General features: G+C 33.1%; 3 protein-coding genes, 1 long non-coding RNA gene and 1 pseudogene across 5 annotated transcripts; 2 read left to right on the top strand and 3 right to left on the bottom strand.

The window, feature by feature from the left end:
* Positions 1-2,180: 2,180 nt before the first annotated feature.
* Positions 2,181-5,667, bottom strand: LOC148614767 (uncharacterized). 2 transcript variants are annotated; one of them, XM_088589104.1, is made up of 2 exons: positions 5,550-5,667; positions 2,181-4,868 (listed from the first exon to the last, which is right to left on the bottom strand). In XM_088589104.1, the coding sequence occupies exons 1-2, from the start codon at positions 5,566-5,568 to the stop codon at positions 3,121-3,123; spliced, it is 1,767 nt and encodes a 588-aa protein (XP_088445230.1). In that variant the 5' UTR covers positions 5,569-5,667; the 3' UTR covers positions 2,181-3,120. The 2 variants fall into 2 exon arrangements, with proteins under 2 accessions (XP_088445230.1, XP_088445231.1); XM_088589105.1 differs by having other exon boundaries at positions 5,502-5,662.
* A 1,598-nt stretch (positions 5,668-7,265) lies between these two features.
* Positions 7,266-12,418, bottom strand: LOC148614768 (uncharacterized). The gene is made up of 2 exons (XR_015923773.1): positions 11,803-12,418; positions 7,266-9,059 (listed from the first exon to the last, which is right to left on the bottom strand). It is a non-coding gene; the product is annotated as an uncharacterized LOC148614768 (long non-coding RNA).
* Positions 12,419-29,945: 17,527 nt separating this feature from the next.
* Positions 29,946-33,807, top strand: LOC148614769 (uncharacterized). Its single transcript, XM_088589107.1, has 3 exons — positions 29,946-30,122; positions 30,525-30,788; positions 31,744-33,807. Exons 1-3 carry the CDS (start codon positions 30,056-30,058, stop codon positions 31,782-31,784), a joined length of 372 nt encoding a protein of 123 aa, XP_088445233.1. The 5' UTR covers positions 29,946-30,055; the 3' UTR covers positions 31,785-33,807.
* A 581-nt stretch (positions 33,808-34,388) lies between these two features.
* Positions 34,389-35,768, bottom strand: LOC148614770 (uncharacterized). Its single transcript, XM_088590468.1, has 2 exons — positions 35,723-35,768; positions 34,389-35,511 (listed from the first exon to the last, which is right to left on the bottom strand). The coding sequence occupies exon 2, from the start codon at positions 35,256-35,258 to the stop codon at positions 34,389-34,391; it is 870 nt and encodes a 289-aa protein (XP_088446594.1). The 5' UTR covers positions 35,259-35,511; positions 35,723-35,768.
* Positions 35,769-39,328: 3,560 nt separating this feature from the next.
* LOC148614771 (uncharacterized) lies at positions 39,329-44,797 on the top strand (annotated as a pseudogene).
* Positions 44,798-66,679: the final 21,882 nt, after the last annotated feature.

Below are 66,679 nucleotides of genomic sequence, written 5' to 3' on the forward strand. Positions count from 1 at the left end.
AGTGTAGTGAATACAGTCGTCACATTCTGAGACGTTTGTATATATAAGCACGTCCAAAATCCCGAATTTGCCTATATATATCGGTAAATTCGGGATTTTGGACATGCTCAATTCCCTAAAAAGCCTGTCAATTACTCTTCCTTAGGACCAAATTAGTACTGTATGATTTGCTAAGATATTATATCTATAATGTCTTTGTTTTTACATTAGTCATAGTTAAACAGTTCTCTAACAAAGGAAAATAAAACTGCATGATGGAAAAATTTTCCACTTGCAGTCATGTACTCAACGAAAAACATTCGAAATTCTTTTGAAACAAAAATACAATACCGGTTTATAAAGAACTTTGAGGCTAAATCCATCGGTAATGACCCACAACAACACTCCAAAATCAATATTTCAACTAAATCTTGTATCAAGCAATTTTATCTAATTCTAAATAGTCACATACATTTGTAGCCCGAAAAAGGTTTTCTTGGACACAAATTGTATACTTTTTTGCAGCTGTATAAGATATATCAAGAGGCACTGCCAGTATCATTTGGTTTCAGAACCAACATAACGTGTATGTACATTCAGCACTCCACAACACTGTCATGATTTTTTCTTTATATATATATATAGACAATTGATATAAGAGTTTAGGTTTGAATTCCGTTCTTTCATAGCCCAAGTAAAGTCAGAAGAAAAGCTTACCAGACAATCTCTAGCACTACTAGAGTAATAAATAGACCATCTGTTTAGGCCTAAAAAATGTTTCCGTCATCCTACTGACCCAAAAGGGATTAGGCCGTGGACTATCTATTACATGTTTCCGGTCAACCTACTGACCCAAAAGAGATTAGGCTGTGGACTATCTATTTCATGTTTCCGGTCACCCTACTGACCTAAAAGGGATTAGGCTGTGGACTATCTATTACATGTTTCCGGTCACCCTACTGACCCAAAAGGGATTAGGTTGTGGACTATGTATTACATGTTTCCGGTCACCCTACTGACCCAAAAGGGCTGTGGACTATCTATTACATGTTTCCGGTCACCCTACTGACCCAAAAGGGATTAGGTTGTGGACTATGTATTACATGTTTCCGGTCACCCTACTGACCCAAAAGGGCTGTGGTCTATTACATGTTTAGTCTTTGCATGTTTGGTTTCGTTTTATCTTTATGACTTATTTCATTTTAAAATATCAAATGAAAATAAAAATCCCTACCTACCGACCCTACAAAATTTTAGAATAGTGCTCGGAAACATAACAATATTGTTTTCGGCCTTCGAAATTTCTCATCAATTGACTGGCATGCACCAATATCTGTCTCACATGCACTGGAAAGTGTTGATTTTATCCCAAAACGTATTTTGCTGTCAAAGATTCAGCAAATGCTGTTGTAGACTATACAACGCTATATATAACGTGCATATTACAAATTGAATCACAAGGTCACCGATCGACTCCGTCCGTTAAGGACCCCAAACGATAGCCAAGGACGTTAAGAGACACACCAGTCCGTCATGTATTACACATATGAGTGCAAAACGGGTCTATCAGTATTGAGTATATATGTTAGCACGAAAACGAATATTAAATCAAGTAAAGGAACTGTCAGCTGATTGTCAGCATCACACGTATCGTGCAAATGATTGGCTAACACTGTGTTACGAAAGATTTTTTAGGGTTTTACTGGTTTATATCCACAAAGACAGTCGAATTATCTCAAAGAAGCAACGAAGTTCTAGCTTTATAATGCATGAAATGAAGGATGTAACGGATATACGGAAAGGGCTACCATTTTCAACTTTATTGATATAGTGTTATTTAACAATACAAACGTTTCGCGTTATTACGCGGAAGTTTTGCGTTATTTGGTTGGAACGGATTTGTACCAAAATTTGCGTATAGGGGATAAATCGTAAATACATAACTGACGCTTTCTTGTTTTCTATATGCACATTTTGTTTTTCATGTTGCCTCTTGTACACTATCGGATCATTTTGCAGATTTATTTACATAATGGTGCATAAAATCCGCATTCAGCGGGAGGGGGAGGGGTTGTGTGCGACCGGAAGCCAACTCTTCTCCTTGAAAAAAGGTAATTGATTATAAAATGTATGCTGTCTCACACAACCCAACATTTGGCCAATTATGTTAACAGCCAGGTAAACCAAAGTTCAACACAGAATCAGTCATCAAACTTTAATGCGGCAAAAAGCTGAAAACATAAAAGATATAGCCATAACTATTATGCAAATAATTAAAGCAAAGTTACACAAAATATCGAAAATTTCAATCAGTTTATGGTAAACTGGCGTTCCGTTTTTAAGGCGATACACTGTACACCACGTGGTTTCGGTTTAAATGTGTTATTTTCACTATATGTGATGATTGGAGGATGAATGACAATATAGAACAAATGTTCGTAGTGTCTATTGACTGTTCAAAATTTTTATAAGACTTACACTCTGCCGTATCGAAGGAATCTAATGTTAGTTTTTTTCTTCTTTCAGTTTCGCGTAAAATGTAAACATAGATAAATGGGAGATAACTCAAAAATAACTACGGTACGCAATGTCTGACAAAACTGACGTTACAATGTGGGTGGAATCACTGCCGGTATTAGAACAAATTGGTGGTCTTTTAGAGTTTTTCCTTGGTCATATCACATTTCCCATTTATATTTTTATGTCATTAATACCATGGGTGTTCTTTTCTGATATAGGGACTTGACTTTTCTGAAGATGACATATTTGCGCTTGTAGGAGTACTGTTAGTATGTTAACAGGGGTTCTGTATTTCTTTTCAGCAAGTTCTGATTATTTCTCAGTTTACGTATTGTCTGCCCCACGTACCATGAATAATAAAACAAAATATTAGCATACTAACTAGTCCTTTTTATAGTTCTAAGCAATGCACATAACTAAGCAACGAAAATATTTTTTTTTCTTTTTAGCTCAATTTCACAAACAAAATATAAAACTAACCGACCGCAGGCATAAAATCAATCCACATTTTTCGGATCAAAACAGGTGCAATGTACTTGCTATCAAGTTCGGTCCTGGGTTTATGATTCATCTTAACGTCTTGTCAGTCATATCGAGCATTATTCTACATAAAAATTCAATTCAGTTACTGCTGTCTTTCACACTTGTCACATAGTATAAAGTTGCGTTCTTATTCCATTTAGTAGCCAAAAGTATTTGACCATTAGATCTGTCAACACAAATTCCTCCTGGATAGCATAGGCCGTTTTCATACTTCAAAACCTTTTCGGCCTTACTTCCGTCGGACGACACCAGATAGACTTCGGAATTGTAATAATCGCAAATAAGGATATTTCCTTGGTCATCAGCAACATCGATGGAGTGGAGTTCACTATACGTACCAACATGAAGGGATATTTTCAGTTCCCAGATTTCATTGCCGCTAAAGTCACAACATCTGACTATGTCTGACTTCTCGTTTAAATAAAATATTTTACTTTCATTGCAACATACATATACGCAAGCAAAAGGCAGCGTTGTGATGACCAAACCACAATTGTCGAGAATCTGTAGACCGTACTTTTTTATTGCAACCAAATAATGTCCATCGTGAACATCAATCCCAACACATTCCCCGGTGACGTTGATTTCTTGAACAACTTTATCTGTATTTGTGATGATTTCTATTCGAATAATTTTTTTGACAGTACTCAGCGTCACTGCAACGGATAATTGATCATATACCGCAATATCACGAGGTGGCGCCTCGGTGCTTATTTGACGAAGAAACTGTCCATGTCGGTCATACAAAAGTAGCCGCTTTTTATCGCTAAAATCACAAAAGATCGGGCACTTGTTTGGTAAAATTGCGGAACCTGTGATTTTACAAGCGTCTGAAAACGGAAACTCTATATTTTTCTCTAGTTTGACATCGGCAACATTTTTTATTGTTGAGGTATTTTCAGTCATATTGTCTCCTGTATTCAAGACGATAGATTGTGCAGCTGTTTTGGTTTGTAATGTGACTTTTTTGTTTCTTTTTGAAAGATCACCGATGTGACCAAGAATATCAGTGCAGTTGATTTTTGTTTTGAATTGTAACTCTAAATCATTGAAATCGACGTTTTCTACTATTGACGACAGTTCTGCTTCCTCATCGGTTAGCTTTGATTCAAGATCTTTCAAAACAAGGAAGAACTTCAAATTTGATGACCTTGTTTTCATTTGTGCTAGAGCACGAATGACTTGTGTAATATTTTCTCTCTTTAAGCGCAGTTTGTTGAGAAAAGAAGTCGTTTTTGTATCATAATCATAAGTTTCCTTGTCTACCTTTTCATTTATATCACCAATTGCCTTTTTTAATGTATCAGCAATTTGACATTGAACTTCTGAAACGTTCTTTTTTATTTCTTTTACTTGACTTGATAATGAATGTTTTGATTGTTCTTTTTTAACTATAATTGTATCAATTAAAGATAAAAGTCCCTGTAGTCCTTCTTCTAAATTTTGCACAGCAGTGGAGTCTTTTATAGACCTTATAAAATCATGAATTGGTACCAGCTTTGAACAGTTGTTATGTTCATGCCGTCCGCATTGAATACAACAAGCGACCTGGTGATCAAGACAGACATTTTGAAATGGTTTAGAGTGAATCTTGCATTTTTCTGCAGAATCACCAATAATTGACGGATGCACATCGTGATCCTCAAGTGGAACTAACGGATGCATTTTCAACGACTTAGCATTTTGATGATGTAGTGTACATGGCTCACACAGACTTTCCAAGCACGTTACACACCAACAAACGGCAGGAATATTTTCGTCCCGAAATGTGCATGGAATGCAGTTTTGAACTTCTTTCGACCTTGAAGCCATTCCTCTTGACAGTTCTGTAAAAGTAAATCAAAGGAGACGTAGGACAAACATTTCATTTTCTAACAATTGCTTTGTTATGCAATTTTAATATTAAAATCAAATCCCCTTTAGAGTTTTTATTAGATGCAAAGTGGTTCAGAATTGCAGATGACCCAAGTTGTACCCAAAGCATGTTTGTTGCTTATTGAAGTCTTTCTGTCAGCCACAGGCCGACTTTTTAAACTATAACAAAATCTTCGGTTAAAGAATTCTAATAGCACATCTGTTCTGGTTCAATTTATTTTTTATTTTCCCAGGTTATATCTAAATTGCTACCTTTGTTCTAGACGTTTGAAATATGTTTAAACTTCTTTTTCCTTCATTTTTATGAAATTTTCTCATCGTAAACTGTACCTCCATTATTACATTTGTAAATGTTTGTTTATTGTCATACTTTGTATATTATTTTTTTCATTGTCATTTGGTTAATAATAATACATAATTGGATTGAAACGTCTAAAAGGGTTGAGAGACAGGTTTCCTCGCCCATAAATATATTATTAGGTCTGTCGAATTTACTATACTAATGTACCCTAACTTCTTTCAAAATATCATCAAATCGATTCAATTTAATTTAAAAACAATTATTGTAAATTAAATATGCTTACCCTAATATAGAATTTTGGATTTTTAAATATGAAAACTCCAGTCTTTACCTGGTTTCAAAAAGACCATAAGATTATTCAATAGCTGATACCTTGATGGATGAGACGAAATAAAACGTTATCAGTATTTAAAAAAACGGTCAAGAACAACTACTAAAGTTTCAACAAATGTAAACAGTTGACTTGAATCACGTACTGATAAAGTTTACAAAAATAATGTTTTTTTGTAACGTGTTATCGAGGTATTGATAATAATTACACTTATAAAAACAAGATATAATGCTTGGCAGTCATACAAGTGAATTTATAAATTTGTAAATTGTGTAAATCTGAGCTCAGTTATATTTAAAAGACCTGGAAAAGTTTTGATTATGGTTGCATTTGTTTTTTTTATTTTTTGTTTTTTGTTTTTTGTTTTGTTTTTGTTTTTTTTCTTCAATTAATGTTTGTTTTTGGGTTTCATTATGTTGTCTGCATTGCTTGTGTGGGTCGTAACCGCGAAACGCTGCATAATTTTATAAACTTATGTTGTTCTGTTGTAAATAACAGGTAAGTGATTGTCGAAACTTGCCACTCATGGTTTAAAATCATCTGGAAAGAGAAAAATTGTTGACCATGTACTTTAAAATAGAATCAGCTAATGGTGACCATTTAAATTTAAGTCAAGTTCTTTTAATCTATCTCGTCTGGTACCTGCTAGGTTTCTTAGGTTTGTATTCCACGTCTGGTACCTGCTAGGTTTCTTAGGTTTGTATTCCAATGCACTTACTGTTGTAATACGTTTTTCATTGAACTTACAATAATAAGAGTTGCCTCGTACTTTGGTAGTCTTATTTCAATATCTCTGATTAATCTTTATTATGTTTTGCCAGTGTTTGTGTATGGTTTTACCGATACAAAAGAGAGAGACTGTGAAATAACCCAGATAATATGTGCTTTGCGTCGGAATCATGAACCACTTTTGACGGTGCTTTTTTGATATTGTTTTAGCAAATATATTTAGAGAACGAGGACAACAATACAGTGTCATATATGCTTCTTGAACTGGATGTGTGTAATTATTTTGTTGATATTAACACTAGACATTTTATGCTTGTCTCTACAATTTGATGGACTTATTTGAAGTCTCTACTTCATACATGTACATGAGACATTATATCTTCAGTTAGTTTTCGAGCCTTACTGGGTTATTAAATCTCCTCAAAGATGTTGCTTAACTAATTGTAATCACTTGTAATATGACGGGTGCCGATGGAGAAGTAGCATCTCGAAGCACCAGTCCTAGTGTATTGATTGAGTTTGTATTACAGGTGTTTTATCATTGATGTGATGATTCTTATTTCTTTCCTTTTTCAACTGTTTTTATTATGTTGCCTAAATTGTGTGGATGGTCTTGTGTCGATGTTTTCGTATTTTAGATCAATTTTTATGTACTTCAATTGCACTTTTTGGTTTGCCGATAAAACTATAAGCAATCCTTGAAATTTAAAAGACGCTTTTATTGCCCCTTGAACCAAATGTCATTGATTATTTTTTTTTTTTAAATGCATAGTGTATTTTTGATAAATGAATTAAAGAACGTTAGTCTTGTTATACTTAGTCAATCAACACGTATCGTTGTAATCTTGTCTTTAGGGCGTCTGTTGTCAGTAGCAATATCTTTCTTATTTATTTTGTCTGTACAATTATTTTCTTTGTGTGTGTGTGAATGTGTGCTTTGAACTTAGCATATATATAAACATACATACACTGGTTAATTCAATGAAGTAGGGAGGTGAATACTTTATTACCATTACCAAAGGAATGCATTATCTTTTTTTTCTATTTACAAACACTATACTATGTCATACACAGTGGCTTTCTTTTTATAATGTGAAGCCAACAGAATTGTTCTTTCAGCTTCGTTAAAGTGTACACCGCCTGCGTAATACGTGCCACTTCCGTCAAGTATTCTGTTTTCGCTTTTTCCATCGTGGGAAACAAGATACACGTAACCATTATAAAAGTCACAGACAAGAATATTACCTTGACTGCCCGTTAAAGCAATTGAGCTGAATTTACTAGAGTCACCGGTGTATATGTTCAACTTTCTCTCCCATATCAAATCCCCTGTAAAATCACAACATCTTAAAATATCAGAATTTTCGTTTAGATAAAGAATATTCGAATTGGAACAGCATAAATTTTCGCATGCTATTGGAATCATTTTTATAGAAAACCCATACTTTGAAAGTATTAGAATGCCGTTATGTTTTATTGCAACAAGGAACTGTCCCTGATATGTGTCTATTCCGGTGCATTCGCCATTCACTTCAATTTCTTGAAGTATATTGTCCTTATCCGAATTCAATTCAATCTTAACAATCTTTTTGGCGGTACATAGAGTGACTGCCACAGCAAAATGATCATATACAACTAAATCACGTGGTGGCGTCGGAGTATTTATTTGGCGCAAAAACTTGTAACTCCGATCATATAAAAGAAGTCGACTTTGTTCGCTAAAATCAGCAAATATCAATGATTTATCAGGTAAAATAGCAGAACTCGTGATTTTACATGCTCCTGGATCCGGAAAAAACAAATCGAGTCTCTTGCGAAGACTAACATTATCAAACTCCTTTATTGGGATCATTTTGTCGTACCCAACTTTTCCACATACCGGGGGAGCGGTTTTGCTGGATAAATTAGTCCCTATTACAAACTTAGTAGATTTTTGTACGAGGTTTCCTATGTCTTGAAATCGAACAACATAGTTTTTTCTTTTGATAAGTTGAAGTTCAACATGATCTAGTTTGACCTTATCAGCAATTGCTGAAAGTTCCTTTCTTTCTCGACGCAAAAAACACTCAAGCTGTCTTATGCCGGAAACATCCTTCCATTCCGACAAATTTTCCTTGAAATAAATAGCAGCTCTGGTATTCTGGAGGATTTTGTTTCTTTTATCTTTAAGTGTCTCTAGTACAAAAGAAGTTTGTGAATCCGAAGATCTTTTTGTTTCATTTATATCATTGTAAATATTATTTGTTGATTGTTCTAAGTTTCTTATTATCTGCTTTTCAATGTATGATAAACTTTCTTTGATTGTTTGAATTTGATGTAGAATTAAAACTTTTGACAGTTCTTTTTTCGCTATTATTTCATCAACTTGAGATACAAATTTGTTTAGATTTTTTTCTAAATTCACAGTTGCAATCGATTCTTTTACGCGGTCTGTTATATCATCAAGAGAGATAATGTTTATGCATTGTCTATGTTCAAAAATACTACATGTTATACAACAAGCGACATCATGATCAATGCAAAATAGTTCAAACTGCTTGTTATGTTCTTTGCATTGTTCAGATATACTCTCAAAATCTTTCGAAGTATTGCATTTTACAAACGAAGAAGCAAATATATGGTTTTGCAAAGACTTCGTTAATACGTGGTGTCGTCTGCAAAATGTACAAAGTCCTTCTTGACAGGTCGCGCACCAAATATCAGCAGGAATATGAATGTTTCTAAAACGACATGGTACGCAAGAGTCTTCAACTAGATTTGAAGTCATGTCAATATAGAGACCTAAAACAGAAAAAGAAAGAGACAGTAACTGTAAACATCACATATGGAGGTCTAAATAAGACAATATTTAAAACGTAGAATGTAAAGGTGAATTGCATAACGGAATGAAATAGACATTGGTAGTAAACAAAGGCTTAAATTATATTGTATTAAACTTTAAGTAATTCGACAGGTATATAAACCGATTTTCATGGTGTTCATGGATTGAGTACTGAGGATGGAATATAGTGTATTCGGGACGAGGCAGGGTATAATCGTCTTGGAGAAAAATTGAATCTTTGTTACATGTATGAGCTGTAGTATCATAACAATTATAAGGGTCAACAATGATTCTGACCTTTAGCTAAAAACTCTAAAAAATTACTTAAAACGGAGATTTAATTAGATGCCTTAAGACCAATAGCAAATATTGTATTTCCTTTTTCAAATGCTACAGCTAATTTCACCATGATGAATAATTCAATCGAAATAATTTAAAACATATTAAAGTGCTCACATAGGAGCAATAGTGATGAGACAGAAGTTTTCCAACTGAGCTTGCGCTTCCATATTTTATTTTCATCGCAGTATTCCTATAGTATGTCAGGTATTACGCAATAATAGCGAACAGAGCACAATGGGTTTATTATTGTGAAACATGGGGCGATTTTATTAAATGAGAATAAATATATACTTAAGTAGCGGTCTTTATAAAAATCAGACAGAAAGGATTCATGCATGTCTAAAATCCACCGAATTAAATTTCTTATTCAGAACCAGTTACAAATCACATAATAATTTCTTAACTTTCTTATCGAATATGTATAATTCATTGCTATATTTAAGTACCATTCTGTGTAAGAATCAGGCAATGAGTGGCACATCATTTTTCTCAATTTGTTTTGCCACAAACATATTCATATACACCTAGAAAAAAAAATGGAAGGCTATTTAAATTTATCCCAAAGCATTGGTGACGTAGATATTTTTGACTGCTTATATACGGAAAAGTTTGGGAAAATTTTCCGCCATTTTTCCATAGTGCATTTCAACCAAGTTTGACCTATCAATATCTTAAAAAGGCAAACTTAACAAACACTTTGACAGTAATTTCTTGAGGTTATGAGGTATAAATATTTGGATAATGCAATAAAATCTCTGTGTATTTTTTCTTCATGTGCCACACCTTAAACACATTTCGCCTGATTCTTAGACGGAGGAGTACTTAAGTTCTTGTCATTATATCTGTACACCGAAATAGGAAAAGGGAAAAAAAAGTCATAGCATTTACATAAAATGATGAGTCAGCCGATCTTTATCCTGATTTCAAATTTAAACCTGATGGTAATTTGTTCTGTCCGGGAATGGTTACTAGACATGGTACATCTAATTAAATATTTCATAAATTGAAATAACCGCTGCCATTAGACAATCAAATTATCGGATATTGTTGGTCTGTCACGTCCTTAACCTTGATTTGACGCTTCAGTGTTTATAATCGAAGAATGCTGCAAACCAGGTTATTGCATATAAGCTGTTGAAATATAAGAGCCATTTCTTTCTTAAACTGCTTTGCATGTACCAGGCTACGTGACTAAATGTTACTATTCAAGTAATCTATTCGATTATATTGACCCATTACCCTTACAACACATCAAGAACAAATGGATGCTTTATATTATCGCCCAGCCCCGTGCAGGTCCGGGTGTTAAAAGAATAGGCCTGCAGTAGCGCTAAGCTTGACGTAAAAGGCGACTAAGTAGTGCTAAGAACCCTAGCCGGGGTTTAGGGCGCTCTGCCCACAGAGCAACTGGGATGTGTGCCCCAGTTGATGGAATGGGGTACCCCTGGCGTGTTACATGCTGGGGTTGTCAGACTATAATACGGAAAACCTGACCGCAAACCATAGTGGTGCACCGTATTGGGAAAGATGCCACGTTCCTCGCACGTGAAAGAACCCTACTGTGGTATTCTCCCGGAGTAGGTCCCTTAGGGCTCCGCCACAGGAGGCTAAATTGCCCGACCCCACCCACCTCTCCCTATTTCCAGTGGCAATCAAAATTTGTCGACCCCATTGTCCTTGTGTCCCATCCCTATTTCATTTGATCATTTCATGTTCATTTTGTCATCAATTTCATGTTCATCGTCTGAATATAGCTGAAATATTGCTGCTCGGACGTTAAACCCCAACAAACAAACAAACATACATTATCGCCCTAGAGTTATTTTATGAGGTTTATAGATGTACGGTAAAATGCAAGGTTTCGCTGAGCTTTTAAATTACGAATTCCATGTCAAGTATACATACAGAAAATAGCCTAATTTTACCTTTATTCTTCAAAGAAAAATCAACAGAATTTGTTTAATACAGGTATAATGTGTTTTACTATGATTTATCCCTATTTCTCCAATTGCTTCCTGCCGAATAGATTTCATTTCATTTTTTGCTACGACGAATGCAGACGAAACTTCCGGTTTAATTCATATTACACTTTAAATTATGATGAGCTAGGCCAAAACACATACTGAATGAGATATTATTAAACCTGGTCTCGACACAAAATATTCAAATAATTATGAAGACAAGTATTGCTGTGTAAAATAAAGTACAGTGAACTCCAAGATTTACCAAAAATCAAAATGGTGCCGGGAAAAATATTTACAGAGATGAACAAATCTTTTGAGAACAAAAATGTTTCATTATCATAAATTAAAAATGCATCTACACATTCATCCGTTTTATGTTTATATAAGATATCCTTACCATATTAATGTGCTATGGAGATAATATTTAAACTTATGCACCGGTTACTCTGTTGTTTTTTGCAAAACAGAATATGAAACCACGTGATTCACAGTTATAGCGTAACCATGTGATGTTTGTTATCTAATAAAGTTTAAGGTTAACGTACGTCACAATATCTTCTTCCTTGAGTTTCACATAAGTCTTTGTAATCTATTAAACAAACTTCGTACATACTATAGACCTCTTATTTCACAAACAACTATATCTGACATCCTCCCATTCCGATTGCACAGACGTTACTTGTGATTAGCTACAACATTTCTAATGTCCCACAAAACAAAACTTAAAAAAAACTGTATGGACGCAGACTGGTATTGTCCGAAGAGCAAATTTGAACAAACAACGTTTTGTCTTGAATGTGTTTGAATTGTCTAGAAAACTCCTCCTTTTATTGATACCAATAATTGAATTATGCATATGTTGATAAATATCCATTAACATATGTTACTATATATATCGTGACATCAATAAATGGGAAGCAAATTCCACAATGGCTTGCCATAACCATAAGACAAGTCATATACATATAACAATGCTTCTTACTTGAAGGTGTACTTGCATGAATGTGTTGAACTTGATAAGTCATGTTAAGGATTGACCATTTCACTCTATGTACGTTGGCCTGGTAAAATTCTGGACACGCAGTTTTGTTTTAGATTAACAGAAGCCAACTGTGTGGTATCTGTCAGTTAAATGGATGGCCCTAATTGAAAACGGTAGGGGCCATAAACTCAGGATTAAATAGGAGCATTCCTTTAGTAGTTAGTAAAATCATATAAAAATTTCATAACAATTGATCAACTATAACTAAAGTCATCGCACGAAAACTAAATGAATATGGACGACAATGACACGGACGCCGCCGAAGATGACGCCGCTGTCAGCATCATACCAATGTTTTGGCGGTGTCACTATTATATATATACAGGCAGATTCGGGGTTTGCCATGCTTCATTCAATTCCTTAAAAAGCCTGTCATTTACTATTCCTTAACACAAAATTAGTAATCAGTGTGTGTGACTTGCTAAGAATTTACGTATATAAAGTCTTTGTTTTTACATTATTCCTAGTTAAACAGTTCTCTATATCAGAAAATAATAATACTGCGAAAATGTAGAGTTTTCATACTTACAGTCATGTACTGAACAGAAAACATTCAAAATTCTTATGAATCAAAATTACAATACCGGTATACGAAGGACTTTAAGGCTAAATCCATCGATACTGGTTCACAATTAACACTTCAAAATCAATATTTCAACTAAATCTTGTAGCAAACAATTTTATCAACTTCTAAATAGCCTGAAAAAATGTTTCCTATACTATAGAACTTGTTTTGCAGCTGTATAAATATATCCAGAGGCACTGCCAGTATTATTTGGTTTCAGAACCAACATAACATGTATATACATTCAGTACTTCAAAACACTGTCATTAACTTTAGAATCTCTTTTTTCATGAAATCCTGTAAATCTTCTTCACAATTTAACAAACTCAATTATTTTTACGTGTGTAGTATTAATGTCTTGATACTTAATAAAACCCCACCCTTTTTAACAAATGTTTAAGTATGAGTGTGATTAAAATTATATTTTATGCACATGTACAAACTTTACCTTATTGGCATGAAGTCATAAAACAAAAAAATAGTTTAATTAAAAATCATATTATGAGTTGCCAGAAAATGCAGTCTGACATGTACATATATAGCAAAACTAAAAATCGTTGGAGCTCCTCGGGAATATACTTACACTACTTTTACGTGTATATAATGTCTATATGTATAATGTAGAGTCCCCGAAACTTCATGTTACAGTAATGGGCAGCTAATTGGACTACCCAAACTCAACAGATTCCTCATTGCCATGCGTTTTGCAACAAACTAGCTTGCCAGACAACCTTTAACACTGCTGGAGTAATAAATTGTCCATCCCATTAGGCCTAAAATATGTTATGTTTCCGGTCCCCTTTCAGATCCCCTACCCAAAAGTATTTATTTTTCCTTTTTGTCTTATATGCACTTGAAAGTGTTGATTTGACCCCAAAAAGTATATTGGTGGGTCAATCAGCAAATGCTGTGGACTGTACAATATAAAGCGTACAGATGACAAATTGGATCACTAGGTCACGGATCGACATTAAATCACGTTTGATGCTTTTAATGAATTTAAAAAATGAAATTGGTCACATAACAACTGAATTCCCCAAATACACCATGACCCGCATTCACGGGTATGACTATGTCCGGGGACTATGTAACCGCTTCAATGCTTTACACCGTCCGTGAGAGACCCCAAATGATAGCCGAGGGCGTTAAGAAACCCCTCTGCCCGTCATGTATTACAGATACATGTACCAAATATCACAGCAAACCCGGTCTAACAGTATTGAGTACATATGTTAGAACGATAACGAAAATTAAACCAAGTATAGGAACAGTCAGCTGATTGTCGGCGTCAATCATATCGTTCAAATGATTGGCTAATACTGTGTTACGAAAGATTTTACCACAAAGACAGTCGAATTATCTGCTCGAAGCCACGATATCCTTGCTTTGTAACGCACGATATGAAGGGTGTAACGGATATACGGAAAGTGCTATCATTTTCAATTTTATTTTATAGTGTTATTTAACTATCAAAAAGGGGACAGCAAAACACTGTAAGATTATTATAATTGTTTTTAAATCGCAAATAAAAAATAAGACATGTTTGTTTTGGAATCGAAATTAAATTGCCTAATGATTATGTATTAATGGGTTGTATGCGCAAAAGAGTGTATTGCGAATAGAATAAGTATATTGGCTAACCAAATATCTCTCCATGCTGTCTGAAAAATATGTTTGGTCGCTCCTTAGGCAGAACTAGAACTTGTATACTAAGTTCAACGCCCTCGACCTATCAGCTAGTAGGCTATAGTAAGTTGTTTTAGCTGTAATTATTAAGCTCTTACCGCCCCGCGCAGGTCCGGGTGTTAAAAGAATAGGCCTGCAGTAGCGCTAGGCGACTAAATAGTGCTCAGAACCCACAGAGCAACTGGGATGTGTGCCCCAGGTGGTGTTACATGCTGGGGTTGTCAGGCTATAATACGGAAAACTTGACCGCAAACCATAGTGGTGCACCGTGTTGGGAAAGATGCCACGTTCCTCGCACGTGAAAGAACCCTACTGTGGTATTCTCCCGGAGTAGGAACCATAGGGCTCCGCCACAGGAGGCTAAATTGCCTGACCCTACCCACCTCTCCCTATTTCCAGTGGCAATCAAAATTTATCGACCCCATTGTCCTTGTGTCCCATCCCTTTTTCATTTCATAATCATTTCATGTTCATTTTATCATCAATTTCATGTTCATCGTCTGGATATAGCTGAAATATTGCTGCTCGGACGTTAAACCCCAACAAACAAACAAACATAAGCTCTTACCAGTATCTACAATGTTTACCCAAATCGTGTCCCTAGAAATTGTAGATATTATAAAATGATTATCAATATTCAATAACTTCGTATCATTTTAAAAATAAAATAGTTATTTTTTTCATTTGTTTGATGTTATCGATAAAGTCTTATAATCATTCACAACAAAGAAAGAAGAAACTAGCGCTAAAAATGTGTTATTGCCGAGCAAAAACCTATTTAATTTTTTACTGTTGTCTTCATTTTAATCAATTGATCTTATAGTTTTGTAATTTTATATCCATTTATTCTGTAACTGATCTATTACCATACTATACATATGCTGAAGAAATTTGTCAATACCAACACTGATTGCCCGTGGGTTGAACTTTACGAGAAACTATATACATCTTTTCTTTGGTTGTACATCAATCATGATTACAATTATTTCTCTGAAGTAGACTATAAGGGTTTGGCCAATGACGGTTTGATTTGTTACAGTCTGTGTATGGTGATATAGTCAGTAATTATAGTTGCTCCAAAAGTGCGTCAGTTTAGATTTGGATTGGTCTTTATTTGATCTTAGTTAAACAGAATATGACATTTTCTTTTATGTCTATTTGTTTGTTTGTTCGTTTTAAAGTAATTTTGATTTCATGTCTTTAAAATTAGATCTATATGGTTATACTTAAATACGCAAACACAAACATACTGTTTGCCTTATGTGGAAACAAATCTTCGTAATTGTTTGGTGACTCAGGTGCACAGAAATCAAATGTGTTTTTTTAATGATGCTTAATGCTTGTTTCAGTGGTGCTGCGATGAAAAAAGGCTAGTAACAACAGAAACACTATATAAGATGTAATACCTCTTATATCCAGTAAATGTTGTATGTACACCTGATCACATATCCAATTGTAGCTGATCGTAAGTAATGACGTCATAAACTAAAACAGCATTGTGACGTCATGATTTACGATAAATTTCACACTTATTGTGAAACTGACGCCTGGCTTACAAAAGAAATCTTACTCATTGGTCTTTGTTAATATTACTTCAGTTAGCTTCGGAAGAATTTTTATTCGTTAACCTTTAAGACTATATTTCAAAGAGAATTCAATATTCATCATGGAACTGTCATTTTGTAATGTGACAAGTCAACCACAATAATGACCATGATAACAGAAGACATAAAATCTCGAGAAAACGAAAGAATATAAAACAATTTCAGCCAACATATCTGGGAAAGTTTACTATTTGTTCCATAGAAGAGAACCTGATCTTTATAAAGTTTTTATATATTTTGGCTAGATATTTTTTTTCCTTTTCGTTGGTATGTAAATCGAGTTAACCGAATCATATACTACATATTTTGCCGTTAACATTTACATAGAAAACGGCTCTTTGTTCTATACAATTGAAATAGCATTGCTACAATGATCATTTTTCCAAATGTCCACAACAGTCGCCATTATTAACAATCTCACCAACAGCTGACTCCTATGAGTAATTTGTAGGATTTCGTTTCATACAATTTGATTTTTTTTCGTTCTTTTATAAAGGGTGATCGTATAATTTTTTGTCCGTCGTCATTTTCTTCTCTTGCTTTGCAGTTTCTATATAAAGGCGTTCAGTTTGAAGTCTCGTGCGTTTTGTTTATAATGTGTTCCATATCGAACCCAATGTCATTCAATCTCATTTCTATAGGAATATTCCATTATGCTTTACTCCATACATGATACATTTAACGCCAACTTGTGATAATCTTACATCATTAGACGACGCTGCTCTCTGATACACGTCAGTGTTTCCGATTGTAACCTTACAAAAACTGTATTAAAACTGAAATATTATTGAAATTGTTTAAGATATTAGATACATGTTGCTTAATCAAAGACTATATTTTAAATCAGATTGGATTTTATCCTCCGTCCATGATAACGTGAAATAATGATCTTATATTATCCCCCGTCCACTGATAACGTGAAATAATGATCTTATATTATCCTCCGTCCATGATAACGTGAAATAATGATCAAGATTATCCTCCGTCCACTGATAACGTGAAATAATGATCTTATATTATCCTCCGTCCATGATAACCTGAAATTACGACCTTATATTATCCTCCGTCCAATGATAACGTGAAATAAAGACTTTATAATCAACATTTGTAGTGCTATTGTGATTATTTATTACTTTATTTGTTGTTTTTGTCGATAAACTGTTTTTATCAAAGATTCTTATTAAAACGTAAACAAATTGTTCGATTTTGAGTTAACAATCTATGATAAACAGTCATATATATATTTGATATATTTGCTTCGCACATTTGACAGTTCTAACATTGTTGGGAATTCTTCAGACCTTTCTGTAAGTTTACGTTATCTTCCCTGTATCAATTTGATCCAATGGAGCATTGTAGTGAATACAGTCGTCACATTCTGAGACGTTGTATAGCATTATTGATTTGTTGTGACATGCATCATTAATTTGATCCTCTATCCTATATAATAACACCTAGATGAACTGTCCCGTACTACCATACATCGTGTAATAAGTTACAGCCCTAAATTAATCCTACAAGGAGGAATCACCCGGCCATCGACAGTTATATTTTTATATAGCCTAGCTGGCCGAGTGGTCTAGGGCGCTGGACTTAGTGCAGGCGCTGTTTCCATAGATGTCACAGCGTGTATGAGTTCGAGTCCCGTGGAAGGAACGACAAAAATTTGCTTCGCAAATTTGACAGTTCTAATATCGTTGGAAATTTTTCAGACTCTTGTATATATATATATATATATATATATATATATATATATATGAATTATATTTGTGTTAATTTTAAGTCTTCAAACCGATTGTTAGAGATGTATAACGTAGAAATGATGGGTAGAGTTGCAGCTATTGTTTTAATGGTATTAGTGCCATTAATAGGTATGTGAAGTTGTATTATCTCACGCGTCTTAGGTTTTAGTCCTGTGTCAACAGTTTCCTTATTTCAAATATAGACCTTACTCTAAGATTTTACATTATTTGTATGCGGGAGTCTCTCGTATTTGTCTTATATTTTGTTGAAACCGGAAAAATGTTCATTACATTAAACAGCGTATAGAGTATATCGACCGATGTGCCCATAAATGTCATTTTTAATTAGAACCCGCCTACTTTTTGAAATATGACCGATAAAAACAGAAAACAAATACAAAATTGACCATTTGACCATCATGATATTCATTTCCTTTGTTAATAGGTACAAATGGAAAGTCCTGTTACAATAAAAACACCACCTATATATAATTCCCTGGTGGTTTTTACACATACACAGATTACAAATATGATGCTGGTTTCCTATCCACTTGTTGTGGACAATTACATCCTTGGACCCCAAAGGTATGCTGTGATGCTACCGGGGCTATAGTGGGAATTGCTGTGGGTAGCGTGGTACTAGTGGTCATTATCATTGGGGTGATATACGGACGACAGAAAAGAAAACCAATTATTCCACCTGCTGAACTTCTGAATTTGATAATTGTCCATTATATATCAAAGGATTCTATATTTTGTTGGTACAGTACAATTGCACCCCGACGCTTTTTCACTTGTATTCATGCAGAATAAATTTCTATAGTCAGACCGTTCTAAAGAAAGAACGAAAACACCGAAGACAATAATACAACTTTTTGTAGGAGCAACTTGTAAATTCGTCACACTGTTACTGAAGGCATAGATTTTTGAAACAGGTATGTTAAATTTATATTTTGTTTACACTTGTAAGGTTGTCTTACGATGCTACCAATTCAGAAACAGAAAGTATTTAGTAGTAATACACATTGAAGTGGGTGTTTAATGCTACTTTGAACATAAGAGTCAAATTTGTTCTGATAAAGAGATGAACACCTTATTGTTGCACTAAATGAGTACCTTCGTAAGACTACCTTACAAATGTAAACGAAATCTCGATTCACCATACCAGTTCTCAAAATATATGACTGAATGTCTAAAGGTGTGCCGAATTTACCAGTTGACCCTATATTAGATATTCTTGTATTTCGACAAATAATGACCACGTGCAGAAATGAAGAATTTCTATAACGTATTTCTACGTGAACAATAAAAAGAAAAAAATGTCAGCTGTCTATTTGTTTTGGTTGTTAATATTTTCAAATTGAGACTTATAAATTATATAAACTAACAAAGTACACAAAGATACAATCAAATAATAATAACCTAGAGCGTTAAAGACTAACAATTAAGATCGACTAAGAAAATACATTGTCATATCCAATAAATATTACAGGATTAATCATCTTTTTTTCGGCCGTTTGTGCATGTATGAACGGATCTCGGAGATCCCAAACACAATGAACGGCCGAATTATGTATATTTTTCTAATATTTCTCTTTTGATCGGTTTTCTGAAGTCAAAATGTCTAAAATGTGTAACCGGAAGTTTCCGTACCAAACTAATTATTGACTATTTCTAACTTTCCTATCCAAATTATACGGATTTCATTTTTGACCATACCCATTGCCAGTGATAAAAATTATTTTGTCTTGGTTTTTTAAAATTTTTTTGAAACGATTTCATTAAAATAATTTATATATTTTTTTATAAATGGATAATATTGGGATAAATGGTGTTCGCTATAATTACTTTTTTATTTTATGTACAGAAATGATAAGAAAAACTTTACATCCAGAATGATTGTTAATGATTAATTATCTCTGGAAATCTCAATCAGATCTAATCAGAGATTCACTTGTTTGTTTGACAAAACAAAATACAGTAGTTTAAACATATTTTATTTGCCCCCCCCCCCCCAAAAAAAAAAAAAAAAAAAAAAACGAAATGGATTGGACAAAGGAACATCATACTTATTTGTACCTATACAAAATACATTGATACATGATTTTACAAAAATAGACAAGGGTTATTGTTTGTACTTACAGGACTGATATCAGTTTTAGGTTAGTTATACAAGATACACTGACTTTCCTGCACCCATTGACACTCTTTTGTTATCAACCTGCTGAACAATATAAAATTAGGACATTTAAACTGAAAGAGGTGATTAATACATACCTGTGAATCTGTTCATAAACAGCTCCTGGTTTGTAAATCTAAAGCAGCTAACTGGGTTATTCTATTTTTCATCGGTGAGGGGAGTGCACATTTAAGGAATTAAATTTTGTTTTGTATTGTTGTGATAATAGTGATCAAGAGAACCAAGATCCTAGCAGAAATCTAAAGAGTGTAATCCAGTAATAAAGAACAAACATGGAAAACATGGAAAACAGACACACACAACAAAGAACATAAAGTAACCAAAATAATACATACAAAGTGACCAAAGTAAATGAGCAACTAAAAACTGAAAGCATGAACCAAGTGAACCGGTATGGTAAGTGTCCTCTGCTTTTCAAGAAACATCTACCGAGTTGCTCATAAAAAGTTCATGGTAGACAAAAGCGGAAAGGAAAACTATGACGCGTTGAATAAATCAGTTTTCATGGTGCAGAGGGGTACACTGTGGTGATGAGTTCAACCTTGTAGAAACATAACCCTGTTCCAGAAGAATAATTGTTAGAAGTCTAGCGCTGTACAAAAAGTCTGTATAGTTACGGCCAATCCTGGCATAACGTATGAGTTGTGATGCTAAAACTTCATACACAGATGTTGAAGGGATGTTGCCCCAGATGAAACGAAAGTTGCCAGTACGGAATGAAAAGTCATGGCGTTTGTCGTTTTGTTTTCCTTTACCATTGATCTCTAAATATATGTCGATATATGAGGTTTACTTCATAGTGTCTGTAGTATCCTTTATCTCAAGTTCTTTGGGGAAGATTCGATGTATCAAATCACCGAAAGTAGGATTGTTTAGCCAACGATCATACGTCATCTATAAAGAGTGAAGTGAGATGAAATCTTCTAGCTAAACGATGTTTCTTCTTTTGGAATAGATCAGCTATAAGGTCAGCCTCATAAGAGTGAAGGAGTAGGTCGGCAAGTAGAAGAACACTATCTGTTCCCATTGGAATGCTGGCCATTTGTTGAAAAACACGCCCACCATACTAGACAAATATGTTGTCGATAGAAGATTCCAGCATTTTGAAAGCATTTTCTTCGGTATACTTGACTTGGAATATTTTTTTTACAAAGGACTACAAATTTGTATTTAGGTGTATCTTCCTTTTTTGGAGTAGAAATGATGTATAATGTTTTTGAGTAATCGAGTATTGGGAATGAAATTAAAAGGGTTGAAAAATCATAGGTTTTAATGCCATTGTATTCTGACAATAATCTTGAATTGAGGGTCTCCAGAAGATATTTCAATATTATCATGGTCTACATTGAATCAATAACAAGTGTCGCGGTAGGACTGGAGACCATTTGTTACAGCTGTAATAATAGTAGTTAAAAGTGTTGGAGAAGTTTGGTAGTACATTTTGCAGATCCAGCTATATAAAGCGTTGTTTGTATGGATTCTTGTGGAGTTTAGGAATCCAGTACATAGACGGTAGATCACAATCATCATCTTTGGTAGAGACTAAAAGAGGATAGCCCCGATTTATGGGTTTCCACTATATCATCTTTGGATAATGTGGTAGCAGTGTAGGTATTATCAATGATATTATTTTCAACATGATTTAGAATCGTATATCATTTGTTTTAATTTGTACCTTAACCACACTGCAAAGAAGTTTTATACATCATTATAAAATTGAGACCTCAATTAATGCTTATTCCCTCCTTCATTAAACTGGACAGTCCTACTAAAGTGTCAGTGAAATGAAAAGTGTATGATTCCTACTAAAGTTAAGGAACAAGGTTTATATACTAATAAACTATATGCGATGAATTAAATAGTGCTATGAGTTTTTTAAGTGATTTATACATTGTTAGGGATTTTCATTGGAATTACATTGTTTTGGATTTACTGCACTGGTTTTCATAGTGATTGCGTGCCATGATAATGATTTTTCATTTGTATTAAAGTTTTGGATCAAGCTTATGTGCATTGAGTATGAAGTGTTGGGGACTTATGTTTTTTTCACGTTTTCTTCTGTATTATTATTTCTTTTTACCAGAGAAGTTGGACCTTACTGCACAGATGTGCACGCAACAAAAGAAATTTAAGAAGAGGAGCGCTTCAGTCGTAAAGGGAGATTGGTCATAATAGAGGACATTGTGATATCTCGAAAATCTAGGTAGCCAGGAATTTGACAATTGGCGTGGTTGTAGAACTTGATGTGCTTTACAATATTATACAAAAGAAAGTGAATCGATATGTTTTGTATTGCCAAGGTAACGAAAAAAAATGGGTGAAAACTGTTTTGTTTATTCTGTTATAGTTTTCCGTCCCTCTTTCGTCTACCCCTCCTCCCAGTTTTTAGTTCATCCGAGTTGCTCATTTATTTTGTTACTATGCATATATAATTTTAATTACTTTATGTTTTTTGTTGTGTTGGTCTGTTTTCGTGGCTGGTCTTTTTCCCTGGATTACATTCTTTTGATTTCCGCTAGAGTCTTGGTTCCCTTGATTTCTCTTTCATTAATATAGGAAAAACTACTTGAGATATTTTTATTAAATTGAGCAAATATGTGATTTAAAGCATATTTTGAGATATCCAAGATTACTGCCATTTCATAATGGCCACAATCAAAATGATGTTCCTAAATGAAAAAAAAGTATTAAGTTCATCAAGATTTTATCACAAAATTTTGGGTTCTGTGACCATTTAGGGAATGTGAGGGGACTTATGTGACTTGCTATGTGCTTTGATCGCCATTTTCAAAATGGTCACCAAAGCAATCGAAAATTCAGTTGTCCGATTTTGATGAAAATATATATTTTAGTTCCTGAAATCGTCCTAACTAAAATTCTGCGGCTCCATTGACAATTTGTGCTATGTATCGGCCGCCATTTTTCAAAATGACCGCCACCGCGGTAAAAAATCAAGGTTGTCCGAAATTGATGAAAATTGATACATAAGTTCTTTAAGACGTCCTGATAAATAATCTGCAGCAAAATTGACAGTTTAGGCTACGTATTAGTCGCCATTTAAAAAAATGTCCGCCACCGTGGTGAAAAAAACAAATTTGCCTGATTTCGAATTAAAGAGATATCTATAGTCGGCGTCACATAAATAACATACTGTTAAAATTTGAATAAAAATATTTTCTACGACTTTATTGACACCTACCGTCGTTTAAATTGTCTTAAATGACTTGCTCATTCGTTTAGCCAAACGGCTTCTCCCTAAACATTGAATCGTTAAATTCCGGTCAGATTTTAATTCTAGGTGGCAATATTTACATTGTAAAAAGTCGGCCATGTTTACAGTGATCGGGTTGCTAGGAGATGTTGTTTACGTTTAAATGGTTTGTCCAAAAACCGAAGAACCCAGAATGCAATTCGGCGTTATTTCGGATATCTCGGATTTATTTTACGCGAACAACGTATAATACCGAGAAGTTGATCAAGCAGACGATTGTCACCGGAGTTCGACGGGAACTTACGCACTTCGTTTGTAAACAAATCGTCCCGTAAAAACCAACATGGCGGATATTAGTATGGGATTTTCCCGTAAGGATTTGTTACGCATGATTTAAGCTAATAAGCGACTTGTTTTTGAGAAGCTGTTTGGCTAAACGAATGAGCAAGTCATTTAAGACAATTTAAACGACGGTTGGTGTCAATAAAGTCGTAGAAAATATTTTTATTCAAATTTTAACAGTATGTTATTTATGTGACGCCGAGTATAGGTTCATTAGCCCGTTCTCGATGAAAGATTTGCAATTCAAAAGATAATTTGTATATCAAAAATATCTCGAAACGGGAGGCGACTTCACACCTTTCGTGGAACCCTGAATTATAATTATTATTAAGTCACGGACCCCGAAGTGGCGAAAACTTATTGTTTTTACTGTATTTCTTATTATTTTTCTTATTGTTATAATTCTCCTGTCATAAGAATTCATAGTTTTGTCCGCACGTTTTCTCCAAATGGCTCATCTGATTGAGATGAAACTTCGCAGAAAGTTAGAACTACTCTTCAAAGTATGTAAAACTTCCAAATTTTTATTTCAGGTGCTGCCATTTTTTTTCAAAATGGCCGCCAGACTGAACGCACCCATTTTTAAAAAAGGAATTTTAAACTCCTATTTCTAAAAAAACTGATGATTAGAATTTGACGAAACCTGGTATATACATATTAGACTCAATAGTCCAAACAAAACCCTCAACCAAAGTCGCTTGCATCTCGGTGGCATTTCTAATATAACCGCCAACACATTAGAAAAATAAAAATTGTCGGATTACATTGAAAATTAATATTTAGGATGTTTAGGCTGTCCGATTTATCATATGCAGTTTAATTAACGATTTGAACGTTGCGTCGGCCGCAATTTTTGGAATGGTCTCTTCTTTGTTTTTCAAAATGCCTGCCAAAGCACTCGAAATTTTAAAGTTGTCCGATCTTGATTAGTATTGATATCTTGGACTCTTAAGACATCCCAATGAATAATCTGCGGCTCAATTGATAGTTTGAGCTGGTATATGCTGTCATTTTCAAAATGGCTGCCATCGCGTTAAAAAGAATACAAAGTTGTCCGATTTTGATGAAAATTAATATCTTGGGTCATTAGGCCGTCTCAATAAATGATTTGCACTTCGACTGGCAATCTGTATATCAAAAATAGATCCGGAAACAAGATGCGACTTCCTCGTATAGTGGAAACGTAAATTTTATTTTTATTATTCTTCCTATGAACGTGATGATGTCCTGCCGATTTCTAGGAGACCGTTTTTTTATTCATACCAAACTTGGCTCATAAATCAAGCATGCATAAGGGGTGTGCAAGTATATTCTGGAATTTCAAAATGGCCGCAAAACAAGCACCGGAAAAAATGAAAAAAAAACTTTAACATTAGTGGAACTCTACAATTGTATCAAAAAACTTAAAAGATATTTTTGGCTTGCTGACTTCATATTCGTTAAAAATATTTTTTTAGACAGCCGCAATTATTTTTTCAAAATGGCCGCCAAAAATTTAAATATGGTTCGATGTCGATGAAAATTAATATATAGGGTAAATATGACTTTATTAATTCAATGGCAGTTTTTCAAAATGACTGCAAAATTTAGAAAATGTCAAACAATGTTGGATTTCAAGGAAAAGTGATTTCTAAGATAAACATTGTATTATCAATTCAATGGCGGCTTCAGTATTTGACTGATCGCGATTATATCCCGATTTTGGCGACTTAAGTGTTTTGCTTGCAAGCACAGTATCACTTGTTATAGTTTTAATTCCCCTGTCATAAAAATTCTTGAAGATGTCCGCGTGATTTCTCAAAAACGGCACATCCGAAATGAAACTTTACTGGAAGTTAGATCTACCTTTCGAAGGATGCTGAACTCAAAGAAAAATTTTCAACTGCCGCCAAACTGAGAATATCCAACTTTTTACGTAGAAAACTTTGAACTTAAATATCAGAATTTGACCAAACTTGTTCAGCATATTTAACGATCCAAACAACCACAAAAATTCTTGCGTCCCGGTACCCATTTTCAAAACGGCCCACAACGCGGAAAAAATCTTCAAAGTTGCCCGATTTTTATGCAAATTGATATCTAGGTTCTTTAAGCCGTACCGATTAAAACTCTGCGGCTGAATTAACAACATTTGCTACACATCAACAGATTTTAAAATGGCTTCCAAGATCAAAACGGGAAAAAATGGGAAAAAATATATAAAATTAGTGGAACAATTCGATGACCGATAATTACTCAAATAGCTGATTATAAACTGCCGTGCAGAGGCGTGATTTGTTTTTTTTTTAAGCTGCCATTTTTTTAAATACTGGTCAAACTTTACGACAAACGTGATGACTTTTCATTCAGAATTGTCAATTTTTCTTTCATCTGTGGCAACATCCCTTCAGCACCTGCGTATGGAGTTTCCATATCACAACTCATACGTTATGCCAGAGCTTGCCGTAACTACGCACACTTTTTGTATCGCGCTAGGAATCCTACAGTTAGGCTTCTTGAACAGGGTAATGTTGCTACAAGATTGAAGTCATCACCACAGTAGTTTTATGGTCGCCGTCATGAGCTCGTTGATCGTTGGGGTGTGTCCATCTGCGCCGTGAAAACTAGTTTGTTCATCGTGTCATAGTTTTCCTTTCCTCTTTCGTCAACCCCGGACTTGACTTTTTTATGAGGCGGCGGGTGTTTCAAGAAAAGCAGAGGACGCTTACCTACCGGTGGGCCTGGTCTATGCTCCCAGTTTTAGGTCGAGTCCCAGTTGCTCATTTGCTTTTGTTACTGTGTGTGTATTATTTTGGTTGCTTAATGTTCTTTGTTGTGTGTGTCTGTTTTCCGTGTTTGGTCTTTGTATCTGGTTTACTTTCTTTTGATTTCCGCTATAACCTTGGTTCCATTGATTACTCTTTGAAAATGACCGCCAAAATCGTAGATGAACATGAAATTCCTAATTCAATGGCGCATTCAGATTTGGTTTAAAAGCCGCCATTTTTTTTTTCAAAATGGCAGCCAATATCGGGAAAATTTCAACATTGTTGGATTTCAATGAAAATTGATTCATAGGCTGACCATTACCTCCTTTAATCAATGGCGACTTCAGAATTTGATTGAAATCGACCATTTGTCGGTTTTTTACAACTTTTGTGCATTACTTGTTTTTAATTGAATATAAATACAAAAGTCATTTTAGAGGTGTTACAATGGAAGAAACGCTATCAATAGAAACACTATATAAGTTGTAATAAAAGTCACATAACCTTTTATATCGCGTAAAAGTTGTATGCACACCTGATAACAAATACAATTTTTAATCTGTTTTTAAGCTTACAAAATAAATACTTACTTATTACTCCTAGCTGATATTACTTTAGCTCCAATGGGCTTTTTATTTGACATTTAGATTTAAGACGACAGTTCAAAGGTATGCCAATCTCCATCATGGAACTGTCTTTTTGTATTGTAACAAGTCAATAATACTGGCCATGATAGCAGTAGACGAAAAAAGCTCGAAAAAAAAATGAAACAATATGAAACCATTTCAGCAAACATATCTAGGAAAGTATACTGCTCGTTCCATATCATAGAACGTGATCTATGTAACGTGCTGATATATTTTGGTTTAATAATTTTGTTCTTTTTTGTTGATATGTAAATGGGGTTAATCGACTCAATTTTATTTCATTTACTATATATTTTGTTGTTACCACTTGCATATAAAATGTTTCTTTGGTCTGTACAGATAGAATCATTTCTGACCTTTCCACAAATATCGTAGAACTGTCAGAAGAACAGTTCTATGACAGATTTAGAACAGTTCACGAACAGTTATAGAGCCAACTTTTCTGACAGTACTAATAGAGCCGGCTCTACTAGAACTATCAGAAGAGTTGACTATAACTGTTCTATGACACTTTTATAACAGTCCTAGAGCCGACTCTTCTGTAGCACTACTACAATAGTCATTTCTCTGAATGTCCAACGGTCGCCATTATGTCGACCGGACATAAGTCTCAACCTCTCCAACACCTGACTCATATGGAAATTTGTAGGATTTCACTAAAGAAAATTGAATTTGTATTCGTTCTGCTACAAAGGGTGGTCGTATGATTGCTGTCTATATGTCGTCAATTTCTTCTCTTGTCCTGTGGTTTCTATGCAAAGGCGTTTTTTTTAAGTCTCGTATGGTTTGTTTATAATGTGTAACATATCGAATCCAATTTCACTTCTCATTTCAATAAGAATATTCTATTATGCTTCACTCCATGCATGATAAAGATTCAACACCAATGCAACGCGTGATAATCTGACATCATAAGACCTCTCTGCTTTCTGATACATGTTAGTATTTCCGATTGCAATCATACACACACACTATGCTAAAACTGAAATATTATTCGAATTGTTTAAGATATTTGATGCATGTTGCGTAATCAAATAAAATAAAATGTCAAGTCAGATTGGATTTCATCTTTCTTTCCTGAAAATGATAATTGTAAACTTAAAGCATTGACTTTAATCAAAAGTAATACTCATATTTTAATTATTTATTTATTTTATGTGTTTGGTTTTGTTGGTAATCTGTATTTATCAAAAATTATGATTGAAAAGTAATACAGTTATATGCTCAATTTTGAGATGACATTCTAAGATATAACAGTCATATATAAAAATATTTTATTGATATGGACAGTAGAATCTAGTAGAATATTTTACTGGAGACAACAGTACAATCTAGTCAATGTTTACCAAAAGACCTTGTCATGATATCTAAAATCTCCCTTTTGAAAAACAACTGCTTGATAAGCGGATAAGACTCAATTATAACAACATAAGAAGTAGTGATTTTATAAATGAAATCATTATAAAGAATGATTATTTGTTAAAGTACTTTGTACTTTACAATTTGTAGTTTTAACTCGAAAAAAAAAATCCAGTCTAAGTAGACGATATGTTTTCGACTTTCACGTACATTTTGTAAAATGGGTTTCTGCACCATTTGCCAATATAACCAAATTATTTGCAATCTTGAATTGATAAATACACGTTCCTTTCAATCAACACATCCTTTCGTCTTTTAGAATCATCTTTTATAATTTTCCATAATTCAGCGCCGGTCGAGATCAGAAAAGGATTTAACTTTACGAATTATCCCTTTTTTAACAGTGATCTCTACATCTATCATGTTCATTATATTGTGTATAAAGTAGTTATACGTACATTCAGTGTAAACCTTGGAATTAAATAAATGAAGATGAAGAGTTTCTTATCAAATCCTTTAATAAAGACTTCATTTGTACATGTAATCCTATGCCAATCAACATAACGATTAATACCACTTTCTTCCAATTAACTTGTTTATAATACTTAACTTTATCATCTTCTTACTAAAATGGTATTTTGATATCATCCTTGTTATCAGCCTGCGACTCTGAGACGAAAGACTTAGGTCTTTTTAGAAGAGCAATTTTAAAAACACAACTGTGATCTGTAGTTATTTCATAAACGGGACACCCATGATCAACACTTTCAGTGGTTTTATAAGGTATTCTTAGTAAAAAGCAATAAGTTTCATGCAATTTTATTTGCCAACAGTTTATAATTCAGTGTGAGTCATAAATTCCTTAATCACTGAGTAAAGTTTTAAACAACTTCTTTAAAAGTGTATAGGCTAAAAACCACTAATTCCACCTACTATAGCCTTCTATGCTAATTTCACAATATTCAGTGGCTTCTCTGGACTTTACCTTAACTTTAACCTGCAGAGAACTATATATCAGCATGATTCTACATATGTCAGCTCACAATCCTCAGAATGGCATGTGGGGTTAGCAGACTTGCAGTGCAGTACTGGTCACCGGAAGTGAAGTGTCTATAAATAGCATGGGAAATCCCAGTGTTTTCACAAGATAGAGGTATATTTAGAAATCATTATGGAGATTAGGCTTCACATCACAAGAAGCAAAATGCACCTATAAAATGTACAGAAATGTTTTTCCTTTCAGAAACTGTTTAAATTTTTTAAATGAGATGAGAACTTTTTTCACAGCACTATGAGGAACAGGGGTAATTTCTGCGTAGGACTATTTTCGCGTACGTTCCAAATGCTCATTGGTTGAATTGGTGGTCTGTAACCTATAACAAAAGGAAACATTTAACATTATTTCATCCGAGTCGATGATGTAAACTTTAAAATCAGGAAGTATAACTTGTAATACTGAGTCATAGTTTCAGGAAATAATTTAGGGTGACAATATTTAATGTTAGATGTATTACGTAGAAATGATGAATAAAGTTGCATGTATTTTTTTAATGGTCTCAGTGTCATTAACAGGTAAGTGATGTTATATTATTTTTTTCTCGTGTCAGTGAAATTTTGTTCTTTTAAAAAAGTTGCTTTATTTCAGATACGATAGAAAAAAAATAGGCTTTACCGTACGATTTGTATTATTAATATACGATTTGTCTTGTTAGTCAGAATCCTCCTAGGAAATATGACAAATACAAACTGAAAACGGAGTTGCTGTGTGCTACAAAATTGACTACTTGATTAAAAAATCATGATATTCTGTTTAATGGAGTCTGAGTTGCTCATTTACTTCTGTTGCTTTTTTTATTATTATTTTATGTTCTTTGTTGTTTTTGTCTGTTTCTCCTGTCTGGTTTTTGTCCCTAAATTACATTTTATTGATTTCCGTTAGAGTGAAAGTTACTTTGAATTTTTTTTTGTTTATAGGTACACATGGAAACTCCTGTTACTATAAAAACACCACCTATATATACTCTCCTAGTGGGTTTTACGTAAAAACATATTACAAATATGATTCTTGTTTCCTATCCACTTGTTGTGGACAATTACAACCTGGGTCTCCAAAGGTATGCTGTGATGCTACCGGGGCTAAAGTTGGAATTGCTGTGGGTTGCTTGGTACTAGTGGTCATTATTATTGGAGTGATCGTTTTACACAGACGACATAAAAGAAAACGAATTATGCTTATTAGTAAGTATTTAATTATTGATACAGTAAAATATATACTTAAACTATTGGTGGTCAGCGTGTTGAAGGGAAAATATTTAAATATTATCATCTCAACTATAACATGAATCGGAAAAGTTATTGTCAGTATTTTTATTTTCACGAGTTATGCCGGAGGATAAATTCAAATAAAGGGGACAGAGCTTAAGATTTGTTACGCGGAAGAAAACTATTTTAAATGTAATATAGTATATCAACTATTACTATCTTACATTTAAAATAGTTTTCTTCCGCGTAACAAATCTTAAGCTCTGTCCCCTTTATTTCAATTTAGTTTTATCTTTTTATCTTTTGCCCCGTGCAGGTCCGGGTGTTAAAAGAATAGGCCTGCAGCAGCGCTAAGCTTGCCGTTTAAGGCGACTAAATAGTGCTCCGAAACCTAGCGGGGGGCTAGGCGCTCTGCCCACAGAGCAACTGGAATGTGTGCCCCAGGTGGTGGAATGGGGTACCCCTGGCGTGTTACATGCTGGGGTTGTCAGGTTATAATACGGAAAACCTGACCGCAAACCATAGTGGTGCACCGTGTTGGGAAAGATGCCACGTTCCTCGCACGTTAAAGAACCCTGCTGTGGTATTCGATAGGAGTAGGAACCTTTGCGCTCCGCCACAGGAGGCTAAATTGTCCGACCTTACCCATCCCCCCTTTTTCCAGTGGCAATCAAAATTTGTCGACCCTATTATCCTTGTGACCCATCCTTTCTTTTTTTTCATTTCATGTTCATTTTATCATCCATTTCATGTTTATTGTCTGAATATAGCTGAAATATTGCTGCTCGGACGTTAAACCCCAACAAACAAACAAACAAAAACTTTTTATTTTTTTAATTTGATTCGTATTAATTATATCATTGGCAAAATCAATTAATTAAGATCATACGTAGTTACTACCATTACTAACGTAATTATTCTCATATTTCAGGTAACGAGCGTCAGACATTAATACAACATAGTGTGGACTAAGGACAGCCAAGTTACACGCGTTATGGTGTTTAGTCAACGTGTTGCCTGGTAAATCAAGGATTAAAGTACCAAGACTGTTATACATTTTTATGTTAAAATGATAATGACCCATAATTATAAATGATTATAACCAATGAAACAAAATCACCTCCCGAAATTCTGAATTTGAAAATTGTCCATTATTTATGTAAGACTATTAATATATAGGTTTATATATTTTGTTGAAACAGTTGAACAAAATATATACTTGCTGACCTATTCCTTCACTCTTATGAGTCTGACTTTACAGCTGATCTGATCAGAAAGAAAGAATATCGTTTGGCTAGATCCTTCAATCTCAGTTTCCGCTATATAGATGACGTATTATCTTAAAACAATCCTAATTTCGGGGATTTGATACATCGCATCTACCCAAAAGAATCTGAGATAAAGGATACTACAGACACTGTGAAGTCAGCCTCATATCTTGACCTACACTTAGAAATCGATGGTAAAGGAAAACTATTTACCAAACTTTAAGACAAACGTGATGACTTTTCATTCAGAATTGTCAACTTCCCTTTCATTAGGGAGGTCAGTCAAAATATGACTTTATAGTTTATATTAGTTTGAAAGAGCCTAAGAAATGTAACTTAATGGTGCACAAATTTTTAAAATCGGTCAAGGGGTTCAAAAGTTATTACAATTTAAAGTTCAAAATTGTGGTCATTTTTCTTGTGAAGGCAAAAAAGGCACATTTTGGGCACTTTTGGAGCCCAAATAAGTCAAACAGGTAAAGAAATTCATACATTGTGTCTTAATCATTTAAATAGAGCCATTTCATACTTTGATTTAAGCCATTCAGGAAACTTGTATCTTCAATACAAAGAAAATTACACTTTTTTAAAATTGGCAAAAAAACACTTTTTTTTTAGCTATGAGTCAACAGCATCGTGAATTAAAGTGCCATTTTTGGATATTCATATTTGGAAATTGGAAGGTAGTAGAAATCTGATACTTTGCTGTTCTTTCAAGAGTAATCCATTAAACGGAAATAAATAAACAAATACTAAGTCAAAACCACAGATTATTTTTTCATTGGAATCAAAAACACTGCGGCAGACCCCCTTTTTCTAAATGCATTTTATCAACAAAAAAAAATTCATTTTTTACTAAGAATTCAAAAAAAATATCTAATTTTTTCTGTCACTTGTTTTGTGTGGCAATAAAGTTGCTTGACCTGAAAAATGATGTTTTTCAGCTAAAAAAAATTTTTTGAGGTAGAAAATTTACATTTTAGGGTAAATTTTAGAGCTATTTTCAGTGGAAAAAATGGCGAAAGGTCAGACAAAAAAGATATTTTGAATTTAAAAGCAGTTTTGAGCACATGACAGTTATTGTTATTGTGACTAAATATGTAAAAACACATTTTTATCAAGAAATAATTAAATTATATTTAAAAATCAACATGCAAATTTTGAAAAATAGGGGTAAATTGAACATTTTTGAAAATTTCAGATTTAAAGAACCCCGCATATTTATGCTAATACTGATCAAAACATCAACATACCATATACTTATGCATTTTAAAGCATAGAATCTAAGCTATTACATGAAGATACTTTCATCTTATTTTGCTATAAAATATTTAATGTGAATGAAAATTTGTTAGGCCTATACCTTAAATGAAGCCAGACGGTAATCAAAATAAACATACATTTTTGCCGCAAAAAGTGGCAAAATAATATTATATCAAGGTCTGGACAATTCTAAGATTCCTAATGTAGTCTTGTAATGTTTTCTTGTTTAAAAAGGGTCTTTTACCATAATAATAATCTCATTATTATGTTAAAATTGTTTAAAATTTCAAAAACAAATGCTGTTTTCCCAAGAAATTGAGAAAATTTTTATGAATACATTGACTTGAACCAATATGCATCCTTTCACTATGGAACTTTGAAGCCCTAGCTGTTTCCTCATGTGTACTATTATGTACATTAAATGATAATAAACAAAATATCATCATTTGATTAAGTTTAATGAACTTTTCGAAGTTTTCATTTCATGCCAGAAGGGTTTCTTCACCAGGATCTACCATGTCTGCCAAATCTACAAAAGAGATTATGTACATAAAGACATTACACCTATTAAACATCATTTACCTTATCAATTTACTTAGAGTTAGTTTACTTTCTATTAAATCATAATCTGGTTTGCTAACAATCTGAAAAAATGTAAAACTTTATTTGATGTTGGTTGCTCAGAAAGCGGTTTTCTGGATTAACCGTCTCAGGAACACTTGATGACAAAGATGTGGCGAGGAGTTAAAAACACCAAACTTCCTTTTCCAGAATAATTATTTTCATTTCAAAACAAGAATATTGTTTTATAAGGTTATATTAATGTTTTGTTAAATAACTTAATATGAATAATTTCGCTGCGTTCGAAACGCTTTGCTGCAACCAATCTACAAATAAAGAAATAATAATTAGTACCTGAAACTAAAAGCCCCTGGATAAAACTCTACAAGAAAAAAAAATGGTTTTAGAACCTGAAATGAAGCAAAAAGAGTTAGTGCTTAAGGAAAAAAGAAAACAAGAATTAATTTTGCTGAAAAAAGTTTTCCTACAATAAAATCCTCACATTTCCGTTCTGATAGTCCTCTATTATAAGCTCCTCAAAAATGTTGCTATCATCTTCCTCATCGTAATCATCATCACCATCATCCTTGTAATCATATGCTACAGTCGACAAACCTGTATCAGCATCATGTCCTGTGACAGTTCCTGTGTACCAAAACTCCTCACCATCAGCCTCTTCATGAAAACGGTGGTCAACTCGTCTACCTACAATAAAAGAAGGATCCAAGGGCACAATCCTCAACTCTCCAGTATCTAGGTCATCTAGCAAGGGGAATCTGTAAGTCTCTGTCTCATCATCATACACCAAACTGTACATGTACTTACCATGTCTTACCTTAAGTCCTGTAACAATACCATAATACCATTTGCTGGATCCGTCTGGTTCTTCTATCAAGTGTTGAACTCTCTTACCAATCAGGTCATCGGGTTCAGGTGTGTCTGGAACTACCTTACTTACTGTACCACCATGTGAATTCAACCTGTCAACCAAGGCATCTCCACTTCCAGGCATGTCGAACACTTCTCTCTTCTTCATTTCTATCTGACTCATCTGTTTGGCTTTCTTCATCTTCTTCATTCTGTCCACTTCTCTCTTCACTCTCACATGCAAGGTGTTCTTTTCTGTGTCAGTCATCTTCGTTACGTGGAATAAAGAATTAATTATTTCATAAAAATTATCTACTTTAGAACCAACACAATATTTATCAACATACCTGTGGACCTCCATCATCAGTCCTAGTGACATCTGTCCTGAGGAAAGTCTTCTTGTGGAACCAGTGTCCAATAGGTCAGCTTCTGTCAGTCTTATCTGTCTGCATTCTCCTCGGTACCTGCTGTCTGGATAGAGCAGCATACATACCTGTGCACTTGAAGAAGGACCTACTCTATCCAGCTGAGACTCAAAAATTGATAGATGGGAAAGCAGGTTTTCCCATATATCATACTTACCAACTTACTCACCCTAGCCTGGATCTGACAAACATCAGCCATACCTACCATACTTACCCTGGGCTGAGAGCTTCCAACTATTCCATCCCCACATGGTCCTACCTCAGACTCAGCCTATATTCGTCTCATAGCATAGCCCACTATGCTCCTCATGCCATCTGAAATAAACAAGTAGTGGAATTCAATGAATATGTACTGTGAAGCCGTTTTAAAGCAGAGTCTAAACACAAAACTAATCGACAGTTCTTGTAAGTAATATATGATTCAAATGTAAATGCTTATTTGTTACCATGATTAAAAGACTCAAAAGTTTTACTATTAAAATAAATAAAGCTACTAAACTAAATCAAAGTATAAAAACTAACTTACCATGAATTCGAAACATCTCCAGAACTCAACAAAATGAAACTAAAATGATGAAAAACAAACGGAAAATAAAACTAAATCATAATAAAATTTACATCAGTGACAAAATAAAATAAATATTTAGGCAGCCTGTTTACTAATACTTTCTTCTGAAATAAATCAATAATTAGAAGAAAAAACATAGTACAAGTATGTTTCATATACATACAACAAAAGATTGGTATTATGAGTCAATCAATGTGATCCTAAAAAGGCAAAAAAATATTAAACCATAATTAATTAAAATTTAATGATAAACAATGTATATTATTAGGATTTTAAACCTTTTCCAAGCAATTGTACATGTATATGAATATTAAATAAGTAGAGCATCTACAATCCTCTAAAAAATGAATATGTAAGTTAGCTGTTAAAAATTGTACAATATGAATATATAAAGTAAACTTAACAAGATGCAGGTCATATGTAAAATATGCAATTGCCACATATATAAATCTCATCAAATAAGTTCTATTTATCAAGTAAAGTACAAGCAGGGCTACATGATAATTGTTCTAATAAAAGTCATAATTAATATATATTAACTCTGATATTAAGATAAAATGAAAACCAGAAAAAAAAGTTGTGTATCATTTGAAGGAGCAATTTAAGGTTGATTTTTTTTTCTACATATGATAATTTTGAATAAATAAAACAGTAAAAATAAATACAAAGAAGGTTTATGCTTAAACATGTGAGTTTCATATAAATTCGGCACTACATATAAATTAAAATTGAATTATCAAGGAAATTAAATGCAATGTGTGCAAATTCTCCCAACCAATAGGAAAAAAGCAAGGTAAAATACAGAGACTTCCGATAATATAGGAAAGTCAATAAAATCCGAAAGATTTTGAATGGATTGCAATCAAACGTTGGGAGAATTTACCTCAGTACATATTCATCGTTTAATAAAAATGTTATGGAAACATATTCCAACTAATGCTAAATGAGAGTAATCTTTTTTAAATCAGCTCATACAGAATCAAACAAAAATCAGACCTTCCAAAAAGGTGAATATAGTTTTTAAGCTTGCAGATGATAAAGGTCATTCTAGAATTTGACCTTACGGAAACAGGATTATTAGGCTTATATTCGACATAATTTAGGTACTTACCGTAAATGATTGGCCTCCATGGCCTAGGTCCATCGTTGTCTGCACCACTAGTCAAAAATCTGTCCAGACAAAAGTCGGTAAAAGGCATTTTTCCACGAGTGTTCGAAAATCTTAACAGAAGCTATGGCGGATCAGTAACATCCGGTTAGCAAGAACGATAACCGGTCCCGCTTTAATTTTTGTGAAAACCACGCCCTGACCACCCTAATATCCAATCGATTCCGCAAGCTGTTATTGTTTTTCTTCTGAAACCAGGGTTACGGATGGACGCTGAAAGGATTAAATTTTCGGAATCCAACTGAGTGTGCATTCCGGGTACGCAAAAACTTTTTTTTTCAACATGTTTTTCCTTAAAATTACGTAAAAAATATGTTTTTGAACCAAACAATTAGCCTGGCAACCGGATTATCAAAATTGAAGATATTTCCAAAACATTAAGCCATAAATGAAGAAAATCGGTCCAGTAATAGCTTGCGGAATGAAATTTGAAATAGGTATGATCTTTGACACATAGTTTTTCCGGCGGCCATTTTTCTCAAAGTATCGTCACTTCAAACGTTTGTACCAAATGACCAACAACTCTAATAACAATGAAAGCTGTATATTTAGAAAGAGAAATGTCTCAACTTCAATTACATATATTTTTATTGTCATGCAATGGATTTTTGACCATTTTCTAACGTGTTAAAGTTGACTCAAAATTGAGAATTTTGCTCTCGCAAGAATACCGATAAACGCACTACCGACCTCCCTACTTTCATCTGTGGCAACATCCCTTCGGCTCCTGCGTATGGAGTGTTCATATCACAACTCATACGTTATGCCAGAGCTTGCCGAAACTACGCAGACTTTTTGTATCGCGCTAGAACTCTAACAAATAGGCTTCTGGAACAGAGTTATGTTGCTACAAGATTGAAGTCATCACTACAGAAGTTTTATGGCCGTTATCATGAACTTGTGGATCGTTATGGTTTATCCATCAGCACCATGAAAACTGATTTATTCAACGGGTCATAGTTTTCCTTCACTCGTTTGTCTACCCCTGACTTGATTTTTTATGAGCAACTCGGCGGGTGTTTCTAGAAAAGCAGAGGACGCTTACCCTACCGGTGCACCTGGTCCATGCTCTCAGTTTTTAGTGGAGTCCGAGTTGCTCATACTTTTGTTACTTTGTATGTATGATTTTAGTTACTTTATGTTCTTTGTTGTGTGTGTCTGTTTTCCATGTCTGGTCTTTGTCCCTGGATTACATTCTTTTGATTACTGCTGTAACCTTGGTTCCCTTGATTACTCTTTCTTCAACACTTTTTAAGATGTTTCGTTTTTATTCCTGCAAAATAAAGTTCGATAGTTAGACCACTAAAGAAGGAAAGATTACACCAAGAAAGAGACGACGATGACAAATATCATGAAAATTGAAAATAATCGGAGAAGCAAGAACTGGATGCACTGGATAGTACATCGTTACGGTGTATACATCTACACCATTAGAACCAATTTGTTCACCGTGTCATAATTTTCCTCTTTTGTTTAACCCGGGCTTGACCTTTTATAATCAATTCGGTGGGTGTTTCTAGAAAAAGCAGAGGATGCCAACCTTACCGGTGCACCTGACCCATGATCCAAGTTTTGGTGGGATATGCGTTGCACATTTGCATTTTTTTTATATGTGTTAATTTGGTTAATTTATGTTCTTTAATGTGTATGTATCAGTTTTCCTTGTCTTGTCTTTATCCTTAAGTAATTTCCATTTGATTTCTACTCGACTCTTGAATAATCGTCATCTGATTTTCTAAAAACACATTAGAATGGGTTATCTGATGCTACCTTTGACCGAAAAAAATCGTCAACTCTATTCTCAAGTTAGAGTTGAACACCTTATTCTTGTACTAAATGGGTACATTTTTGGGGTACCAGTCGAAGAAAGTAGACGTGAAATTTTGAAGTGGAATGAAATCAACAAAAAATATGTAAAAAATTAGCTTATCCATGCCAGGAAGCTTGATAATGCGACAACAAGTTTCAAAACGAGTGGACACAAGCGTAAATGCTGTTAAATAGTGGGTTAATGTAATGTAATGTAATGTAATGTAATATTTGAACATTTGTAAATTATTGACTAAACCTATCGAGTAGACCGGAAGCAGTGTCAAATGTAAACAAACCAATTTGTGTATCTTCCCGTCGGTTCAGTATGAATTCATAAGCTTACCAATGACTTTTAAAGTAAATTGAGTACACTAAGTATACAGATATAGTAATACCCCCAATGCAAGCTGATTCTGAAACAGACAAAAAACGAAGACGTAGGGAATCATCGCAACAATCACCCCAAAGTCATCAGATAAAGAAAAAACATAGACATAGAAACTCTAATTCTTGTGATAGATATTCAAACTCCGAGTCAGATTCAGATAAAAGTGAAGACTGAAGTATTTGTGCCTGAAACAAACATGTCCACGCCACCAACCGTGAATATTAGCCCTGAAAACATTGTAGAAATAGCAAAAACTGTCAAAACTCTGATAATAAATGATTGGAACACTATAGTAGAAGAAAAACAGAAGCCTATCTTAGAGGAAATCAGTGCACTCAAAACAAAAAATCAGGACCTTGAACGGAAACTAAACGACATTGTTTACAATACTGAGCGAGAAAGAATTTCCTATGAACCCAATGAGGAACTGAAAAAAGAGATTAAATTCTTGAAGGTTAAATGTGATGATCTGGAACAACATAGTAGGAAGCAAATGGTGCGGATAACGGGAGTTCCCTACACTTCTGGTGAGGATACAGATAGAAAAATTCTCGAGTTAGCCAAACAAATCAAAGTTGTTATGTCACCCAGCGATATCGCGATAAGTCATCGTACAGGGAAAATTCACCCCGACAAACCTCGTCCAATTGTCGCGAGAATCACAAACCATAGAGCCAAGATGTTCCTACTGCGTAACGCCAAATACTTAAAGTCCAAACCTGAACTTGCCGGTATCTCTATTAACCAGGAATTAACGAAACTGAGGAGTACGATTGCCTATCAATGCAGACTGATAGTCCGTCGTGAAAAAATGAATGCAACTTGGGTTGTTGACGGCAAGATTTACATTACGGACAAAAAAAATCTAAGATACACTATCCGAAATATGGACGACTTTGAGGAAATGCTAAGCATTTGTGGCATTGATTTAGGAAGTTTAGATCCAGAAGACGACCAGAACACTGAACCAAAACAGACGGAAGGTAACAACGACGAGGACACGTATGCTTAGTTCAGTGCGATTGACGCTTGTTTCTTTCTAAGTTTTTTTTTCCATGAACATAACGATACAAAGGAACACAAATATGAGCTAAATATTTGTTTGTTTGTGTCTTTATTGTATGCTAAGACAGGTGTACAAGTGCATACAAGTTTATTTCGATATAAAGGTCCAAACGATCATAATTATAACAAAGTTACTGTTTTGTGGCGTTTTACCATATCACATTTAAAATAACTAAAATTTTGGATTTTTCCTCCTACAATTTTGAAGCATTTCTTGATATCACTTCCCTCTCCAATAAATAAGTGAAATAAGATTAAAGTTTAGTTATTGTCCTCCTATTATCCAATTATAAGTGTGGAAGACCGATCCTACTGTTAATGTTATTTTCAATTCACAATATTTCAATTTTTTGCGCTTGTACATATGATCTCACCCTAAACACTTCTGTTGAATTGTCAGACAGGATGTTAATTGACTTACCGTTAATGGATGGCCCTAAATCGTGCAGTAATCTGATAAATATCCAATAAAATCTATAGCAAAATTATCATCGCAATATAGTAAATATTGCTGTCTTTTGTCATATATTCCTTTTCTGAATATCATTATAGAAACAGTTAACATATAAATTGATGACTAATAAATCCACTGTTTTCGGGTTTTTGAATGCACATTTTTACGTTATCAACTAAACACTCGTCTGCCGAAATCCAAAATCCCACTCAAATTGAATATTCCCTAATCTAACTCCTGTCATGGTATTCCAAGCGACCAAAATCATAATTGTGTAAATATGTTACTCACTTTTGTATTAATTTCTATTATGTTTTACTGCTGTGGTTGTGTGGTAAGGGTATGTCCTAAAAATGTTAACCCGACACGTGTTTGTATTTATATTGTATCTGAATCTGTTGTTTGTAAACAATGGGGTGTGACCTAGCTACGTACAGGTCACGTGTTGTGTTAAACTATGTACGGTCCGTTCGATTGCCCAAGGCCAAGGTCATTAATCTGGATTTTATTATACTTGTGAATTTGTTCTGCTTAATGGGGAAAATATCAATATATGTTTTTTTGCTTCTACACTTTGGGGTAAATAAAAAAATCGAATTTAAAAAAGAAAATCAATTCAAAAATACAAAGTTTAGACTTGACTACCAAGGTCATAAGAATAATGATATACATAATCATATTGGTAGGGACAATAATGATGTGCGATTCTCTGTCATATATGTATCTTTTGATATATAGGTGTGGCGATATAGGGAAAAATCCAGGTCCTTCGTCGGAATCGTCCATTTCATCTTTATCAAGCTATATTGATAGTTATATAGATATGTTTGCAAATATCCGCTATAAGGATCTTGTAAAATTTTCATATTAAATGTTCAAAGTTTGTTTACAAAACTGCCTATAGTTGAAGCTGAGCTAGGGGACAGAGACGTTATTATGCTCACTGAGACATGGTTAAAGCCTGATATTTCTGATAACGAGTTAAAACTAACCAATTTCAATATACCCTACAGAAAGGACAGAGCTGGAGACAAGTTGGGTGGTGGTGTATTAATTTATGTTAAAGATTCAATACCAAGCAAACATAGACCCGATCTAGAAATAGTTAACTTGGAATGCATCTGGGTAGAAATTACTATTAACAAAAGCAAACTATTATTTGGACTGTTTTATCGACCTCCAGATTCGCACGCCTATGTATGGGACAGAATAAATTTGTCTATAGAAAATGCACTAGCCACAGGAATAAGTAACATTGTAATTTGCGGGGACTTAAACGAGAACTTGCTAAATCATCGAAATAATAAGTTACGTGATATTACAAATCAAAACGGTCTGACACAAATTATCTCCGTTTTTGTGAAACGTCGTCTTCTCTGTTCGATGTTATTTTGACTAGCAACTCTGATACAATAGTTTATTCGGAAGTAGGTCATAACATCCCCGAATCTAATATACGATATCACTGTTCAATAAGCGCAATTCTCAATGTTAAAAAACCGCATACATCCATTTACAAACGGAAAATATGGGACTATAAACATGTAAATATCGAACAATTTAAAAACGATTTAAATCAAGTCAATTGGGAAAATATAACGATTAAAAACGATGTAAATGATGTTTATGAATTCTCGGAGAAAATTATGAATATCGCTGAAAAAAAACATACCAAACAAAACAGTCCATTCCCAAGATCCACCGTGGATGACTTCCCGTATAAAAAAGTTAATTCGCAGACGTAAGCATTTACACAACAAAGCTAAACATAAGAATACTATAGAATCATGGGACCGTTTTAGGGCAGCGAGAAACGAATGTGTCAACGATGTTAAATTAGCTAAAGAAGACTATATGAACAAACAAATTGAAATACTTGAAAATCCAACTATCACTGTAAAAAAATGGTGGAAAATATTGAGGAACTTATCAGGAGCGTCTAACAAATCCTCTAACTATCCTCCCTTATTAATAAATGACGAATTTATAGAAAATGACCGGCATAAGGCAAATAATTTTAATTTGTACTTTAGCCAACAAGCTCGAGTCGACGACTCTGAAGCGACATTACCCGACATGCCTCCAGACACTGTCCATTTACTAAGTAATATTAATATAACAGAGCAAGAAGTATTTGATCATTTGGGTGCATTAGATATATCAAAGGCAACTGGTCCAGATAATATAAGCGCCAGAATTCTAAAAATGGACGCAAGAGAACTCTCTGTTCACCTTGCTCGTATTTTTAAGTCCATACAGTCAAGTTCATTCCCAAATAGGGAGTTGCTGAACAACTACAGACCGATCGCTCTTCTCTCAATATTAGGTAAAGTCATGGGGAAATGCGTCTTTAAACATTTTTACAACTTTATAAATAGAAATAGTCTTATAACTAGTGTACAGTCTGGCTTTAAACCTGGCGACTCTACAACAAACCAACTATTACACTTAACAGAGTTGTTTGGTAAAGCGTTAGATGCAGGGAAAGAAATTCGGGTAGTTTTTTTGTGACATAAGCAAAGCGTTTGATCGAGTCTGGCACGAAGGTCTCATTTTCAAACTGAGAGCAATTGGCGTAGGTGGTAGTCTTTTAAAATGGTTCACGAGTTATTTATCGAATAGGACGCAAAAAGTTGTTATATCTGGACAGTCATCTAATAGTTTTAATATAGAAGCAGGAGTTCCCCAAGGATCAATACTTGGGCCCCTTCTATTCCTAGTATATATAAATGACATTGTCCGTGATATATTAGGCAATATAAGATTGTTTGCAGACACTTCATTATTTATAATTGTTGAAAACCCATATGCAGCATCTGAATTACTTAATACTGATGTTGAGAAAATTCATCAATGGTCTAAACGATGGCTTGTAAACTTCAATCCAAAAAAGACGGAAATTATGACCATCTCCCGTAAGACTAGTAAGCCACACCATCCCCCTATATATATGAACGATGAATTGATAAAGGAAGTCGAAACCCATAAGCATCTTGGTTTAACTTTTAGTGAAGACGGTAAACTCCTTAATAGATAAGGTTACCCCTCGTATTAATGTTCTAAGAAGTCTGGTTTAAATTAAAACGTAAACATCTCCAAACCATTTACTTTAGCTTTATACGACCCATCTTGGAATATACGGACATAATTTGGGACAACATTCCTCAATATCTTGCTGATAAGCTAGAAAGTTTACAAATTGAGGTAGCCAGAATCGTTATTGGTGGAACAAAATTAGTGTCTAAGGCTAACCTTTATGGAGATACTGGTTGGGAACCACTCTCAGTAAGGCGTCAAAAGCACAAAATTCTAAAGTTTCATGAAATGTTTCATAACAAAACACCAGAATATTTATGTAGCTTAGTGCCCCAACAATTATTACAAATTCACAATTATAATACTAGACGGACTCACGACATTCAAACTGTTAATAGCAGAACGGCGTTTTATCAAAATTCATTCTTACCATCAGTTGTTCAATTGTGGAACGGACTCCCGGCTGAAGTTCGAGAAAACTCTTCCAAGCAATCTATTAGGAATCATCTTAACCAAGACATAAAATGTCCTCCTCGATACTACAACTTTGGAAAACGCAAATCTCAAGTTCTTCATGCCAGACTAAGATTAAACTGCAGCGCTCTAAACGAACACTTGTTTAATTGGAATATTACTGATAATAAATTTTGTTCTTGTGGATCTGTAGAAAATAATAGACATTTCTTACTACAGTGTCCTAATTATACAGCTTTACGACAAAGAACTATAGGCACCCTTAGTAATTATAATACCAAAATTCTTCTCTTCGGTGATCCTTCGAAAAACGATCACGAAAATGAAAATATTTTCGAACAAGTTCAGAATTTCATTACTGAGAGTAGACGGTTCGCTCTGTAGATGCTTAGCAACATTGCTTCTCCACCCTAATATTTACGATTATGACTGCCTAGCTTTGTTACATGTAGTTAACTGCATTTATGTCTCCAATTGACCGGACTATAAACATAGCCATAGATATACTTCTCACACAATCGCAGCAGTTAGAATTACTTTTTAACCTTAATTTAGCTGATTTTTGCATAGAAGTTGATATGTTCTTAATATATGATCACATTTATTGATGTTATAATCACATTCTATCTGATTTTTTTCTGGGGGAGACGGATTAATATAAGGAAACTTGTTTCCGAATCCCGATTTCTTATTTATGTTTTATATTCTGTTATGCATTTTCTAATAAAATATGGTTTACATTAAATGGGTAGCTTCGTAAGACTACCTTACAAGCGTAAACACAAACGAAATTTACCATACCAATCCTCGAATTCTATGATCAAATACCTGTATGACGAATTTGCTAGTTGATCCTACATGTATGAGATTATCTTTCCACTTGCTCCTCACCCCATGTCACAATATCCCATTTCCCATTGCCTCATCCCCCAATTTCCATTGCCCCATTACCCCATGCTACATTACCAATAGCCCCGTCCCTCATTGCCCAATGCATCACTATATTCCCCGTTGTCCAATGACGTTCCGAAAAGAAAAAGTACAGCAAATGTTTTATCGTACACATGTAGTGTATTACGAGATTCGCAAAGTTCGATTCTGTGCAATAAATTTTAATTTCAGAATCTTGAAACAGGGTTCGGGAATTGCCGAAATCACGCGATACTTGAATTGTGCACGTATTATTGCCATTCCAAGCTGCATTAGAAATAATAATGAAAGATATTTTTAAAACTATAGATATATTTATGAATTGTGAACGAAATTATTTTTTTAACGTTTTTATGGACATTCTTCATTTATTCCAGATTTAAAATGGGGAAACACTCATTTCCAATTTTCCAAGTGTATATAATCAGTCCTTATTATACAATATATTTCTGCAAATTGTATCTTATTAGTGGTTGCGACTCTTATATTTAAGTCCAAAATCTTCAAAATGGCATGTTTTTGCAAAGTGTATATCTACGAGTACTTTTAATATATCCATCTGTCAAAATGCTAGAATTGTCAATATAAGTATTATATGGATGATTGTGATATTTCAGACCTTAAGTTCTTAAAAATGAGATATTTTTGCAAATTAGATGAGTGAGAACACTTGAAATTTCCATAATGGTCTGACATTATTGTTCACGATGTAAACATTGTAAAATTAAGCATTATAAGTGTGGCTGCAACAAATTTACTTTAGTCGTTTCAATTTCTTAAAAATGATACATTTCTGCAAATTGTTTGAGTGCAAACAGTTGTAATTTAAATAATGGTTCAAAATTATTATTTAAAATTTAAAAATGGAAATAGTACTATCGTGGTTGGTGGTTGCGACATTAATATCTTAACAAATGACATATATTTCAAACAGAGCCTGAGACTTGCCCCCCCCCCCTGCCTGGGTAAGATTTTGAGACTTGCCCCCTGCCTGAGTAAGATTTTGAGACTTGCCCCTTGCCTGGGTAAGATTTTGGCAATTTGGCAATGATAAAAGTTATTTTGTTTGTTTTGATTTTTAAATTTCTTTTTGAAACTTATCTATTTAATTCCACTAAAATGATTTATATTTCAAGAATGGATAATAGTGAGATCAACGTTATGCACTAGAAATGGTTTATTTTTTGTACAGAAATGATTTAAAAAAAACCCCTTAACATCCACAATGTTTTGTTAGTTTGTTAATAGTTATTTCAGGAAATCTCAGTCAGGTCTAAGTGTATTCACTAATTAGTTTGATGAAACAAAATACGTTGATACATGCTATCAGGGCAATAGGCAACGGTGTGGTGTGTTGTTAGAACGTACAGAAAAAAAGTATCAGTTTTGATTTAGTTATACCAGAAAGAGTGATTAAAGTTCTTCTGTTGGTCATCATTAAAGATCATATTGATCCAGTGATCTTATACTCAAAATAATAAAGATAACATTTAAAGCCAGCCATACTTAAAATTTTGTTATTTATTACATGTCGGAGGGAATAGCCTCTTATTAATGTTAACAAAATAAAACTATACTTCTTTTGTACATTCATTTTTTTCCATAATCCTTACTATATATGTATTGCAAATGTGATGCATGTACACTGTCCACGTATTGGTTTTCTAAAACTGAAAACTGAAAAAAAATCAAATATTGTACTGTAAAAAAAAAGAATGTACTGACAAGCTTTTATTTCATTTTAGAAGAGCAAATTTATGAAACAAACATCTTAAGTCGGTATAAAATGGTTAACATTACAATATCTACTGTTATTTCAAAATATCCTTTAAAATGTGTTTACATCTAACAGTGAAACGAGATTAATCTCTCATTCAACATTTTGAAATACAACGATACAACTCTATTTCTAAGACTGAATCTATAAGTTGAAAATTAATTTCTTTAAACTTTTCAGAGCGTGAAGTAGTTCTTTGATATCAAGGAGTATTTTTATGAGATAATGATGGAATAACGGAGTGCATGTCATCACGGGAATAATGATGAATGAATTTAATTGTTTGCATAATGGCAAAAATATATATCACACATTCCTTACCGGTACTGGTTTCTTTTTTTATTAGAAGTATGTAACCATTCTAATATCAACAACAGAAATTTATCAAAAAACGACTGTGTTGTATGGCAAGACGCTCACTCTTAAAAAAAACCAATGTAATGAAATATATTTTATAAATGTTACATGCAAATGATACACATACAAAAGTACACTTTGTATTCGAATACATCTGCACAATTCAATCAAGAATAACAGCTTTGCTACTAGTCTTCATTTATTTCCTTAACATATAATTTTATTTTGTAATAAAGCTTTTGATTTGACGACGTATTGATGACGTTATACTCTTTCGCAATTTTCCGTACGTCCGGTCTCGATTGGCAAATAACAATCTTAAATATTGCTTGGTAATTTTACTACCAATAGTCATATGAAACAAAGCCCTTCTAAGAATTTTAGAAAGTTTTTATTGTAACCATTTCAGTATTATAACAATACACTTAGTTCAAGAGGAGTTAATTTGATTAGATCACGAATATTTAGTAGTAAAGTATTGGTACACTAATTAGATTGCTATGCTTTTTGCATTTGCTCTTTGTTTTCATAAAGTCTTAAAACAGTGAAATACTGATCTTTATAAAAAAAATACCATTTTACAATTATTTTTTTTAAGACAAGGTAATTAGATACAAAGACAAGTTAATAAATTGATAACCCATTGTCAAGATGCAACGGTAAAATGCCTTTCACTGGTCGTAGTACAAGGCAATGACACGATTTTACAGTACTGTGTTTCAAGTGTGACGTTAGAAATAAAAACACCTTTGTCTGTTAAAATGCATATCCATATGCGGTAAATCCGTTCATGAAAAATATTATTTAATGAAAACATCAACAGAACATAAAAATCAGCTCAGCTTCTGTGTGGCTTAGCCCAAACAACCCATAACAGGGAAATTCCCCCAGAATCTTCCGTCTCATTTTATTTTACCCAGTTTAACGGCCATGGCTTTGCCTATAACAAAAAACTAATGAAATGGTCAATGATTGGTTAATGAACACTGAATAGGAAGTGCAAAGTCGTGTCGAAAACAATAAAGGTAATATTAATGTGTTAACTAGTAATCATGTGTTAAGTGCCAGTCTCTTTAAAAATCAGGCAAAATGGGGAAAAATCAGAAACATGCATGTCAAAACTCCACCGATTTAACAAAATAATTTCACTCAATGATGATTTCTCTATTTGAACATATTACCTTTTGATCTCTGCAGCACTGGATTTGTTTAGAAAGTTTTCAAAAGAATGGTAGAAAAATGTGGATTTTTTATAGAATTTTCTGCCCTTAAAATGTTCACTTTCAGTGCATTTCAATGAAATTATAAGTCAATGTACCAAATGACATGGACAATCTTGTCTTTTGTTCCTTGATTTTTATGGTGCAAGTAGTCAAATTACACTATCAAAATGCTATGGTTTTTTCATATCATGTTTCACACACTGCCTAGTTTAATAGACACTGACACTTAATATAACGACTTAAAAGGTGAAATGCAACTTGACCTAATAAAGTTATCCGGACGAATAGGTTCCAAAACGTCGTTGAACAACAACTCTTTAATAATTTTAACCTATATTTTCACGATCCTTTATTAATTTTAACATACACTGTAAAGAACTACGCTAATAATACTGAAATTATGTTATGTAATTACTAAACCAATGAAGTCTCAGATAATGTTTTGTCAGGGAGCTCACATGTTAAACTTTGTAATTATTAAGGTCTGTGATGTAATTCAAGATCTTTATACATGTATGTCTCATCCTTTTATTGTCTTCGTCTTTTATCGTTACGTAAACTATATAAGTAATGTGGTCATGTGACTTCATGCAATGTATCAGAAATAGAACCGGTTTTGAATTTGACTCCCTCCATTGTCTATAAACCTCACTGTCGATATATTTTGTTTCAATCTGTGTATTTATATACATCAGTTTGGGGTTGCAATACAATTGCATCTTTCCTGTAATGTTGGTGTGTCATCTGACTTCTTAGAATTAATGTACATTTTTTATGGGAGGTTTAATAAACGAAAGATCGACAAACGATTTCCTGGTCCCATTTCTTATTAATAACTCACTAAAGATTATACTCAGCGTCACATAAATAAGATACTGTTAAAATTTGAATAAAAATATTTTCTACGACTTTATTGACACTAACCGTCGTTTAAATTGCCGTAAATGACTTGTTCATTTGTTTAGCCAATCGGCTTCTCCCTAAACATTGAATCGTTAAATTCCGATGAGAGTTTAATTCTCGGTTCAAATATTTACATTGTCAAAAGTCGGCCATGTTTATAGTGATCGGGGGGTTGCTAGGAGATGTTGTTTACGTTTAAATGGTTCGTCCAAAAACCGAAGAACCCAGAATACATTTCGGCGCTAATTCGGATATCTCGGATTTACTCTACGCGAACATCGTACAGTACCGAGAAATTGATCAGGCAGACGATTGTCACCGGAGTTCGACGGGAACTTACGAACTTCGTTTGTAAACAAATCGTCCCGTAGGAACCAACATGGCGGATATTAGTATAGGATTTCCCGTAAGGATTTGTTACGCACGATTTCAGCCAATAAACAACTCGTTGGAACTATCACCTCATGCATATGTGCGAACTATCTTCAGATTCAAAAGAGAGACAACTCTTGCGGTAGGTCCCGACAGTTTAAAAAATAGAGCTTCAAATCAAAAATATGCTGTATGTGACGTCGAGTATAGTGATCATAACTGAATAAAAACCGACTTAAGCTTACTGGAATGATTTTCAAATTTTCAAAGTGTTTGAATGTTTTTTTTAGGTATAACTTGATAATAAACTGTCATAAGTACATGATTGTTGAAGTCATATATCTGCAAGTTGGAAGATATGTCAAGCACTCATTAACACGAACTTATACCTGTCCTCAGTATAAATATGTAGCAATCTTATATGTCATATATATAACACAACTATTGCTGCAATTTATATCTTCGTCACATATAAATAGGAAATAAAGCAAATAATGGTGATCAAAATATTATTCAAGGATAACACACATACAACAAAGACAAGGATAACACACATACAAAGAAGAGTAAAATGAATCCAAGTTAATCTGATGCTTACATAAAATTGATGTAAAATGCTGAATACAAATGTTCCAATGATTATAAGACTTACCCTAGGTCTACCTCCTTCAAACTAAGAATATTAACCAGATGCACCAGCAGCGAAAGATTCAGTTTTCTAAAATGTTTCGTACAGGGTAATTAAAGGGGAAAGAAAAACTATGACGTAGTGAACGAAAAGGTTTAATAGTGAAGATGGATACACCACAACCATCCACAATTTTATGATGACGACTGTAAAACGTTTAGTTTCACTCTTTCTATATATCTCTAACAGTAGGTCAGTATAACAAAGGTAACAACAAAATTACTGGACATAAATCCAATTCATGATAAAGTTCAAGATAACACGTCATTTATAATGGAACATGAGATCAAAGGTTCTGATTAAATGATGTTTCTTCTTCTGGATAAGATTTGCCATAAATTCAGTCTAATAAGAGTTAGGAATATGTCAGCGAGAAGCAGAGCATAATTTATTATGCCGAGTGTGTATTGAAAAACACGCCCATCACACTGCACAAAATTGTTCTCTATATCAAAATTCTTGACAGCATTCTTCGGTGTATTAAAAATAGAATTCGAAATCGTTTTATACAAAGTATGGATAGTCTCTTCAATGTACTAGTATTTGTTTATAGAATAACAACGATGAAGAATACTTTTAAGTTGGGATTTCAACTAAGTATGGGGAATAGTAGAATTAATAGTTGAAAAAAAAATAGGTCTTGACGCTATTATATTCCGATAATAATCTAGCATTTAAGGTTTCCAGAAGATCTTTTACATCTTTTGTGGATCCAAATGAATGAATCCATTCTTTTACGAAAAATAAACACCTGCTTTAACTGAAAATACTTCAAAAGACAATCTTTTTATTTATGTATTCTGTTCATACAAGGTCGAAGTTGACAATTTATACTCATTGTAAAACGAATTATACGACACAACAGGATTACCACAGACACAGCTCCACAAAAATATCGTAATTTAATTATTTTTACTTTATAGTAGAATAGAAACCAGTGATCTTTAAAATTAAAGTCTGAAACTTTCTTATTTTAGACAATGATTTTACTTTTTAAATCTTATGTGAAAACAATCTTCCTCTTTACTAAAATGCAAGCATCATGCACTAAAAGAAATTATGTGTCAAATTTGTCAAATAAAAAACAGCAACAAAACAACACCTTAGTATGTTTATATCTAATGTTTATAAATCTAAATTTTTCCACAGGTTTCATTATGTTGATGCATAAGCACATGAAATAATTTTGCATGTGTGAATGAGATTGCGAAAGTTAATAAAGAATAAAGACGTATGTATACGGTTTTTACATATTTATCCGGGCTTGTTGCCATATTGACACAATGACTGTCAAATAACTTCTTTACGTCAATTGCAGAAATTCGGTTTAGCTGATAGTTTTTAACTTTTATAAGTATGTTTGATGATATCATGTTTTTATTCTGTGTGAGCCTCGTGCGGACCCGGGTGTCAAAATAATAAACCTACAGCAGCGCTAAGCAAGTCGTAAAAAAACGACTATATAGCACTCAGTACTTTTCGGTTGGGTGTTAGGGCGCTCAACGTTCAACGCAATTTAGGTGTGTGCCCGGGAAATGGAATGGGTAGCCCTGTCATATAATATGTTGGTGTCTTCAAGCTATAATATGGAAAACCTGGTCATAAACCTTAGTGGTACCCTGACTTGAAAAAAAATGTCACCTTCATCGCACGTTAAAAAACACTTTAAAAAACACTTTCCCTTTTTCCAGTGGCAATCAAAATTCGTCGTTGTCCTTGTGTCCCATCCCATTTTTTTCATTTTGTCATCATTTCTAGTTTATTTTGTCATCAAATTTATGTTAATCGCCCGGATATAGCTGAAATATTGCTGCTTGGGCTTAAAACACTAATCAATCAAGCAATCATTTATTTTGTTTGATCAATGTAACCATATTCTGGCTACTTTCCTAGGGGTAAATGTGATAGCAGTTTTATTATTAGTTAAGTTCTTAAAGTTCGTATTTGACATTTCTCATGCAATCTTGTTATAGTAGTGTATCATCCACTATGGAACGCGTATCTTTTCAGATGCACGGTAGGTATATTGTAATAATGTGCTCGTTTTAATAGCATTTGGGTATATCCCTATTTGTTGGTGGTAAGGTCGTGTATCGTTGTTCTGTGCGTACGTTCAGTTTTTATTTATATTAGTGTGATGTATTCTTGATCTATAGTACCGCCGTTATTTTGTCCACGCAATCCACTTTGGTTTTACATTTAGTACAACTATTATCTTTTTTATCATAGCTTTTTTCCTATCATTAATGCAAATGCATGTTTAACCAATTGACTTTAAAAATAGATAAGAACAAAATCATTTTGTTTATACGATCTAGCTTTGTCATTTTTTTTTTTTTTTTGATTTTCTACATTTCTTTTACCAACATTGTTCGTTTCCCTGTTTCATTTATTTAGTTCATTTTTTATTTCCGTTGACTAAACCAGAATAAGAAAAAAAAACAACTAGAAGTAAATATCAAAACCTCTTTTAACGGGTAGTTGTTTCTTTTTTTCGTTGTATTTTAAAGCATGTATCATCATCTTGTGCCAAAGTTTGATCTTTTTTTTATATGAATCGAATTTTGTCGTGATGGAGGGTTATATCCTCTTGATACATATATTTATGTTGACAAGCTTGAATGATATAACAAGTTGTGCGTTAACAAGATACACTAATTCAACATTCACTGCCTTTCCGGGAAAGTTTTTCTACCTTGATTATGTCTCATAATCTAATAATAAGACGGAGATATCAAAAGTGTATTAAATGTTTTTCACGTTGAATGTTCATGAAATAAACAATCCCGTATGTATCCAGTAATCCAATGTAAACCAGGGTCCAGTAAATGCGAGGTAAATGGCGAATGTGAAATTGGTTGACATTTAAGATTAAGACGAAAGTTGAAAATATAGCATCTATATATCGTTTTTGTTTCAAGCCACGTACTTGGATTTTGACGTATTCGAATTATCCCACTGAAGAAGAAAATATAAATTGGACTGCTCAGAAATCAACACAGCCTTGAAGACAGTTTTCTCATGCGAGATCTTTATACCAGGTCAGCAAAAACAGACATTTACCATCTTAAACGTAGTCATCGAATATTAGTTTATTTGTCATGAATCCACATTATTCATAAGCCTTTTATGCTTAAAACTATAGGATCTTCGAACGAACAACTTATGCAAAGGCTAACCCAAGATTAACTTTTTTCAAGTCAGTGGAAAATATTATATTACATTTTATAACATAACGAAGTATTGAAAATTTAGAAAGTAGAAAGTTTTTACAGGTTTACCAATCATCACATATATGATGCAGCATCACATGCCCATTTTATTGAAACTGTACCTTAATATACATATTAAAATTTTAAAAAATCTGTAATAAAGGAATTCAGTTTCTTTACATCCGCGTAAATATAAAATATAATTTATTTTGGGTTTCATGAATTAAGCAGTGTAATATTGTTTCACAGAGTAAATTGAAGTTTTTTTTCCATTCAAATAAGTTGCATTTTATAAAAATGATGAGCAAAGTATTTCTATTTGTGATATCGTTTTTGATATCATTTAAAGGTAAGTAATAATTTAGAATCGTCTTAAAATTACGTTTGTTCCTGTTTCAGTATAATGGATTAAGATTATGAAACAAGTAATGAATTGTGAAGACCTAAATTTCAAGCGTTACTGGAAAATATGATGAATAAGGAGTGCCTAATCAACTAAATTAGTTTTATATACTTTTTACCGACCATGAACTTCTGACCATGTTTGTTTAAAAGGGGAAGCTGATCACGAGAGCACCAGAGTTCACACACGGGTTTCGTTTGGTTCATACAAATCGGCTATGTCTGTATTTTTATTTTGTCTTAATTTGTTTTATTTTGTTATTGTGTATCTTTTCTTTCTTGTTAACAAGCAGATAAAAAATAACACATTTACAGCAAGTTGAAACTGTATTTAGTTAAGATTCGATAAAATTCAAGGTCCCTTGCAAGTACTACAGAAATATCGATTACTTATTAGGTATTTATTGAGAGTTGAAAACAACTGCGAGAAAATGAACATCTCAATTGTTTCAGTAAAGTTAACTTCGATTAAATTCCCAATTAATTGTTCACATACCTATTTAATCAGACGTTTATGTTTATAGGTTGGTTCTATGACAAAGCTAATTGTATGCACGCTAGTTCCGATATACAACACTATAACACACTTGCAAAAACCAACGACAACCATATGATATGTAGGAAACAAAAGTAATACTAGATTTTAAGAACCATTTAAAATGAACCATTAGTTGACATTTGGACGAAAACAATTTGTTAACATGTGCAGAAACAGGTACAGTTAATGTAGGTGCTCCAAAATTCTACTTGGACATTGAAACGAATAAGGAAAAAATACATTTTCGAAGAAAAAGTTGCTCTTTGTTTGGTTTTTGTGTTTGATTTTTCCTGTTTTGTTTTAAATTCTTTAAGCTATTGCTTGTTTTGTTTTGTTGAATTTTTTTTTTATTTAGATACATATCAATATGCCTGTTCCTACAAGAATGTAACCTATATACTCTCTCCTAGTGGATTCTATACGACCACATATTACATGTATGATCCATGTTTCCTATCCACTTGTTGTGGATCATTACTTCCTGGGACTCCTAATGTATGCTGTGATGCCATCGGGGTTATAGTTGGAATCGCCACCGGCTGTGTATTCCTAGTGGTCATTGTAATTGGAGAGTGCTGTTCGTACAAACGGCAGAAAAAGAAACGATGTGTGGTTAAGGGTAAGTGTTTTATTTTCAGTGTTGCCTACCGCTATCCCTCATGTATACATCATAAAAATAGGGCAAAACAAGGAAACAACAAACTAATCATATAAAAATTATTTCATCAGTGTTTTATACCTTTAGTATTTATTTAAAAGAATAAAATAGAATACTCCTTGTTGTTCGCTTTTTGCATAGATTCTAAGTATCAAAGTATGATATTAGGAAAGTTCAAGCAAAGAGACTCGAGTACATTTGAATGAAATATTGATTGAAGTGTTATAATTTCTGCCATTGGCATATGTTTACTTTCCTTATGGGGTAACATATTCTATGTAAGGAAGTTGTATATTATACCTACAAAAATGATAAGGAAGTAATTAAAAAAAATCATTTATTACTTATTTTGATTGGTTAAGTTCAGGAAATATGAATGACAAATAATTTAAAAGTGGACAACTGCATAGTTAGAAAGGAACTAAATACATATAAAATACAAATAAAACGCGATCAAATGAAGAAAGAAAGGCCGAAATTTTCGGCTTTACCGCCTTCTTAGGATCGAAAAGCACTATCCGAGAGGAAAAGACGCCTACTTAGAAAGATTTGAGGTTATTCTATTGGCAACCATTATAATATAAATATGTGTGACCTTTACTCCTTATAGAGAAAAGAGAAATTCTAGAATTTGGGCAAAATAAATGCCTTTGTTATTAAAAGTATCTATCCGAACAAAAAATTTCTTAATTTATTAAATCTATGACATACTGAATTGTACAAAGACCTCGCTCATTTAATAAAATATCTCAAAGTTTTCTGTGGTGTAATTTTATTTATTCATGGAGACTGAATGCATTGAATGTGGTTTATAGTATAGTTGTTTGTGTTTGTTGTGATTGTACGTGTATATGTCCTCTTGTACATGAACATCTGTGTGTGTATCAAATATAGTATTGTCGCTTTCTTCAATGTATACACTGTAAGGCAACTAATTGCTTAATTATTGTCATTAGTGTATTGCAAAATACAAAAATGAACATTATAGCAATACTATAATTATGACTACAATTACAGTAAAGAATTATACTTGAACAATTTCTTAAATTAACTAAATGAGTGCATTGTGAACATATTTTCAATAAAAAGTACGATGTAACTGCAAATATGTTATAGACTGAACAACAGCTTGTGATTGATATTTGCGAGAGAAAAAAACATCGTAAATTCCCATATGTCTACGTGTTGAAGCATATGATAAACAGTGTTGTCTTGTCGTTTATACTTTTGATATTGCTTTTTCTTCATGATTAAACGATTTTTTAAGCAAAACCAAAAACACCCTTTTGTCAATATAAACCAACTTTTGAAATTCGATGTTTAATATTTCGGTTTAAAGTCAACCCCGAGAGAAATGGAGATAGAGCTCATTATGGGGAAGAAAATTCAGGTGACATCAACGACTATGGAGAACTGTTTGTGGGCTTTGCTGATACAACGAAATCGTTATAATATTACCTTTTTCATTATACATACTTGTTCCACCGGGTATTAGAACATAAAACCGGATTTGTCATATAACAGTATGTTGGAGACGGAGAGGGAGTATGATAGACATATGAGCTTATCAAGTTGCAGATAGAACATTCGATCATCAATTCCTCGTTGCTTTGTTTAAGATCAAGACAACCAGAAAAACTAGGCCATACTCCGTAATGAACAGGAGATGCAATATTGGGACGCTTAAGAATTCCAGAACGAACAGATAATAGGGTTTTAAGCTCCACAATCAAGCTTTAGCAGACACTGACAATCCCTCACTGAAATAAAATTAGAAGAGTGAATCCATTATAAGCAGCACATTCAAGGACGAGTTTAGTGGTTTTTCTTCACAAAGAATGAATTGAAAATTTGGTTATGAAACAATCTGGTCAACGAAAAAGTGTAGATGTTCTCAGAGAAAAAGATACAATTTGAACAAGCCAAAACAAAAGCAAAGAAAGAAGTTAGGAAAGTTCAAAATAAAAGATATTATATTAACAAGCAGGAGAGGCCATGGCCAGCAATGCCACGTAGTATGTTTACTACATATCGATTACACGCCGACTGTTCGGCAAAAAGAAGAATTACAATATCATGTAAAGATTTGAACAACAGTTAGAGTAAATTGATAAAACATATCAGACGTTCCTACAGTATCCCCAAGTTGGAAGACTATGCTGTTTAAACTTGTGTTATCATATGAGATGAAATCATAAATGCTCTGCTCAAAATTAAAAAAAAATGGAAAGTCCGAGGATCAGATTAAATTAAAATCTAATGTCTTTAAATTCAACCCCAGAACTTATATTAGTTTATTACGTCAAGATCTGGTAGAATACAACTGGGAAACTGAAACAATATGAATCTTAAAGCCATCCAATGCATAGAGGGGTAAGACATGGTCATCTACAGTCACCTCTTATCATCTTATCACCTAGTTATCAACTGCATTATAAACATCACAATGGCATTACACTAGATGTATTAAGTAACCACTTACTGTCAAGCTTGAAGAACGACTTTGTAGAGGATGAGTGTTCATTATTTTACCAGTTCTAACATTAGCCTTGTTTATGACCTTACAGTCTTCCGGCCTTCAGTCACTTAGACTCAATACACATAATAACTCTGTCCTTATCGTTGACAGCAAATCTATCGACGACATCCGCATTTTCGAATATCTAGGAAGCATTGCCTCAAAATATGTGATGAGGATGATTTTAGAGGAAGGCTAAGAGGGGAGCAAACGGATCAATAAATTGCTTCGACAACATATTTGTCCTATATGGTGAACGTCATTATCAACAAACTATCGGCATTCTAATGGGAACAAATTGTGCTCCTATACCTGCTGACATATACCTTCACTCTTATGAGGCTGACATTATAGTGCAAGTCTAAAACGTAATCTTGTGAAATTAATTTACACAGCATTTAAATTTCGAAGTGATCTTTATATTACTGATATAATATTTTTTAGTATTAAGGTTCACAATAATTTATCTTATTAATATTTACCGATACATTAATTTTATGTCTTTTATCTGATGTGTATTTTACTTCTTTATGTGTAACTGTATACTTTAAAAAATAATTGAATGGAAAATGTTCTGAAATATGGCAACTGAAACTTAAAGATTTTACTATGTAATTTTAACATTAACTTGTAATTAAGATCTTAATTACTATTAAAATATTTATTGTATTCTGCATGTTGGCTTTCTTGTATAAGTATTTAAAAATGTTGGTATTCCTAGAAGACAAACAATAGGTGTAATATAAGTAAAATAAACATTCTGAGAGTATTCCATGGTAATTCAATGTACCCTACTGGAATAAAAACCTGCATATAATAAAGAAGAATACAAAGTGTGCAACAAAGACATTCAGCAAGATATACACAACGGTAACAAAATTCAAACTTGATCAGTTCACAAAATATCAAATGTAGGTATGACAGAAAATAGAGCGGAAAACGTATGTGTCTGTCTGTTGAACAGGCGGACAGAGTGCAAACCTTTAATCACTTTCGTCAAACGTCACTGGCAAGAGACTAATTTTGAGAAAGTCAACTGATTACCAAAGTCTGGTCCTCTTAAGGCCTGTTGTGATGACACCCACCGGAGCTAAAGAAGAAATACCTGTGGGGTGCATTATTGCCGTTGTAATTGTAGTGGCATTGGTGTATTACGGGCGGTGTCAGAGAATAAGTATATTAGCAAAAAAATATATATTATGCTTTTGTCAGTGTCAGTTGATTATTTTAGAATAAGAATATAAACTCAAACATTTCTAGAATAATTATGTTGTTGATGCTTTCCCTTTTTCTGGTAATACATCGTTTGAAAGGCAATAAAAAGCTTTCTTTACCATGGTCAAATTAAAAAAAGAATTGCTTGGGTCTAGTACAAATTATCTAGTTTCTAATGGAATCTATTATATTTACTGATTTCATATCAAATTATCTGCCTCAACAAAAACTTTTAACCGGGTTACAAAAGATATTCATCTTTTAATTCTTATTCATTATGTCCAGAAATCTTGGTTTTTCAATCAATTTTGACATTTTTGGCCCCAAAAATAAAGAAAAATTGAGAAAAACGCATTTTGACACCATTTCACACCTTATTTTAGCTAACTCTAGCTATATATTACCAACAATAATGTTTTACAGATTATGCCAAATTTGACGTTAGTGAGAACCAGGACCTTTACCGGAACAAACATAACCCAAAAGTCGACTATCATATATATCAGGTAATGAGTGTCAGAATTTTATACAGTCCAGCGTGCGGTACGGGATTTGGTCAATATGTTGCCCGGTAATTCAGGTTTTGTTTCAGAAATTTTACTTTAAATGTTATCCAAATAACTGTTTTCTTCTTACTACGAAGTGTTTCTATGATAATAAGTGAGAATATAGTAAGTCATATCAACAGCAATGACATCAAAATTCCTCAATGCCTTATATAGATTCTTTTTCCTCTTAACTGAAGTGTTGCCTCTGTGTAAACATTCAAGAAGAAAATTTTGTTCTACCCATAGCCGGAAGTATGTCTGTCTCGCATGATCATGGACTAGCCGGCATTCAGACGAAAGGGTTGATTAACAAACGCGACTTGCGCATTTTGAAATAACTCAGTAAATAAAACTCATTATCAGAAGAATTCATATTGATAAATCAATTGTTAATACTACAGATATAGAAATACAAATAACATATGTTACAGTAAGACTTACATTTAATGACTTCGAAGTACTGTAATTCGATAAAACTAGATATAATCACATACAAATAAATTTCAGTTCTTGATCTAACGGGCAGCTCGAAATAAACTTTCTACTGGTAAAATGTCATTGACCTCTTATTAAGGTATGTGATGTCCTGGTCTCTTCATTTTATTGTCTCCTAGTTTGATGTTGTCTTGATTTTGTTTTTTGTTTTTGTTTTTGTTTTTTGTTTTTGTTTTTTTTGTTTGTTTTGTTTTGTTTTGTTTTTTGTCAATTCGACTACTGCAAACTCACTAATTTTCGCGGTGGTCAGAAGCCGCGAAATATTGTACCCGCAAAATGGATTTTAACACTATAAAGCGCTAATCATATTTTTGAAATTGCGAAAATTGATACCCGTGAATATGTTCATTTGACAGAATCTGCAAAAATTAGCAAGCGCGAAAATTAATACGTTCACAGAATCCGTATTCTATTTTTGTTCCTTTGTATACGTGTTTACTTTGTTTCATATAACTTTGTTATTTTGTTTTTGTTTTGATTTTGTCAAATTTTCCTTTTATTATTTTTGTTGGTTTAATATACCAACTTCACAAAAAGACGATATGTAGCCGCTTTCAATAAAACGTCAGTGTGTCCAGTGAGTGGATTCTGTTTTTGCAGGCAGTTATTCTACTTACTCCACTTCACATTTTTTACATGCAATCAGGAATTCAGTTCATCGGAGACTAAATGTGTGAGTTACGCGTGGTTTGTACTAGATAGGTAAGTCTTAAATGAAATGATAAATCAACAAATGTACCGTACAGCAATGAAACAAGATAACCAGGAAAATCCTCTCAAACAAATCAAAACACATATACTTTGAAATTTTATAATACTTATTATAGAATATTATGGGATCAATGATTTTTGAAATTAAAGTCTTGAATTTCCTTTTTTTCAAACAGCATTTATACTAATTTTATAGCTCTAAATAATCCTTTTATTCTCTTATCTCTCATCTCGTATCTCATATCTCTGCATCCCATACTTTTCCCAATCTGATAAAGACAATTTAATCGTAAACCTTTGAAAGGAATTATCTTAAAACCCCGTAAACCTCTGCTTGAATTATACATTGAATCTTTGCATGGATGATCCAAGAGTTAAAATATACTTATTATGCAAAAAAATATAACTTGACGTGAAAATATGCACATGTGTAACTATTCTCCTGAAGACAAACAAACGAAGATCAAGTTGTAATTAAAAATATTTGTTGTATCTACTTCAACATTTATAATAGTTTTGTAAAAGATTATTGATATGTTATTTCAGTACATTAAAAATTTAGATATTGGTTATTAGAAACAGTTAAATACTATTTTCCATTCATTTAAAAATCTTTAAACAAGAGTAATATCATATGAAATAGAAGTCATAACATTTCCTCATTTACAAATCCCTGGATTATATTCTTTCGATTACCGCTATAACCTTGGTTCCATTGATTACTCTTTGTTTACCGCTATAACCTTGGTTCCATTGATTACTCTTTGTTTACCGCTATAACCTTGGTTCCATTGATTACTCTTTGTTTACCACTATAACCTTGGTTCCATTGATTACTCTTTGTTTACCACTATAACCTTGGTTCCATTGATTACTCTTACAAAATTAGAAATCTGAGTAGCTATTGCAATAAAACAAAACCTTTTTTGAAAATGTTTGATTCCATGTAATATAATCTAGGTTCCGTCTGGAAAAATTGTAAAACTATATTGAAGTCATAATTTAAATATGGGCCCCAAAAAAACGAAATGATTTCAGATTTGCTCTACCGATTGATGAGAGTAATTACAGTTTTATTACTTTACAAAACTTAAATGTAAATGTATTGAAACAAACGAAAAACTTAAACACAAATAAAAAACATCACTTATAATGCTGACCCTATATAAAGGAGTGATTTAAAGCAATCTTGATGACTACCTGACTATTCTTGATAACAAAAATCCATAAAATTCGTAAAAGATGAACTCTGACAGTCAGTCAGTTGCTTTATGGGCAATAATTACGATAAACCATACAACGTTCTTACCTCTTTTCTTGGTTTCCCTATGGCGAATGTCTTCTTGTAGATCTAACCAAATTCTGTCAAATGGTAGATATATTCGGCAAGTATTATAAACATCTGATTAATACATTATGTGATGAAAACCAACCACCAACATATCTACATCACACTATTACAACATTGAAAACACTGTTAGTGACACTTACAAAAGAAAATGTTAATCCGTCAATGCACTCCAAAACGATAAAAACCCAATTTGAAACATCTGTTTATAGCTATAGCAAATGCTAAAAGATCTTTGTTGTCACTAAAACACACATATCATGGACTAATAGGCTCATTTATTTTTTTCCAACAAAAAAATAGTATGAAAAATCAGATAACCTTGTACAGCAATTTGCTATTATCCAAAGCTTTTTTGTAGGAAATTTGAATTTCTAAGATTGTCTTTGAAGATGTAGGAGACAAAGACCTGTAGTATGTTATATGCTACATGTAGTCAATTTACTCTGTCAATAATGTTTTCGTCAGCTCCAATCGTTGTACATATCATGATGCCTACAAATGTTCTATTCTGTCTTCATCTTTGTTTCTTGGTGTCAAAAGTCGTTTTGCCAGATGGAAAAGAATGGTATAATCTTCACGGCAAAATTAGCAACTGCCAGTCATCATTATCAAGGGTAAACATCCATATTTAATACCTATTATGACATTGAAAATGTAAGTGATATATATATTATTTTTAAAAAAAACTTTGTACGGTAAAATCACTGTGTACAAATTCAGGTTGTATTTTAAAATGTCTCAGTAAGTTACATTTTTTCTTTCTGATTAAACACCAAACGCAAACTCTGTATATTTGAATCATCAGATTTTTCCATGGTCATTTCACTTTACCAATACAGAATATTAAGATGATGGATTTGTCTTGTGAAAACAATTGGATGTATCAGATATCTCTTGTCAGCAGCCTTCAGTTGAATAAAACAACAACAGCTTTAAACATTTCCTGACATGGTCTTAGATGTAGCAAATGTCATTTTCATCATACCAGAAATTCAGTGCGATGACAAACAATAAGTTGTAGTTAAAAGTGACATTTTTATATAATATTGCTTATTACATTTTTGTAAATGCAGGTACGATGTAATATCGTAATCTGAATTTGTGAATCAAAATAAATATTAATATATTTAGGCATTAGTTAAAAATTGTTATGTTTATAAAAGTTGTAAATTGTGTTTTAACATGAAACAATTGTGTAAGAATATAAAATGCAATGGTTAGGTTACAAACATGAAATAAACCATTCCTTTGCTTTAGAAACACATTACATTATCACTGAAAATTTAAAAGAATATGTATAAATGTCATTGCAATAAAAATTTCGTTGTACAATTGTACAGATAGAAACACAATATCTGTGGTATCAATCTTGTATCTCATTTTCATATAATTATACTGAGTGCGCTGATTGTCATTTTACTTTTATTGAGTTTTGCGAACTACAAAAATTGAAATGACATTATATCCCAACGGAACATCAGATGGTGCGTATTATTCCTCGTGGTAATCTATATACAATAAATAGCATTATAATTGACGTATGATATTCACATGTCTTATATCAGATGATCGGTTAATAATTTCATATATATTGTGATTACCAATTATTGTATGTTTCAGACTAGAAGCGATTTTAATGTCTGATGATTCGAAATTGTCTACATTTTATCATTCTTACGTTACCTAAGTAATCAAAAAGAGCGTCCAGTCTTAGTTTGTCCTTTGGTTGTTGCGCATTTGAGATAAAAAAATATATATAGATTGTACATGAAATTGGCATTGTTCAAGAGTTGTCGCTCTTGATTTGATTTGATTTGATTAAATTTGATTTGTTTGTTCTATGTTGGAGAAAAATGTATGGTTTTCTGAAAAGTGTAGATCTGAATACAGAAATGATTATCGTTATGTGAACTTATAGCATATAAAGAATAAAGGGCATCGATTGCTTGGTGGGTTTTTCTACACCATGAATCACTTTACCATTGGCAGTGTCGGAATTTTATGTGGACTGGTACTTAGATATCTAATAAGTCTTTTTGATCGACCACAATGCAAGTTAGGTGAACAGGAAAAAAATGCATGGCTACTAGCAAATAAATTTTTAATTTACTTCGTCCGTGGATGTATAGTATACCTACCTACCTACCTATCCACTTGTCCTATGTGTGACATAAGTTCACTGCAACAACTTCCTCTCATACACTGTATGTTATACATGGTTTTATTGGTAAGTCTACATTTGAGAGCCGAGCTGTATGTTCTGAACCTCAACATAAGAAGCATTCATTAACAGTAGTTGTAACACTGGACTGCTTTATTGATAATGTCGTGAAGTCTGGCAGAAGTTGAGTTTGCCTGTGTAGATCTTGTCAGACAGTCTTTTCTTAGTTCCGATGATATGCTAAAGTTTGCTCTTACTTCAATGCAATTTGATTTTACAATCAGTTGCTCTACTTGTAATGATCTTAGCCATGATCAGATGAGTAAATCAACATAGATTTTTATGGTATTTTTACAATGATCAAATTTATTCAATGCATGGTGTTTCAAGTTTTGTTTTTTGTTTTTGTTTTTGTTTTTGTTTTTTGTTTTTGTTTTTGTTTTTGTTTTTTAGTTTTTTTGTTTATTTGTTTTTGTTTGTTTTTGTTTTGTTTCGTTTTTGTTTTGTTTTCTCTTGAAATTTCCAAGAAGACAACGCCCAAAACCAATAACATCTTTCAACTGATTTATTATTATGTCCATTGAATGCTCTCTGATAGTTATATGTTGCAGCCAGTAAATAGTAATCAGAATCCAGATTAATGACATACATCCTTGGGTTTTATCTGATTTTACTTCAAATTACCAAGTCGCTAGTTGCTCATTGGAAACAGATTCCAAATATCCATTAGAAGATTTTTAGTTTTTAGTTTTCATTTTATCATTTTACAAGAAATTCCAGTCAATCTTAGTATACTTCAAAAAGGTTGATGTATCATTCATAATCTCTACAAAACTAAATCAAATTTATGAAAACTAATAGAATCACGCTTTCATGTCCTGTAGCATAATAGAATAAACTATTGGACTTGATTATCGTAAATGGTCACCGACACTTACAAGATGCAGCTTCATGTCCGATCACAAATGCGATACATATAAATACATGTACACATGTTATTCATAACAGATCTGGAAGAAAATGAGCTGCCAAAGAGGGATGATATAGAAATGAGGTCTCACTAATTGCCGACAAGAAGCGACAAGAAACTGATTTAGCGACAAGAAACTGGAATTAGCGATAAGAAACTTTGAATTAGCGACAAGAAACTAAAACAAATACCGATAAGAGGAGATAGAATATATTTATTTGCTGTTTGAATAATGAAAAAAAAAATTAAATTAATTATTTTTTTTAATAGGAAAACAAAAAATGGAGAAAATTGTAAGAAGTTATATTAAAAATGAAACTTTTGTACATGCATGGTTGATATGAATTTTCCATGTAAGGTTAAAAATACAAAAGTTAGTGACAAAAGAATGAAGATGAAATGATTCTTTGAGCCAAATAAATTTTGTAACTTTAATAATAAACCCATCTGTATATATCAAAATTTCCTATCCTATATTGCGTTATACACGTGCTTAAAGTTAACCAAATATCCAAAATGATTATTGTGTTTTTCTTTTAATTATTTTTGTTTAGTTTAAAATAAAGTAAATGTGTTTAAACAATTTAAAATGCATGTATAAGATGAGTTTTGGCTTCAGTCAGCTTGGTAGAAAAATAAGTTCTGTACTAGTAACCCTTTGAACGTAAATGACTAATAAGACAACCACGATTAGAATCATCAACAGTGTTTTTACTTTACTTAGTTTTCTGGTCTATGGCTTCATAAATTATGATGCTAAAAAAACTTATTACGGCCAATATTCTTTTTGATTTTTACATCAAAATAATCAGTGTGTTTGATTCTGAAAGTTACAACAACAATTCTAGCTACCAAGACTCTTGATTGTGAGATCAAAGGGTGAGTGGCTTCTTTTAGGTAATTAATATCATAACTACCTAAATTAACGATTTGGCAACCCACGTGAGGGGGGAAGCCCAAATACCACCATAAGTCAGTGATTAACACCTTGTTGACTGGCGGGTGGATGAATGTCATAATTAATCCGATTGGCTACTATGCGTAAATATACAAATCTATCGGAATTTATAATGATCTGTAATCCTGACATATCTGCATTCTTTAAGAATGATTTCAAATATTTTTTAAAAATAAAAATAGCATATAATATCAAAGAAATAGATAACATATATCTTAAACTTTTGATAAAACATAGCATTTTTAAACTGAAATCTTTGCAAATTACGTTATTTTTCACCCTTTTCATCAATTTATTTCTTTATCATATTTTAAAATGTCATTTATAATGATATATTTGATTAATAGTAGTTTCTCGAAATTTTAAACATTATAAGGCAAATTTTTACCAGAGACATTAATGAGTATTAATGTCTCTGTTTTTATCAACTTTGCATGTACATTTTTTTTAAATATAACCAAGGATTTATTATTTCTTACAATTATTTCTATTTTTTTCATCTTTTTTTTATTTCAAACCACACATAAATAT

Source organism: Perna viridis, chromosome 6 (assembly GCF_037379345.1).
Source record: "Perna viridis isolate PV_CMFRI_1.1 ecotype Kerala chromosome 6, ASM3737934v1, whole genome shotgun sequence".
Taxonomy (NCBI): Eukaryota; Metazoa; Mollusca; class Bivalvia; order Mytilida; family Mytilidae; genus Perna; species Perna viridis.

Excerpts from the sequence above, each read along its gene's own strand:
- LOC148614769 (XM_088589107.1), top strand. The coding sequence starts at position 30,056 with ATGTATTACGTAGAAATGATGAATAAAGTTGCATGTATTTTTTTAATG. Across the intron at positions 30,123-30,524 it reads GGTCTCAGTGTCATTAACAG|GTACACATGGAAACTCCTGT; the intron begins GTAAGTGATGTT and ends TTTTGTTTATAG. Across the intron at positions 30,789-31,743 it reads AAAACGAATTATGCTTATTA|GTAACGAGCGTCAGACATTA; the intron begins GTAAGTATTTAA and ends CTCATATTTCAG.
- LOC148614770 (XM_088590468.1), bottom strand. The coding sequence starts at position 35,258 with ATGCTGCTCTATCCAGACAGCAGGTACCGAGGAGAATGCAGACAGATA.